A 67,067-nucleotide genomic window follows, 5' to 3' on the forward strand; every position below is an offset into this window, starting at 1 on the left:
AAGATGAAATGTTTTGGCAATAAAAGCCCTTCTTGAATCCCAATATTACCTCCATATCCAGAGCAAAACTGTCAAAGCAATATCTCTCAGGAACTTTGAAAAAAGGAGAGAAGAATTACTATCTTCACGAAGCCATAAAGTGCCAAGACTCCTAGTTAGAGAAGGAAGACCAAACCATAGTAACAGTAATAATGAAATGTGCCCTACCACCCCTCGTTAGTTCCTCACTTTTCTAGACGAACCCTAACTAATTCAACCGCCAAGGAGTGATTGAGGACCCCAAATTCAATTCCACATTGCCCTTCCATGAAAGCAAAAGAGAGTGTCTTATTTTCTTCGTTAGCTAGAAAAGCAAATAGCCCCTTTTTGACTAGGAACTGCATGTCTATTTTTTTTTTCCTGCTGGAGATTTGGTGCCCTCTTTTGCTAGACAGTCTCAATGAAGGCACATGCAGCATGCACTGTGTGCCATGATTTTCTACCCCACAATTTTCCCTTTCCTCAATCCACGCATAATTGCCCGGCCTACTAAGGGATCCAATACTCAATAGTCTATAAAAGACTAAGGGAAATGAAACTTCAACGTACCACCAAGAACCTAAAAAATTTCTTCATCTCTATCTTTAATCTTTAGGTCATTTCTCTAATGGCTTCTTCGGGTAAGCATCTATTTTTCTTCTGTTTGCTAGTGACGTTTTCCTCTATCCAGGCTAGAGAGAGCATGTTCTTTAGCAAGTTCACGAGACACTATAGCATCACAAAAGAGAATGGTAAGAAAGGGCCCATCACCATTTTGGCAGTACCAATTCAAGCACCTACACCAGCACCAGCACCATCACCAGCATCGTTACTAGATGTTCCAGAACCAGCACCAGCACCGGTGTTCGGCGAGAGTGAAAAGGGCCATGGCCTTTTCGGTGAGGGCTCAGGAATGTTCCCTCCTAAGGAGACTTCAACCACCACCACCACTTATGCTGATGAAAATGAGCTTTTGAACGAAGAACTTGATGGTGTAACCTCTGACCAGAAGTATGAAAACAGCAACTACAACAACAATGGCTATACTAGCACTTACAACAATAATGGTTACGAGAGGAGCAACTACAACAACAAGAACAACAACAATGGCTACAAACTTGGTAGTGCTAGATATGAGACAGGTAATCAAAACAACAACGGCTACACCAACAAGTACTACAATAATGGCTACAAACTAGCTGGTGAAAGCTATGAAGCAGGCAATCAAAATACTGAGAATGGCTACAACAACAATGGCAACACAAACAACTACAACAACAATGGCTACACCAAAAAGTACCACAATAATGGCCACAAACTAGCTGGTGAAAGCTATGAAGCAGGCAGTCAGAAAAGTGAGAATGGCTACAGCAACAACTACAACAACAACGGCTACACCAACAAGTACTACAATAATGGCTACAAGCTGCCTGGTGAAAGCTATGAAGTAGGCAACCAGAATAGTGAGAATGGCTACACCAACACCTACAACAACAATGGCAACACAAACAACTACAACAACGAAGGCTACACCAACAAGTACTACAATAATGGCTACAAACTAGCTGGTGAAAGCCAGGAAGCAGGCAATCAGAACAGTGAGAATGGTTACAGCAACAATGGCAACACAAACAACTACAACAACAAAGGCTACACCAACAAGTACTACAATAATGGCTACAAACTAGCTGGTGAAAGCTATGAAGCAGGCAATCAGAATAGTGACAATGGCTACACCCGCTATGAGACTGAGAGACAAGGGATGAGTGACACCAGATTTATGGAGGGTGGAAAGTACTATTACAACGCGAAGAATGAGAATTATTATCCTGCTAATAAGTACGAGTCAGGGAAGGTAAGCACTCAAAATCAAGGTTCTTATGGAAATGATGAGAACCCTAACGAATTCAACACCATGGAAGAGTATAAGAGCCAGGAGGGGTATGAGGAAAGCCAAGAGGAGTCTTTGCCTTGAAATACTGTTATTGTTGTTAAATTTGTAGTGAAAGGAAAGGTAAGAATTATAGAGGAAGAAGAGGGCTTTTGATGTATAATTGAAGGAAAGGCTAAGTTATGGGATCAAATTACAAATTTCTCATTTCATGTGATTTTCTAATTTAGTTTTTGGTTTTGACAATATTGTTTATGCTTTGTAACTCAAAAGGGATGTAGGATTTTATAGCTTTGCACTTTCATGTGAAAAATCGCACTATCAAGGATCTTTAAATTCGAGAGCATCCATTGAAAGTCATGATTGGTGATAATTAAAGCTAAGATGTTATCAGAATTCTTGATACAGTTGTAAAATCAGAAAACAGAGAGAGAGAGGTAAATTTATCATTCACCTGTGTTGTGTACTTCTATTTTAAAGCACAAATGCAGTGGTTTTGGCACCTAGACCAGTAGAATACAACACCTCTCTTCAAATGGATTTTGGCAAAGAACACTGTGTTAGGAGGGCTGGTTTTGTTAGTGCTGTTGCAGAAAAAATATTTGTTGCAAAATATTGGCAATACAGAGTTCCAAAAGTACAAGCAAACATCCGATTCTGTCAAGATCTCTTCTGTTGCAGCTCTGAACTGTTGCTTCGACGGGGCCCAGATATGTCATTTTGGATTTCCTGGTCTCTGCGACTTTGGCCAGCGGTTGTCTGTTTGTTTTACCCTTTCTTGATTTCACATTCACCCCGAGCATAGGTCATTTCTCGAGTTTAGTCCTGAACACAGAACAGTCATGAAAATTAAAGCTCTTATACCTCTGCTTTGAATCCAGAATCTGTAATTATTCGAAACCTTACTGAAAAAAATAAGAAAATGAAAGTTAGGAATGGTCTGTGCAATGAAGATCTGCTGTCTCGTTTCTGGAGAGTGATCAATCTCTGCTGTCATCAAGGAATAACTGATCTACTCCCAAGTGTTGTGGTTCTTTCTCCTGTTGAGGTTGAACTTCTTTTGAATGAACCATGAAGCCAGGTCTGTTCAACCTCTGTCTTCAAACTATCATTCAGGCTTGGTATGCATGAAGTTTCGTTTCGTATCATTTTGCATTTGCCAAAGTACTCATCTCGGATTCTCAACTAACTATGTTAGAAAACAGGTGGAGGGAAGAGAAGCAATCAGGTAAATGTAAAATTTGATATGGCATTGAGAAAGTGATGCAAGAGATTCTAGAGGAGCTGAGTTGCCAGATACAGAGTTGATGGCACTGGACGTTGTTAACAGGGAAGACCAGCACAAGGATGGCAGAAACAGTAGTCAGGGTCCTTTTGTTACGGGTGTCGAAATGACGCAAATTACCCCAATTCAAAAGGGGCAACCATCTGTTGTTTCGGACCCCCAAAATCCATCGTTGAGGCCTATGTTTTCCTAGATTTTTTTTTCAGTTTTAGTTACTTTTCGGAACTTGATTTTAAGGTGATCTTTATTTCGGTTTCCGTTTATATTTTGCTTACTTGCATTTTGAGAATAAATTTAGTCTAACAGTATGATTTATATAATTTTTCAACCTATTTAATTAAATAAAAATTATTTAAACTTGAATGATATTTTTTTATATTATATTCTTAATTTTTATTAAATAAAATTAAAAGAGTGAAATTTAAACTCGTAACCGCTTGATTAATAAGATTTTTACACCATATTAAAAAACTAGTTCAACCTAAATTCTTAAATTTTTAAATAAAATCTTAAAATATAATTTATATAATTTTTCAATCATTTTATATAGTAATTTCATTTTATCAAATAATCATTATTTACTATATTTGATAACTTTGACGTTCCTGGTTATGGAAGTCAGGCTTGTAAGCTATTTCAGTACAGATTTTATCAATGAGAAAATTATTTTGTCTTTTCTCTCATATTATGAGATTTTCTACTGCATCTAGGATTTATCTCAAGCTCTTTTTGATGAGTTAATAACTTTGAACTAATTTTTTTTTAAATTAAAAAAATCTTAAAATGACATGGGTCTGACGAACGTGTCAAACTTAGAATATTTGGGTTTGATAATTAGTCAAATCTAAAGTAATATAGATCTGATGAACATGTCAGACTCAAAACATATGAATTCAAAGACCATAAGGTTATATAGCTATATGTCGGGCTCAAGATAATCTCCTAGGTTAAAAGTATTACAGGTATAATAAACTATCATGCCTCTTCATTTAGAACAATTATATGAGTCATTCATATATGAGATAATGATCTTTATATACTCATAAATGTACAAAAGGTCTCTAAATGGACCTATCACACTTACTATCTCATTAATGATATATAAGAGATATTTGTCCTTTATTAATGTCACCAAAAGCAAAGGATTTTTCAGTCATTCTTTTCTTTGAAAACGATAAGATTGAGGGGGTATAAATACTCCATGAATCATCAAAGTAAAGGTTCAAAACTTTTTATCTCTTAAATTTTTTTGAATATATTTAAAAGCATTAACCATCTTAAAACTCAAGAATAAATATATTTGTTTCTTGAATTTAAAGCTCTTTTAAGTCATTTATTACATTTCTCATAAAGATAATGACTTTATCATCGGAGTGTTTTTAAGTCTCATGATTAAAACTGTTTTTGCAAGTGCTTAATCTTCTACCATTAATTTGGTGTTCCTAGAAAATCAATTATCTGGATATATTGATTAATCATTATTCCAAACACTAAAAAAAACTTGTTATTTATATATATGGATTTTGTCTTTTCATTTAAAACCTTCCCCAGTTTCCCTTTCTATCTCAATCTTCATAGTTATGGCCTCTTTAGAAAGTGGGAAAATATTGTTGAAATTTGGTATCAAAGTTAGAACATGATTATTTACTAGTAATCTACTGCATTGCTATCTATCTGTTAGCTATCAGCATTGCTATCTATCTGTTAGCTGATAACATTATCTAGATTAGGAAGTTTCTTTCAATTCATTTGTTTAAGCTTATCTAGGATTAGACTAGCTTGTTATACAACTTCTTCTCTTTTTTTTTAGTTTAACGTTGGTGTCCGGGCCAGCTTGCGCACACCTCAACTAATCCCACGGGCCCTGAAGTTAACGACCATGTAAGCCTCCAGTGGCCATCATATGAGCAACCACAGGGCTCGAACCTGAGACCACAGAGGGAGCAAACCTCAACTAACGTTATACAACTTCTTTGATAAAGAAGAACATAGCTGGTACGTTTTTTTAGTGTTTTATTTTTCTGTAATGTTTGTTTCCTTCTATAAATAAAACATATAAATAAAACACTGAGGATAGCAACAACCATCTGAGATATTTTTCTGTTTCTTGTTCTTTCAACTGTAAAGACTTTGTTCTTGTTTTCAGTTGATAAACTTTATATTTTAGTTTTTTACAACAAATATGAATATGAAGATGGGTACGATACCTCGTTTCTTGTTATTGCTATGACGGAAAAATGTGGCAAAATATTGGCAATACAAGCAAGTGAAAATCCAACTCGGTCCAGAACCTTGGATCTTTAATGCGGACAGCGACCATTTTGGATATCCTGGCGTCTGATCTGCTACATCACCATGCCGTCTCTTTGAAGCTTAACTCTTCCTTCACTTTGCGCTGCGCTCACCATCGTTTTCAACTTGATGCATAGGCCATCTGTGGAACTTAATCAGAACCATCACGAAAGATAATTCTATTATCAAGAGCTGTTTATTAATGTCTCATAAATTCCAGTGAATGATCAAGCAATAAGTGATATACATTACATTAGTACAGTACCATCACCAAAACTTTGTTCAGCATAGTTACTGAAATCAAAGGATAAGGCTGGTGGTGCTCAGGTAGCGTCACACTTTACTGTCTTATGATGGCAGACAGGTTACAAATTAAGCTTTTTCCCCCTGTAGATAAGCTAGCTGGAGAGGCCCAGCTGCAGGCCACTCAAAAGAGAAAGCATGTCTTGTAGGAGTTCATATCTCAATTAATAAAGTAGGCTTCACAACTTGCTACAGATGAGAAATTGTGATAGGAACCTATGGCAGCCTGATGGTGATCTAATTATCTCCCTGAAAGGAATCACAGGTCAATAATATTATTAACCAAGGCATTCACAATGAATTCAAGGAACTTAGTTTGGCAAATGATTAGCTTAAAACCAAAAAAAAATGACAGGTTCTGCTGAGCACGAACAAGGACAACATCAACCACTTGGTGTCATTTTCACTATAAGCAGACACCTTGTTTATAGCAAAACATGGAATGGAGTAACATTAACAACATGAGTGCATGACGATTAAACCTTGTTCTTGGGAAAATACAATGCTCCATGTCTAGCCATTAGTGACACGAGGAATCTCAAGAATTTATAACACCACATATGCAAAGCTGAGAAATTAGTAGATATGGAGCGCGAATGACAGAAGACTGTTCCCCTCTCAATTTCTTATCCTCCTGAATGCTTGAATATTTTTATAAAGGGGATGTGAGAAATCTTGGGCCAATCTTCGCCTATCTCCTTCCGACACCTTTTTTCTAGCAAAGGACAATCTCCAATTTCAAGATATTCAAGGGAGGAGGGCAGTCCCTGTTCTGGCATGGATTCAAGCTTAGGACAACTCCAGAAATTCAATTTGTGAAGAGAGGAGAGCTGCTGAAGCCCCTTGTAGCCCAGAGATTTCAGATTTGTCAGGTTCAGGATGTTAAGGTATTCAAGAGAGGAGGGAAGCCCCTCTTCTGGCATGGACTCAAGCTTAGGACAATCACTGATCATCAACTGGCGAAGAGAGGCGAGGTGCTGAAGCCCCTTGAACTCTAGAGATTTCAGATTTGCCAGATTCCAGAGTTGAAGGTACTCGAGGGAGGAGGGCAGCCCCTCTTCTGGCATGGACTCAAGCTGAGGACATCTCCAGATCTCCAACTTGCTAAGAGAGGTAAGGTGCTTAAGCCCCTTGTAATCCAAAGATTTCAGATTTCTCAGATCCTGGATTTTAAGGGTTACAAGAGTAGAGGGCAGCAGCGTCTCCTCAGGGAAGGACTCCACGTCATCTTTCCCAACAAATAGGAAGTGTGAAAGAGAAGTGAGAGATTGCAAACCACACACCTTCAATTTTATACAATCTTGGATGCAAAGTGAGTTTAACTTAGATGGCAAACCCCCTTCTGGAAAGAAATCAAGCTGTGGAAGTGAGATCAGTTCCAATTCCTCGAGGGAAGGAAGGAGGGAATGCATGTTTCCTGGCAGCGACTTCAAATTTATGCAACCCTCTAACTCAAGCCTTCTCAAACCTGGGACAGCCAATCCTCCTTCGAGAAAAGATACTAAATTAGGACATTCTGCAATTTTCAAATGACGGAGAGCCCGCTGTCCCTTTTGTATGCAAAGAGACTCAAGATTTTGACAATATTGGATTGTAAAGGTGGATAACGGGGGTAAAAGGTCTAGCTGACAAAACTTGAGCGAACTGCAATCGAAGATGCCAACGTCTATGATTATAGAAGAGGAAAGATAACTCATTTGCTCCAATCCCTTAAGTTGAGAATCTTCTCTAAAGGTAAGACACCACCTAGAACTAGATAATTCCTCTATATATATACGATCATTAGAACCCTCACCGTCATTGACCTGGATTCTGGTGAGCTTGGGAGCCTCTGGAATTGAAACCACAAGCTGTGGACATTCTTCAATGTCAAGTTTCAATAGAGAAGGAAGGTGGCAAGGCAAGGCATTTGTTAACTCCGGACATTTTTCTATCCAAAGCTCTTCAAGATGAGGGAAAGCACCGGCTGCATCTGTATTCCATTCCTTCCATTTTCGCATCCCCAGTAATGTTAAACTTTTAAGGGATTTAAACGGCTTCTCCATGAAAGGGCCATTTCCATAGAACTCAGAACCAACAGCCACAACTTCATCAAATCCTTTAATTTGGAGCTCTTCAAGATTTGGCAACTGCCCAAGTGGTGGTAAGGAGGTGGAGTTCTTGCATCCATCAAGAACCAAAGACACCATATTTGAGAAAGAAGAGTTTCCAACCCAACCTGGAAACTTTGTACCCCCATAAGCAGTAATGACAAGCTCTTTCACATTTTCAGGAGGCTCCAATTTCTCAAGTACGTCTCTGCCATCCATATCTACATCCCATGTCAACCTCAACCTCTCAATCTGCTTCTTACCCTTCAAATTGGCTTCCAAAGCATCTTGAACATCCTCAACATTTTGGAGATTCCAAATAGAAAGCTTCTCTTGAAGATGTAAGAGCTTCCCCAACTCTTTAACGCAGGACCCATTCTGTTTTCCCAAAAAGAAATCTGTCAACTTTCGAAGCTTTGTGAGTTTTCCCATTTTGGGTGGCATCTCTCTCAGTTTTGTCCCTTCGATATCGAGATGTTGTAAGTTTACCAGTTTGGACATGTTGGTTGGCAACTTGATGAGATAGTAACACTGCTTCAAGATTAATGTTTGCAAATTGTACAGTTTGCTCATATTTTCAGGCAGCCTTTCTATTGATTTACCCGAAAGGTCTAGATATCGCAGATGTTTCAAGTTGCCGATGGAATTGGGTAGCTGAAACTGATGTATATAACCAGACCCAACAAATGATAGTACTCGCAAGCGCTTGAGAATTCTCAACATGTCATGCAATACCTTGCCATCAGCTTTCCACCCAGGTGCTACTAACAAGAAGTTGCGCAGATGTTGGACTTCATGAATGTGCTCAAATATCTTGGATACCTGATCATATCTTGAAGTGAGTGATAAATAACGAGTCCTTTGAGGAAGCCTGCATGGATTTCCACCATTCAACCTAGAACCTGATACTCCGTCTCCCATAAACTTCAAGCAAAATTCTCCTGATACGTATTCGGCTAAATCAATTATGAGTTCATGCATGAAGAAGCTTGACGGATCATCGCTTGATTTCTGGAAAAATGACCTAGAGACAAGATCATTAAAGTACTTCTCACCTATTCTTTCAGTCTCCACATCGCCTCTAGACTGGACTAAAAAACCCTCTGCCATCCATAAAGTGATTAATTCATTCTTCATAAATGTATAACCCTTGGGAAATATTGCACAGTAAGCAAAACAACGTTTTAGGTGTGATGGGAGATAATAATAGCTCAATCTTAGAGCCGGAGGGATGTTTTCATTTGACAAACCCCACATGTTGCTATTCGATATCCTCTCCCATTCCTTGGCATCTCCTTCAGAGTGCAAAAGACCACCTAGAGTTTTCGCAGCCAGAGGTAGTCCTTTGCACTTTCTCACTATTTTTCTGCCAAATGTTTCCAAGTGTGGGAGTGCACCAGAATTTACACCGCTAAATGCATGCCTTGCAAACAACTGCCAGCAATCTTCATCGCCTATTCCTTTCAATGAGTAAGAGGGGTTAACAGTTTGCATGACTTTCGCCACATCTTCATTCCGTGTTGTTACCACAGTCTTACTTCCTTGCCCTGCATACTGCAAAGGTAGCAGTAATTTGTCCCATTCACTGTACTCAATATTCCACACATCATCTAGAACAAGCAAAACCATTTTCCCCCCCAATTCCTCCTTTAGAGATTCATCAGGATCTTTGATGCCACAAACACTTGCATTTACCTTCTTAAGAATATCATCCATCACTCTTGTTACATCGAAAATCTCAGAAACCCAAACCCAAACCTTGAGTTCAAACAAATCGTCTACCCTGCTGTCATTGTAGACAAGCTGAGCTAGAGTGGTTTTTCCAATCCCTCCCATTCCCACTATAGGAATCACAACTACATTCGGGCCATTTTCTTCATTCCGTCTCAACAATTCCATTATGGCTTCCCTGTCAGCATCCCTACCATAAACATAAGATTCATTAACTAGAGGAGTTGTCTTCTCTGACAATGGTCTACCTCCAACATCACCTTCTATCCGGCGAAGATCACCCTTGTGCTTGATTAAACGTTCAAGCTTCTCAAAAATCTTTCCTAACTTTGCTTCTATCCTTTTCATCCTTTTGTTAGTTGGATTAAGAAATGGAAGGAACTGCCCGACCTCCAATCATGAAACATGAAATAAATTTTAGAATAGACAGCTTTAAAAGTAACATTTGATGTAAAGTATAACTTCTGTTTTACTAATATTTTATCCAATTTTCCTTGGAAGAAGATTCAAAGTAGTGCTTACCTGAGTCCTGACAATTTGAGAGGCAGCTTTGTCCTTGGATCGTAGATGTTCATAATCAATCTCCTCCAGCAAGTCCTCAGCTTCATAGACAGCATGTTTAACATCATTAAGCCAGTTCTTCACAGCAGCCTTTGTAATCTGCTTCTCCTCCGCGTCGTCTAGCAGTCCGTTGACAGTATTCAGTGTTTCTTTCAACCTTTCCAGAAGATCATCATTGAGTTTTTGCGTTTTGAAGAATCCCAGAACCTCAGGATAGGCCAACTTCTCGACCAAAACCTCAATAACAGCAGAGAGAAGTGATTCTCCAATCAAAGCCAGAGCCATGCTGTTTTATCTTTGCCAAAGAACTAGCAGAAAGCAAGAAGAAAATGAATTACCGACAATGAGATGTCAAGAAAACAGTTGACTTTGCCCCTGTTTTAGACCAGTCGTTGTTGATAATGTCCTTTATATTTACCTTACTCCCTTGATCTTGATACCAAATTCCAAGACAGTCCTAAATTTAACAAGTTATACAATTCACAAGATGAATTTATTTGGCCTTAAAGGTTTTACAAAGCAGTCGTAAATTTATCAAGTCATATAATTCAATGGCTTTTTACAAAGTTTAAGATTTCTTAACGTATAGATTTTTCCAATTTAGTTTTGGGTTTTGACAGTGTTTACGATTTTCAATTCGAAAATGGTAGAGGGGTTATTCAGTTTTGCACTTTAATTTCAAAGGAAAATTGCACTGAGGATCTTGAGCTTCTCATAGAAAGAGGAGTTGCTAATTAAATTACATTGATTTCTGCCGGTAATTAGTACATGAAAGCACATAAACATTGGTAGAGATGCAAGTGGGACATTGAGAAAATGGCTAAAATAGAGTTGGAGATTGGCCTTAATTCTTGAAATGCACTGTATTTGATATTGTGTTAGCTTTTATAGCTATGGTTTGAAAATAATTGTTTTATAAAAAGTATTTTTATTTGAGGTTGGGTTGTTAAAATATATGTTTGGTTAAAAATATGGTTAAAATTGAGGTTGAATAAAAAATTGTTTAATGTGTTTGGTTAAAAATGCTTTTGAAATTGAGGTTATAAAATAACTAAAAAAGATATATATTAATATTAATGGTTTTTAATTTCAATATTGTAGATTTAACTACTGCTATTACATCATGAAATAAACAATATTTTATATAAAATATTTTTTATTATTCCATTAAACTATCTGTAATTTCATCATGTACGAAATTCATCCAACAAGGACTACAGTTTCCATGGCTTCCTGAGCGTACAACAACATTAGGTAAAATATCATCGGAACAAAATTGGGATTGCGATCAAATTCTGCAAATGCTACGTCATCATGCGATCTCCTTCTAATGTAATTATGTAGTGTCATTGATTAATGTTAAACACTAATTTTTTTAATAGAACACAATATCTGAGAAAAAAATTTTGAATTTTTTTATTTTACTGGGTCGGACCGGTCCAACGCATTTAGGTTTGGGTCAGACCGGTCCGGCCATGAACAGTGGAGACACTCTCTACTGTTCACTTTGCAGAACAGTGGAGAGCAACCCAAACGAAGGAGAAGGGGAAGGGGAAGAGCAGCGCGGCGGTGATGGATTGAGGGATGGTGGAAACACCGAAGGCCGGTCACTCTCCACTATTCACATGCAAAGTGAACAGTGGAGAGCAGCCCAAACGAAGGAGAAGGGGAAGGGGAAGAGCAACGCGACGGTGATGGACTGAGGGACGGTGGAAACGTAGTGGAGAAAGGAGAAGGCGGAGGAGACAGCGAAGGAGAAGGAGAAGGAGAAAGGGAAGGGGAAGAGTAGTGCGGCGGCGAGAACGACAGAGGCCAGTGGTGAAAGGGAGCTGCTCTCCACTGATGGACAGCGGTCCTTCTTTTTCTCCTCTGTTTTTGCTCTTCTCCTTCTCTCTATCTTGCGGTCTCCTGTCTACAAAAATAAACAAAGCAGAAACGTAGCATTGCGAAAAGCATGTAGAAATAGCTTCTACAAAACTGAGTTTTGAACGCATTTAATGGAGGGGCCCATGCATGAAAACTGCGTTCTGTTTTGTAACCAAACAAGATGAAATCACGGTTAAATAAAAACGTTGCCACAAACACATAGCCAAACGGGCTCAGGCATCGCGGCCAACCGCACCCAGAGCATCCGCATTCCGACACAGGTTCTAAATCAAGTGATGAAGGTCACCATCAGTAATTGCTTCCAGGAAACACAACTTACAGAACAAACATGGAATTAGCTTCTGGAGAAACCAAACACATTTCAGTCATTAGCAGCTTTTCTTCAAAATCCAGAGTTGCAATATTTTTTGGAAGGCATGAATTGATTTGGTTCCAAGAGGAGTATTATTATTAGCAGCATGATATGGCTGGTTTTGTTGTAGCCTTGAAAAGGAAGCTGTTTGCCTGTTATTGCTGTGACAGAGAAGAAAAAGTTACAAGATATTGACTATATAGAGTTCCAAAATTAACAACACAGGCAAGCAAACATCCGACTCTGTCAAGATCTCTGTCTTGGCTCTGGATTCGTTGCTTGGGCAGGGGGGCGAACATAACATTTTTGGATATCCTGGTTTCTGATCTGCTGCATCTTTGGAAAGAAGTTGTCTCTTTCTAAGTTTCACCCTTTTTACTCTTTGCGTTCCATGTCATTTTCACGGTGAGGCATAGGCCATCTCTCGAGTTAATCCTGAACGTAGAACCATCACGAAAAAACATCAGGCAGCTGCTTATTCTGATCAACCTTTTTCTTTTCATAATATTCCAGTGAACTATCAAGTTGTAAGTTATATAGATTGGTAGCATCTCTGTTCTATTTTTATAACTCTGTATTGAATACAGAATCTCAAATTATTTGAAACCTCATCAAGAAAGAAATGAACACAAGGAAATGTAAAGCAATTCTCTCTTTGGTACATACGAGAATCTGGGAGTATATTGCAAAGTAGCATGAAGCATATTTTCCAACATGTCTCTGTTGCAAAGAAAAAGATGTCAATTTGCAGCTTACACAGAATCACACAGAAAAAGACTGGCATTGCTTCAGAAGGCCATATCGTGAAAAGCACTGTTCGTCACAATTGCAGTGAAATCTCAAGTAAATGAGGGGTGGGGCTCAGGTATCAGTAGACTGAGCTATTTACAAGTGATGCTGAAAAGAAAATGGCATATTTTACGATTTTATGATTGAACAGTTTACAGATCAAGCCATTTCCCTTGTACAAGCGGCAAACAATGGATACAAGGAGAAAGCTTAGCTGCAGATCAATGAAAAAGAAGAGGAAATCCACAAAAGAAATCATGTCTATAGAAGGTCATGGCACATTACTCAACCAAGTTCCCTACTATTTGAAGCATGAATGCATAATCCCATGCACCTTTTCTGCTGCTTAAGAGATGTTGCTGGATGTCATTTTTACTTTTCTGGCAGCAATATGATTATTGAATGATCTGACTACAAGTCTAAGATGGTATTAAAAACAATACCGTTCTATGTAGAAAAGGGCCTTTGCAATTGAAAATAATTTTGAATGCTCCTGGAACTACGTTGAAAAACAAAGAAGACAGTGGAAAACCTACCAGTACAAAACCCATAACAGTCTTCGGCAAGCCTTTGGCCCAATTTCTGCGAAACCAAACCTACTATATACTGGCTCATTGGTTCGTGATTATTGGGGCTGATTTGCGAAACTTGTAGGAATAATTTTACAAAAAAAATAATTAAAAAGTTAAATTAATTTAATGTTGAAAGATAAAATCAATAAAAAACAACATTTGATTAAAAAAAAGAGTGAACTCGATTCAACTAAATAAACTTGCAACGAAAGTTATACACATCACCGGGTCCTATAATTTTTTATCTCAGAAATTTTTTTTATTTAATTATATAACAATTTAGCGCATAATATGTTTTTTGTATTAAACATGTGTTTTAAAAGTAAAAAAATCATGATAAGCATGTGGGGCCAAGATAGCGAAAGTAAATTATTGACAACAAATGATGAAATTATATTCTTTTAAATTTGAGATAAATTAAAAAAAAAGATTATTAATGACAAAAAAAGGTTAAATTATATATTTTTTAAAAATAAGGGACATAAAACAAAAAAAAAATGAAAAACAAATAATACTTTAGATGTCGGGGATTAATCTATTAAACTTGCTACTTGGATAATTGACTTAATCAGGTTTAATGATTTGTTTTATCAATTTTCTTAAAACCAAGAATAAAATAGGAGAAAAAAAAAGAAAAAAAAAAGGAGCCCAACCGTGTGAGTCTAAGTATTAAAAAAATAGCTCATGTAAGTGGGCTTTCTGACGCAACCCAGCCCACACGCCTGAGCTTATCTTATATAAAAAAAAATCTTAAAATGATAGACAAATTTCTTTTTTTAAAAAAAAAAACATCAGATGACGTGTCATTTGCTTCTACAAATTAGCCGTTAGAAAATCATGAGTTTGGTTTTTGTTTTCTATTTAAAACTCATTTTTTACCCAAACACACCTATAAAATATCATAAACATCTTGATAAACCTATCCATGATATATATATAAAAAAAATTAACCCAAGGCCAAAATGATTCCCGCGATAAGATCTATCTCATTAGGTAAAGAGAATGAAGAAAAACACCTAGGTTAAACTCCCATCATGAAATGATAACATATTAACATCAAAATCAATTATTTTGAATTGTTATTAATAATGAATTTCTCTTTATACGCCGAAATTTAGTAAGTCTTTCTATGCTCTCACAAAAAAGGGACTCGAAAATAAGTGAAATAAAATTTGGTACTAAAATTGAATTTCAAAATACTAAAAAAACTGATTACCTAATAATTAAAAATGATGGGAGTTAAAATGAACTTGTTAAACAAAATTCTAATACACTATTTATTTTACCTATCCTTTGCACTTTAATTTTTTATTTTCAATTCAATTCTTTATTAAAAAAATATAATTGGGTGTTAATTTGAGATCAAAATAGTTTAATTGTGCAAGAAAAGAATTTGAAGAGCAATTTTTTTTTAAAAAAATTAAACTATTTTAATTCATAATAATTTATGAGAAGATAAGCAATGAATTTGCAACTATTAAATGCTCACACGACTAAATGTTTTTGTTAATAATATACGTCTCTCTTAAAACAAAATACTTATTGATATTAAATATCTTGAAGATATAATTTTTTATCTTATTTAATAATATTCATTAAAAGTCATGTAAGTAAATTTATGTTGATGTAGAATTATAATTAAAAGTTAAAAAATAAAAATACTAAAATTTCCATAACAGTGGAAATAATTGAAATTATAGTATTAATTTTGGACGTGAGTGATTAGGAGGTATCTTAAAAATATTAAAAAAATATACTATTTAAATACCATATCTTATCGTTTTCATGTTTTGTTCATAGTTATAGACTCATATGAGCCAATTTTAAAAAACAAAATTAAGTTATTAGCTCATTTATTTTTATTAAGAAAATAACATTTTTTATTTTTTTAATATTAACTTTTTTAATATTAAATCATTGAAAACTCAATCCAATTAAAACAACCATGTTTTACCACGTCAATGTCTTCTTGTATTTAACTAGAAACCCGACCCGATTCAGCCCCAAGCCCCAAATTTCCCGGGTTAAACCGACAAGAAGGGCGGGTTTAACAACTACAATTTTATTATTGTTTGAGAACCTCATTGTAAAATTATAAAGTTTGAGTACTCATATTGAATTACTCACTAATTCAACCTCTTCTTCTCTAAGTCGCTATAGCATAAATACATTAGTCTCAAAGATAAAAGCTAATAGTGTCCCTCTCTCATGCTTCCTACTACAAATAATTAATTAATTAATTAAAAGAAATTATGGCGCCGGAAACGAACAAGGCGAGTGGCAGCGGAGGTGCAACCAAAAACGATGAGCCGGTGAAGGCGCCGCCGTCGAAGAAGAAAGAGGAGAAGAAAGACGACGATTTAGTAAGTTTCATTTACTTTAATTTCTCACTTTAGGGTTTTATTCATTGAAGATTGAGAGCAACTTTGTTACTTTTTTTTATTGATTTGATGCGGGTTTTTGCCGTGTAGTCGGAGGAGGACTTGGCATTGAAGCAGCAATTGGAGTTGTATGTGGAAAGAGTTCAAGATCCTGAACCTGGAGTTCAAAAGCTTGCTCTTGAGAGTTTGAGGTAGTGACTGATTCATTCAAAGTCTGCAACTTTAGAGTTTTTGTTTCTGCTAATTTTGATGATAATTTGTTGGTGATGATAAATTGGAAGGAATTTGAAACTGTGAAGCTGACGTGAAGGGTGAGTGATATTTGGTAATATATAGGAATGCAATTGGTTTCTTATGGGAATTGCACTGATAGTTTGGCTGTGTTTATTACCGTTGTAAAAGGGTATGGGATTTCTCTTGGAATTTAGGGCTTGATTTTTTGGATTAACAAATCTAGACTTCAACATGAAAGTCATTTAGAAGATGGGTCGTGACTGCCAATGTTTATAAGATGGAGCTTTGGAAGGGGTATGTGTGCTCTTGGATTGAGCTCCCCTCAAGCTAGGGGTAACATGATCGATCATGTTAGTTAAATCCAAACCATTGATTTTGAAATCAATAGTTAGGATCTCATTTCACCAAGTTAGTGGGTGGTTTGAATCCTTTTAAAATTTGTGATTATTTATTTATATAAAAAAACCCAAACCATTGATTTCAAAATCAATGATTTTGATTTACTTAACTTGAGAGGAGCCAAATCTGTGTGCTCCTGGCTACACTTATTGAATGGGTGGACTGGCTTGGTCTTCGTCATTAATTATTGTACCGATTAAGACGGTGTTTTGACAGCCACAAATGCTATAATGGTTGTGAGTATGTTTTTTAGTCTATCGTGGCTTTTCAAGAGTGAAGAAATCTCAGCTTCTCGTTTTGTGTATCAAAAGATTGAGAATGTCTTGCATGGCTTCATGTGTTGTTGTGTTAAAAGTGTAATGATTTTTCTACCAGTTAATATCAACTTTCAGGAAACAAATTTTGAATAGCGTGTGGTTATTGACAATGCATTTTTTTCCCTTGCAGACAGGAAATTCGAAGCTCAACGAGTTCAATGACTTCAGTTCCAAAGCCATTGAAGTTTCTTCGACCACATTATGGAACCTTAAAAGCACATTATGAAAAAATGTCTGAAGCCGATCTGAAGGTATATTGTGAAGTTGGATGTTGTCCCTTAATATCAATCACAGTAGCTCAGACATTAATTAGTTTTTTTATGCAGAAATACTTGGCAGATATACTCTCAGTTTTGGCGCTGACCATGTCTGCAGAGGGAGAACGGGTATGCCTACATGTTTTATGGTTTAAGTTTGTTCTATCTTATTTTCCAGTGATTGGCATGCTATGCAAGGGCGTACTTAGTCTGCACCTTTGCTCTTGTCACCCCTATATTTCCCCCTTCTTTCCTATTAATGTTTGTTTTGTTTATCACGTATTTTCTCTTGCATATATGCTTGGTGCATGATTCTGAATGTTTATATTTATTCTGCACATGTTAATCTGAAGCACTAGTAGTTCATTCACTTGCATCTGTTTTTCATTTGATGACTCTTTCAGGAAAGCTTAAAATACAGATTGTTGGGTTCAGAGGGTGATATTGGTTCATGGGGCCATGAGTATGTAAGGTGAGATCATCTCACTAAGAACATTTTTCATACGAGTAGGATACAAAATGGAGTTGGACATGCTTTTTATTGTGATGAAGGCTTGGTTTGTGTGCTGGTTATGTGTCGCTGTGGTATTGTTTTTTCCCTGGGCTTGCAAGTTTAAGCTCTTCTAATCACGATATATTTGAAAAAAAAAAATGGTTACTGCTATACAGAGTTTTTTTGGCTGCAATGTATTGAGCGCAGCTGCAAGTGCTTTTATAACAAGTTAGTTGTGATAAATTTCTAGAATTGGGATGTTCTATCTTTTTAAGAGGATGTCTTGTTCTGTTTATTGCAGTTAATCATTCTATCCATTCAATAAAATTTCTTCCTTGATCATTGAAAAAAAAAGCTTGAAGCCTTTTTTCTTTTTCTACAGCTTTTAAAATTTGTGCATGCATTTTGTGTTGCAACAGGTTCTTAGAACTCGGTTGCTCAATTTTCTTTTCTGTGATCTACTAGCATTGTTGATTTAATGAATTTTGCAGTTCTGTTTTTTTAATTGATTAGCAACCTATTGGAGTAACTGGGTAGAGAGGATCGTTTAGCATTTAATAGTTATGAAGAGACACTCTCACAGTTACATACATATATTATGTGTATGAATCAATCTTAACGTCATGATTTTTTTGTCGGCAGGAATTTGGCTGGAGAAATTGCTCAAGAGTACACAAAGCGACAGGTTAGAAATTTATCCTTTAGTAATGCTTTTGAAGATTGAAATGACTTGTTAAGCAAACTTGTCAGGCAATGAAAATGTTCTTCTATCTGATGTGTACTTTCCAGTTTAAAGTATCCATCAAAAGTGTGTTTACAGTTTAAAGCATCCATCAAAAGTGTGTTTACAGTTTAAAGCATCACTATGCTATCTGGAGGATTGCATTCAAACAGCCTGATGTTTCTGTATAATTTAATTAATACTCACTTATTCTTGTGTTTGTTCTTCTAGCATTAAGCTTTTCATTGCTTCCACAGTGACACTTTTGTTTATAGATTGGTGCCTGGGATCATGATGCTCAGGGGTGTTTTGTATTGAACTGTGAAAAATCTGTCATGAACTCTCATATATGTTCCCTGTGTTCTTAATTCCAATTATTTTTGTGCTGCTTACAGAGTGAAGAGGCCTCAAATGATGATCTGATTGAGCTTGTACAACAGATTGTTGCATTTCACATGAAGGTATGCCTTGAAATCGTATTTTGAGATAAGTTCCCTTAAATGGAACATGGATGCAGGATTGAGTCTTGATGTACACCAGAAGTACCAAGCTAGTACTGAAAATATCCAAACGCTGTCTACCATATCCCCATATCAATAACTGTGCTTTTTATATCTGATCATTTTTATTGTTTCGCAGCACAATGCTGAACCTGAAGCCGTGGACCTTTTAATGGAGGTAAAGCCCAATATTATTTCTTCAATCTTCCTAGTATTCTTTTATCAATTTTCTTTTCTTCCTCTGAAAATATTTTGTTTTGACTAAATCCAGGTTGAAGACCTTAATATTTTAAGTAAGTATGTGGACAAAACAAATTTCAAGAGGACTTGTCTCTACCTCACCAGTGCAGCAAAGTGAGTGTATTACAGTCATGATTTACTAGGACTTTTTGACCAATAGATTTCAAAGAATAAATCTTTCCACATTTACGTTGTTATAAAATCTTACAACATAACATGTCTTATAGTTGCTTATCATTACTTAATTGCGCAAATCTTCAAAATAAATGCCCATGTATATGCACCATTTAACTACCAAAAAAGCTTGTAAGTACACCCAACTTTAGACTAGTTATCATATTGAGCGATGAAGAATTAAGTAAGAGAATGCTTCTTGTGGAACAAAATTTTTAAGAAGTCTTCACTTCCAATTCTTCTTCTTGAATGAAAGAGAAAGAAAGATATTATATATATATATATATATATATATGGCATTCAAAGGACAATGTCTTCAACCCTGCTCTATGTTCAATAGTAGATCATGTGTGTATGGTGTTGACATTTCAATTTGCAATATTTTGCAGATACCTTCCTGGACCAGATGATTTGGTAGTTCTGAAAATAGCATATGAGATATATATAAAATTTACGGAGTATGCAAGCGCACTTCAGATTGCATTATTCCTCAATGACTTGCAGGTTTGCTTGTTTGAGTTCATTGACTTGAGTAACCTTATGTATGAGTAATTTGTGTCTGATGCAAATAAATTGAATCTATTATGCATAAAAAGTAATTGTGGTTTAATTCCTAACAACTTTGTGTATGATGGCAGTATATCAAGCAGGTCTATACTTCTTGTGATGATGTGCAGCAAAAGAAACAATTTTCTTACATCCTTGCTCGACATGTAAGTTTTACAAATGTGTATTGAATTAGTTTTGTTGCAATTATTGATACATTTGTGCTCAGTGGTTAACTGGTATTTCATTTTTTTCAGGGTACTGCTTTTGAACTTGATGATGATATTGCTTCAGATGATATAGACAGAGAAGTATTGGAGGAAATAATCAACAACACCAAATTAAGTGAGGGTTACCTTACCCTTGCTCGTGATATTGAGGTCATGGAGCCCAAATCTCCTGAAGATATCTATAAGGTTTGAACTTTTGATTCTGTATGATGCTGGAATGAGATTTTACTATCCAAATGTTTTATATTTCTATACAAGTATATAATTCAATCATATTTGTCTTTTCTATACCAACTTCATGGTTTGATTGCTTTATTTTTTTGTTAGGCACACTTGCTTGATGGCCGGGCTAGTGCTGGTTCTAGTGTTGATTCAGCCAAACAGAATTTGGCTGCTACATTTGTTAACGCATTTGTAAATGCAGGTTTTGGACAGGTAAATATATATATATTTTTTTCATGCAAATGCTCGAAGTTGTGGGTTATACTGACATTTGTTTACTTATGTTTGTAACAGGATAAGTTAATGACACCTCCAACAGACTCTTCAAGTGGTGGTTCAGGAAATTGGCTTTTCAAGAATAAAGAACATGGGAAGACCAGTGCTGCAGCAAGCCTGGTATGCTTTTGTTCTTTACGTGATTTACTGTGAATTTCAACCTGCCTGCAAAAATCTCACTGATGTTACCTTTACAGGGTATGATTTTAATGTGGGATGTTGACTCTGGGCTCGCTCAGCTTGATAAGTATTTCCACAGCAATGACAACCATGTGATTTCTGGTGCCCTACTAGGGGTTGGAATTGTCAATTGTGGTATCAGAAACGACTGTGATCCTGTGAGTTCTTTTAATTTTTGTGCCAGAGTAACATAATTTGTTACCAATAAATTATAAATTATGTATTTCTCTCTGACTTGATTTCTTTTCTCAGGCCTTGGCACTTCTTGATGATTTTGTTGATAAAGAAGAACCATCTATCCGAATTGGTGCAATAATGGGGCTAGGAATTGCATATGCTGGTACTCAGAATGAGCAGGTGAGCTTTCTTTTCCTTCTGATAAATTTGTAGCCCATAGCAACTATTATCTTAGTAAATAAACAGTTTTTCCCTTTCATCTTTGTGTGCTGTAGAAATTTCAACTCCCTGATGTTGGCTGTGTTTTTATTAGTCATCTTTTATTCAGTTTACTGATCCAACTGTTGATTCACTAAATTATCATTCTTGTTAGCGATGTTTAAAATATTTGTTTAGTTAAATGTCTACTGGAGTTTGAGAAGTTATTATTAGAGGGAAAGATTGTGATGTTATATGATTAGGGGCTTACAAGTGCGTTGTCATTTGATTTCTTATGTGTTTTTGTGATTGACAGATATGCAGGAAATTGTCCCTGGTACTTAATGATGCAAAAGCTCCACTTGATGTAATAGCATTTGCTGCGATCTCATTGGGCTTGGTTTGTGTGGGTTCCTGCAATGAAGTGGTTGCACATGCTATTATATTGTCGTTGATGGAGAGGAGCAAGTCAGACTTGCAGGACCCCCTTACTCGATTTTTGCCACTTGGCCTTGGTCTTCTATATCTTGGGAAGCAGGTAATTACAACTTGAGGAGGCTATTATGGAATCCAATATTTACTTTTGTACTCCATGTATTATTATGTCAAGTATTGTTGCCACATTGTGCATGGGGTTCATTTATTGCGCACTAACATTTTTGTCAAATGAATCTGGGACACTTGTAACTTTTTTATTTGATTTTTTTTATGTGTGTTCAACAGGAAAGTGTGGAGGCCACAGCAGAAGTGTCCAAGACATTTGATGAGAAAATAAGAAAGTATTGTTATATGACACTGCTTTCCTGTGCCTATGCAGGCACTGGGAATGTTCTTAAGGTAATCTATTTGATTCATTTAATGCTACTGATATATTAAGTCATCCTTCTTAGTAGCTAACTCCTTTTCTCATAGGTTCAAAACCTTCTTGGTCGTTGTGCTGAAATCCTTGAGAAAGGCGAAACTCACCAGGGACCAGCTGTTCTTGGGATTGCTATGATAGCAATGGCTGAGGAGTTGGGCCTTGAAATGGCAATTCGCTCATTGGAACATCTGTTACAATATGGACAGCAGAATATCCGTAGAGCAGTTCCTTTGGCCCTTGGACTCCTCTGTATATCAAACCCTAAGGTATAAAAAGTCTTTTTGTAGTGATTTGAAAATTTGCCTATTTTGCACAAGTATACTATGATGATTTTAACTGACTATTGAAATAATTACCAGGGCTGGGTAAGCAAACTAAGTAAATTCTTTTATAATTCCAGTTATGAATGGAGAAATTCTTGTAATCAATCTATGTAGATGAAAAAACAAAGAAAGTGAGATAATAATCAATTAATTGCTTTTTCCCTTTTCACCTGTTCATTTGGCTTTCAGTCTGTCTGTCCATAGATTGAGGGAAATAAAAATTTAACATAGTTTTTCTTGTGGTTTTTTTTTTTTTTTTTCAAATAGTTTTTCTTGTGATTGCATATCTAAATTTCTACTCTTTAAATTGTTTCTGAGAATTCAAAACAAGTGTTGTTTGCTGATGATTTTTATTTCATATATCTGCCAGGTTAATGTTATGGACACATTAAGTAGACTTAGCCACGATACAGATTCAGAAGTTGCAATGGTAAGATCACACTTTGGTTCACGGTTTAAATTTTATTCTGTTGCTTACCCTCTAAAAGTTGCTTGTTTTTTCAAATGCTGCAGGCTGCGGTTATTTCCTTAGGTTTGATGGGTGCTGGAACTAACAATGCTCGCATAGCTGGAATGCTTCGCAATCTTTCCAGCTATTATTACAAAGATTCCAGCCTTCTTTTCTGTGTAATGCTTATTCTAAATGTGTCTTTAGTTTTCTAATTGTGCTGCTGGGTTCCATCAGAGATTAGCTGACTGATTCCACTTGGCCCATGCAGGTGCGAATTGCCCAAGGTCTGGTACACTTGGGGAAGGGCTTATTGACCCTCAATCCATATCATTCTGATCGCTTCTTACTATCACCGTAAGAAATCTCCTTCGGTGAAAATTGGCTTTCCCTGGAATCATTTGATGGGATCTATGAGTGTTCTTTTCTTTTTTGAATTATTATTTTATTTTCTCTCTACAGGACTGCACTTGCTGGTCTAATAACAATGCTTCATGCCTGTCTTGATATGAAAGCGATCATTTTTGGGAAATATCACTATGTCCTCTACTTCCTTGTTCTAGCAATGCAGGTTTGTTAGAATTTGGACACATCAACCTCCATTATCTGCTTCCTTTTTACCTTGTGAATCACTTGCTTCTCACTGCCAATTTGTTTTTCTATGTGGCCACAGCCAAGAATGTTGTTGACAGTGGATGAGAATCTGAAGCCTTTACCTGTACCTGTTCGAGTGGGACAGGCAGTTGATGTTGTTGGTCAAGCAGGAAGACCCAAGACCATTACTGGTTTCCAGACCCACTCAACCCCAGTTCTTCTAGCTGCTGGTGATCGGGCTGAACTGGCTACCGAGAAGTGAGAATTTTTCTTTGAAGTTACCATTAACTTTTCTGTTATTGGTTGATAGTGCTCTAACAAGTACTTGGTTCTGCAGGTATATTCCTCTTACAGCCATTCTTGAAGGGTTTGTCATATTGAAGGAGAACCCAGATTACAGAGAAGATCAGTAGTTGCTCACAGAGACTTCTATAGAGCTTATTCAATCAAATACGAATTGTAGACCTTGCCTGATTACCTTGGGATTTTCGGCCAGGTTTGAATTTGTATGCACGTTGCATGTCAACTTCTGCCAATCTTTCTTTCTCCAATATATTAGCAAACATTGTGGATTAGTGGAGACAAATGCGCACTCTGAAATCTATGAAGAGGGAGAACATAACCCAAATGCATGGCAACTCTTGACAAGTTTGCTTAATTTATTGAAACAGGGTTTCATGTTTGTGCTAGATCTACAATTTTTTTCCACCTTGTTTTTGCAGAGTGCTTTTTAATGAGGTTTGCAGAAAGTTCCAAATGCTTGTATTATAACACTTTATTTCTGATTTTATATAGAAATGAACTGCATAAACTGTATACTAAAGTGAAAGTTACCATTTTAGTTTCTCAAAGCATTCAACAATGTTTTGCTCCAGCTTTTCTAGTTCAAAACTTTCCAATATTAGCTTCAAAATTTTCATGAAGTTTTAAATGGAAATGCAAACAAATCTTGGAAAGAAAAAGCACTACCTTGCATGGTAGGATAAACTTGAAGCATGATTCTTGAGGGATTCAAGAAATAGCTAATTTTGGTTCAAGCATGGCAGAGCTTTGATGTGGCACGGTGTTGTCATTCAGGGATCATGCCAGAGCATCAAATATCAATGATGAAAGCATCCATTTTTCATGATAATTCATGTCATTTTCATTAGTTAGAGCTATGTAAACTAAACTTTTGTGACCTCAAATCTACGAATAATGAGATATTGGAGAAAACTAAAATATATTATTAGAACATTTATGATGCTAGAAACAGCCATCTTACAAGAATCCCTCAAATTTTACAATTAAATTCACTAAAAAAAAAACAAGAAGTATTAGAAATGTGATTGGAATATATGATATGGTGCACTTGCATTTTCTTACATGGAATATAAACATATAATTTTATAAAAACTTTAATTTACCTAATAGAATTTTGAAAACCAATGTAATTTATTTATTATTTTACTAGGTTTATTATAATATATCATGTACAATATGTATATATTATTTATTCTTTTATTAACAATAAATTCATTCACTGACTGGGTGGTGGAAAGGTAACAAGCCCATTTTGACCCACCATCAAAATCATTGATGTATGGGCTCGATACATATTTAACATTGGGCTTTATTTTGTAAGCACGTTTAGATTTCCGGCCCACAGCCTTTATGTTTCTCCCTCTCTTTCCTTCTGTAGGGTTTTAGCTAAAACCACGCTGCCCCTCCCTTTCTCCCTCTATGATTTTTCTCTCTCCGATGACAAACTGAGCCAGAACTCTCTCTTTCTTCTGTCAATACTTTTGAATTTGTAAAAATTTTTCAAAATGAAAGTGAAAGTAATTTCACGCTCGACTGATGAATTCACTCGAGAACGTAGCCAGGATCTTCAAGTAAGATTTTTCTCTCTCTAAAAATCCAATAAATTTATTAAATTTTGCAGAACGCACCTCTTAAAAATCGCTAATTTTTTTATGAACTGATTGAACAGAAAAATCTCTAATTTTGTATTAATTGACCTCTTGAAAAGTGACCCTTTATTTTTCTGTCTGGAATTCTACTTATTGAATATAATGGAAGCTCCTTTCTTCGTTTTTATTTTTTCTGCTTATTTTTGTGCTAATTTGGATTAGAGAGTGTTTCACAATTTCGACCCAAACCTAAGAACACAAGAGAAAGCAGTGGAGTATCAGAGGGCACTTAATGCTGCCAAATTGGATAAGGTAATTTAATGTTTTTTAAAAAAAAAAAAATTGAGTTGAATTATTTTGTTTTGTTTATTTGGCGTTTTTGTTGTTTAAAATGGTTAATTGGGATTATAATTGTTATTAAAGATATTTGCAAGGCCGTTTATTGGCGCAATGGATGGGCATATTGATGCAGTTTCGTGTATGGCAAAAAACCCAAATTACTTAAAAGGGATTTTTTCTGGTTCTATGGATGGAGGTATTTTGATGTGTTTAGCATTTCTCATTTGATTATGTGATTCAATTTAGCATTTAAATTTGTTACTTAGTATATATATATTTTTTAACATTTCAAATTTTTGCTTTAAATTAGTTTAATATTTCTGATTTTTCATTGTTTTTGTGATGTTTGCAGATATTCGCCTTTGGGATATAGCTAACAGGTAATCTCATGCGGCATTCTTCAGTTTAAAGTTTATACTTCTTAGATCATTTATAAGCTGCGTTTAAGTTTCTTGTATGTTGGATATTACACGCATATATTGAGGTCAGCATGGGAAGAGAAAAGAACTGGTGGTACCAGAGAGACTGTTATAGCGTTTTTGTTCCTTCTTGTCTTGTTTCCGTATGTATTGCAGGCCAACCTATGGCATGTAAGACTGTTGATTGATCTTTGTTTCTTTTAGCTGAAAATTGGAAAAGAAAAACAGACAGCAACTATTTCTTACTTGGTGCCATTATGTGTCCCACTTTTGTAATAGAAGTGACCTGTGGAAGTAATGACTATGCAGATTAGCTTTTTAAGATGAGTATGATACTACCATTTTGATGTTTATCTACTTATGAACGCTTTTGTGGGGTTTGGAAATGTAATAGAAGTGATCAGGTTAGGGCCACAGAGAAATTTGTTTGCTTATCAATTGTCTTATCATGATGCTAGGATATTTTTTAAGGATCCCAGGACCAACAAAATGCATTTTAAAAGAAAAAAAGAAAAAAAAAAGGATTCCTAGATCAGGTCTTGCAATTTTTTTACATATACTTTCAGTGGATCATATGTTGATAGGTCGATGTTGTGCATGTGATGATGTTTGACTTATGAGATCTGAATCAACAGGAGAACAGTTTGTAGATTTCCCGGTCACCAAGGTGCTGTAAGAGGTCTGACTGCCTCTACAGATGGGAGTACTCTTGTATCATGTGGAACTGATTGCACGTAAGACAATTTATTTTGTTAAGATGGAAAATAAGGTTTTGAAGCTCAATGCTTTGTGGTATCTTGATGTATCTTTCATTTCAACTTAGAATTTAGTTCACGTTTCACTAATTTGTGAGCTTCTTGGTTCAGTGTCAGGCTTTGGAATGTTCCTGTAGCTACTATTATGGAATCAGGCAATTCGTCCGATTGTTCATCTGAGGTAATGCTTTCTTGATATATTTGTTAATTGTATATTGATTAAGTTTTCTCTTCTCATTCAAAATTTCTTGTATTTTCAGCCACGGGCAGTTTATATGGGGGAAAATGCATATTGGTAAGATTTCAATTCAATTTGGCCTTCTCAGGGAATATGTTTCGATGTATATCTAATGTAGGTGTGTGTTTTTTTGAACATCCCTCTTATTTGGAACTTCACCTTGCTGTTTTCAGGGCTGTTGACCATCAATGGAGTGGTGATCTCTTTGCCACAGCTGGTGCCCAAGTAGATATTTGGAATCATAATAGGTTTTGATCTCATCTCATTTCATTACTTCTACAAAGTGCACAAGCTATTTAAATTTACTCTCTAATACACCAACCATAATTAGGTCTCAGCCAGTGAACAGTTTTAAGTGGGGAACAGACTCAGTTATCTCTGTCCGATTTAATCCAGGGGAACCAAATCTCTTGGCTACATCAGCAAGGTATGCATGCATATATAAAGTTAAGGTCTGTTATTTTGAGCTTGATGATGTGGATAATTTACTCGGAGTATGTTTTCATTCTCTGTCATGTATATTAAGATATTGAATGTCTAAAAAACTCGGCAAGTACATGAACTGCTATGAATACAGGAATCTTAACACATACTTAGATTAAGATTTAAGAGTTAAAAGTAATTAGAGTAAGAATTTTAAGATGGAAACTAGCTCAGCAAAGTTTGACCCTGAACTTGTGCTCGTCTTTCCACTTCCCTTATTTGAAGAGAACCTTGATTGTCTCAAGTATTTGTGACTAGGTCTGTTGTTTCAGCTGCATGAATTCTGCCACAGGTAGATTCTTATGCACCTCGTGAAGTTTGGGAAACAGAAATAATAGATTTCTTAGAGCCTTTTGCACTTAAAGAAGAATGGTATCATCCATGTTCAGCTATTTGGCATTGGACATAGCATTTTGTAGCATGGAGAGTCGGCTTCCTCTAATGATGCAAGACAAATCAACACTTGCATCTTAAGGATTCCCAAGGATCTTATTTCTTTTCATGATTATGTTTTCAGCATGTCCTGCAACCAATACAACCTGACATCCTATCAGAGCCAACGTATTTATGCTTGCTTAAGAAGATATTGCATAAATTGTTCAATTTTTTGGATCAGAATCAGCTGTTAGGGCCAAAGTCCTGATGTTGATATTCTTGTGTTTGTGCATGCAATGCATGTTCTGTGGGGCTTTTCAATTTCTTCTCTTGTTAGTGACCTCACATATTCAGGACATTGAGGGCTGGGTAACAGATCCTTTTATACTTACAATATGTACATTATTTATGGATATTCTCCGGTTATTTACCTTGAATGGGTTTTTTCAGTCATGCATGTGGACACAAATTGCATGTGTACTCAAAGACATCAACCTAAACACGTCCTTATTTGAAGTGTATTTTTGCTTTTGCAGCGATCGCAGCATAATGTTGTACGACTTACGCGTGTCATCTCCAGCAAGGAAACTTATTATGAGGGTAAGTCTGATTATTTATCAGCTTAAAGTTAAATGCATGGTTATGATCTTAGATCTCCTTTTTACATTTTTTGATGATCTGCATCAACTTTTTTGTTGTCTGGGTAAAGTGAACTGAAAAATGACAAGTGATTCCCCCCCCCCCCCCTCCATGCAAAGAAATAAACTCCTCAATGTTCATTGAGGTGCATTCTTATCACTTCTTAATCCACCAACTCTTAGGCAGGTCTGAAAAGTTATGATAACATAGATTTCAGTCAAGTTGTAATTCAGGGAGTAGTGACCAAGTTCTGGTTAGTGAAATAGCATACAATTGGTTCAAAAGCCAAAGACGTGGCTTTATCAAGTTATTCACCGACACCATTGTTGTTGTTGGAGATAGTTTTTTTTTACTTTGTAGGGATTGCTAGATAATTTTGAGCCTATTAAACTATAATTGTAGTATCTTTTTACTCTAAATTTCATCCAGACAGAAGGGGGGAGGGGGACACGAGGAGGTGGGGGTTTCTATGTTATAGACAATGTTATATTGGGCATTATTTAAGCTGGAAAATTTGCAAATCTTTTAGTAGATGCTTTTTATTACAAAGTGTTCCGTTGTTAATGTGTTTTTTCAGATATTATATGTGCCTTGAATTCTTTTAAGTATATTCTGTCCTATATTTCCAGATTCATGGTACTGTGCCTTTTCTTTTGATAATGTGAACATTCTTTTTTCTTGCTGCAGACAAAAACTAATTCTATTTCTTGGAACCCAATGGAGCCCATGAACTTCACAGCTGTAAGCACATGAGCTGATGCATTCCTTAAAACTTGTGTTTTTAATTTCTGAGTATTTGGGAATCATTGCCTGGATTGTAGGAGAATGCACTTTGATATTTTAACAAATTGCATTCTGATAATAATTTGATTAAAAATCTCAGAAACCTGATTGATATGGTGATTTACTGCGTAGAGCTGATTTATTACATTCTGTGAAGATTTACTAGTAATATTGCATAATGATGCAGGCAAATGAGGATTGCAACTGCTATAGCTATGATGCGAGAAAATTCGATGAAGCCAAGTGTGTACACAAAGATCATGTTTCTGCAGTGTAAGATGGCTGGAGTTTGAATTTTGAACTTAGTATTAGTAACCCTTACATTTCTTAGGTGTTCTGTCAATTTTAGCGATTGCCAAGGAGACGATGTTTGTTAACACCAATTATTCATTTTCAGGATGGATATTGATTTCTCACCAACAGGTCGGGAATTCGTAACTGGATCTTATGATAGAACAGTGAGTTAAATTTAAGCAAATGCTGCCGCATGTAGTTAGTTTAGTTATTAAAGATGGATTTTATGTTTAATCAAACTTCTTCCTATGCAGGTACGAATTTTCCAGTATAATGGAGGTCACAGTCGAGAAATCTATCACACAAAGAGAATGCAAAGGTTCTTGGATTTATATTTCTCATTAATGTTTGTGGTCTTGTACCTTGTTGATTGATCTTAGGATTTTTGCTGGGAGTTAAAGCCCCAAATTGTCCCTGTACTACATCGATTTAAATTAGTGTGTCCCTGTACTATCAATTTGTTTTATTATGCCCTCTACACTACTATATTTTCTTGGTTCAATATGTCGTTAAGCTGAGTACAAATTATGGTTAGCTTAGGATACATGTGGTGATTAAAAGGTGCTGTGTCCAAAACTGAATTTTGAGCCTTTTTTTTTTATTTGTAACCTGTAATTTTAGAAAAAAAATGTCTCAAAATTTGGTTTTGGACACGTGGCATCTTTCATGCTACATCTGAATTTTTTTTTTAATTTTTTTTTCAATTTATTTATATCTGTAATTTTACAAAAATTATAAAAAGCACCTCAAAATTTAGTTTTGGACACATGGCACCTTTTAATCATGCCACGTGGTTTAAACTAACCATGGTTTGTACCCTGCTTAACCCAAGTAATATTGAACCAAGAAAATGTAGTATCGATATAGTGCAAGGACAATCTGGGGCTTTAACTCGTTTTGTTGGTGTCTTGTTGTATCTTGTCACTTCAGAAAATGAGGCCTTTGTGCTAAAGCCAGAACTTTTGTGAGTTGTCTAAATGAAGATTCAATCTTCACTAATACGTGTCTGCTTTCTGACTGGATTATGTAGGGTATTCTGTGTCAAGTTCAGCTGTGATGCAAGCTATGTTATTTCAGGAAGTGATGACACAAATCTGAGGTTATGGAAAGCTAAAGCGTCTGAACAATTAGGAATTGTAAGTTTCTTATTTGTCCACACAAATTCAATACTTGCATATCCTTTCTGCAGCGCTACTGAGTTTTCAGCATTGTCATATCTATATTGTACTTTGTGTGTGGTGATGCTAACTGAACTACTGAAGCAATGCAAGATATGTGGTGCACTGAACCTTTAAAATTTTTTGATGATTTTATTTCGAGCACTGATATTAATGTTTAGTTCTATTATTTCATTTCCTTATAGCTACATTCTTGCATAAAAATCTTGTGTAACAGCGTTTCATAAGTAAATAACAACCCATTTCTTTTGTGTAGCTACTGCCAAGGGAACAGAGAAGGCATGAATATAACGAAGCTCTAAAGACGCGCTACAAGCACCTTCCTGAGGTCAAGCGCATTGTGAGGTGAGAGAATTTTAGCTCTTAAATATACTGGATTTGGCTGGAAAACTCTTGCGATTGGAACTAGCCTTGGAAAACTTTATTGGCTCGGTATTCGCGGAGTCATTATTACAGCATCAACAAGTGTTGGCTACTCATTTTATTTGTTATGACTGCAGGCATAGGCACTTGCCCAAACCTATATACAAGGCTGGTGTCCTTAGACGTGTAATGATTGAAGCTGAAAGGAGAAAAGATCATAGGAGGAAAGCTCACAGTGCCCCGGGAAGCATTGTAACTGAACCAATGCGAAAAAGAAGAATTATTAAAGAAGTTGAGTGAGTTTTGTACGCTGGCTAGAGTATCTACAATTGGATCTTCTAAAGCTAGCACCTTAAAGTGTGTGTTAGGCGATCCCAAATTTTGCCCATTCTGCAATGCACTTTGAAGAGAGAAGAAATCATGTGAGGTTGAGGGTCATCATATGAGCTCTTCGTGAGCAATTGTTCTTATAGAGAGACAGCTCTGTTGATGCGTTGTAGTTTTTAATGTCATGATCAAGTTTTTGATAAATGTCATGATCATGGCAAATCTTTCTCGAGCATGTTGGCTTGCTTCAGTTACTGCTATGGGTTTTTGCATCTGCTTCTCATCCTTAAAAAGTAGATGAAATAAAGAAATCAACGCAAGAAGACGGATAGAAATAGAATGATTCGCTTCTTGCAAATTAACCTCACCAAAAAGCAGGTGACTATTCCAGGCGGTAAAAAGAGTGAGAACTCAAAAATCAACACTGTATAAACTATGAAGTTACAACTGAGACAAAGTAAAGTTAGCAACTTTGTTGCAGAAACTAAGAAAAAGACAATGTTGTTAGCTGCAACAATAACATTTGATCCTTGGAAAGCATTGTTATCACTGCAAAGTTCTATTACATAAACTTCACAGTACAGAATACAGCAATAAGAACTGATTAAGGTCGTTGCTGTCTGTCATCTTCCTCTTCATCATCAGAGTTGGTGCTTTCACGAAATCGTGGATTCTTCTCCTGCCACATCAAGCAACAATGGATTATACAACAGAAAAGCAATACATTCAAGAACACAAGAAAGCAGTGAGCATGTGACAATTCTGGGTTCTTTATAATCATCAATGCCATCGCAGAGTCAAAATCAGCTAAACACAGGCTGGAAATAAGACCTCCCTTGTCTAGAGTAAGAAAACATAAACCCCTAAACATGCTAGACTGGTTAACTGTTGGCAACATGTTGACAATTTCAAAGAATGCTCACAGGCATACAAGACTTCTATGCATTTAAAGATTACCGGCCGTGAGTCAGGATCAAAGTTCCTCCTGGATTCATGATCTGAGGTTCTCTTTGAAGATTCGCGTGGTTGTTGGTCATCCTCTCTGTTCCGCTTCCGCTGAAGGTAATCTGCTTCTCCAGAAAGACAATCACAGTTTATTATGACAACATCAAGAAGAATCAAATATAGGCCAGGCCCACACTCGTGAACAACATAAAAAATCATGCTGAATAGAAGGAATGTTAGAAGAAAGGGATACTCCATGCAATCAATGAGTGCATAAAAAGGAAAAAAATACCTCTACCCTGGCGATTGGAACTACCATAATTCTGGCCTCCACCACGCCTGCCAACTGCAGAGACAAAGATGTCAAGAGGATGTTGAAAGATAAATCTCTATGCATTGTGCAAGGTCAAAGAAAATTTTTGGGTCTAATGCAATGGCATAGATACAACAACCTAATGTTAACAAAATGTTTGAACTAATCAATAAAAATATAAGAGAAAAGAAGCAACAGAATCCATCGGATGAGCAACAATATGAAAAAATGGTGGGTTATTCATGATGGATATTCCAGGAACAATTATTCACATTTTGGTAGGCAAAGAAGGGTTTTTACTTTAGATGTGTGCTGTGAACTCTGGACAATGGGTCATAAGCCGATAATTGCCATGATGGTCATGCATCATCCAAGATGATATATAGAATTGAATATCAAGTTTTAAATAAGGAAGGTATTGTCCTCTATTTCATTTTCCCATTTATATTGTGCAGCTTGTACACATTCCACTATACTACAATTTTCAAAAGATAGCAATTTTTTTTTTTTAAAAAAAAAGAGAAAGAGAAAAGGAACAGGAGTATAAATAACAAAACAAAACAAAACAAAACCACTAAATTAGCAAGGCATGCTTAACAGAACAACTTTTTCCTCCATGCTCAAGCAAATGGCCACGATCATTTTGCAATTTACATGCATCACAATTCATGCAGGCACTTGGTAAAATATTACTAGATATCAATTTCATAATTCATGGTAGCATCATGGCTAGTAAAAACAGTTTCTACTGCATTTTTCAAATACTGATTCTTTAATCATTCACAATGAATCATGACATATGCATACAAGTTTTTAATTAAGTTGTACTTCTAAATGTAGCTTCAGCTGGGCTGGGCTGCCCCAGACTGAGCTTGTTTCAATGTTTTGCTAATAAATCTCTGGCCTTCTACTTCAATAAAAAGCTCAAAAGCATATAAACAAACACAAGAATCATTCTAGAAAGCAAATGGAAAAATTCAGAATTACAGATACAGTTTAAGAAAAGGATTTTTAGATAAAATAACTCTTGACACTTACAATGAGGTGGCGGCATAACCGCAGGGAAAGAACCCAACGACCCAGCACCATAATCTACAAGCTGTCTTTGTACTTCTAACTCTCGCTGGACTAATTTTCCATAACCACCTCTGCGTAGCACAAGTTAAGGAAACTGAAAGTTGCCTTGCTATTTTAATAATGATAAATCAGGAGAGTAAAAACATCAGTTGATTAGCATCCTGCCGTACTTGTCTCTTTTTAGAAGACAAACCCTTTAATTATGCACCCATTTGATTCATGATTCACCACATACGCACGCGCACGCACACAAACACAAAGCTAAAGGATATCAGGATCATAGTCTGTCCGATATTCATCTCGCACCTGTAAAAAACAAGAACAAACCAAAAAAATCAAAGCCAGTTGAAGGATAAGCTTTTTGCAAAATGCTGGCCAATGGGGCATGCTCACCTGTCCACCACTTCGACCACGACCCCATTGCCTTCCTTCCTGAAAACCCCAATCAAAATCCACACGAATTGGACGATCATCAAGAATGGTTCCACTTATAAACTTCACCGCATCTTCAGTGTCTTCTCTGGAGTAATATCTAATAATACAAATGTGCAAACTAATGAGTTGGAATCTATACTCGTTACAAATAACTACCCACAGAAGTTCTAAACCAAAAGCCATTTATCATAAAAACACAAAAAAGGAACAAGGAAACAAGTTTTCTAAGCAAAAACAGTTCTTCAAAACTCAAACTTCCTCATAGAGGAAACACAATAAAACAAAAGCCACATGGGATCATTCTTATCTTCCTAATTTCCTCAACAGCGACAGCACTTCAAAAATCAAACTTCCTTGTGAAGGATTCAAGAGATACCCGCAAAACAAAATGAAACCCACAAGGGGTTTTTGGGCTCTTGTCTAAAACAGCAATCATCTCCCTAATTTCTTCAACAAACATAGTTCTTCAAGATTCAAACTTTCTAATGAACAGGGCAAAAGCCACGTGCCTTAATTATCTAGTCTAAACCCACAATTATCTTCTCTATCCCATAAACATAGTAATTAAAGATTGAAATTTAGTTCAGGAAACAAAACAGAAACTTAAAAGACAAAACAAAACCCACTTGAGATTTTAAACTTCCAGTCTAAACCCACAATTAGCTTCTCAAGTCCATAAAACATAGTACTTAAAGATTAAAACTTTGTACAAGAAACAAACCAGATACTTACAGTACAAAACAAAATCCACATGGGGTTTTACTATTCTTGTCCAAACCCATGATTATCTTCTTAATCTCTCCAGCTCGAGAGAAAAGCTCATAAACTTGCTCTTCAGTGGTATAAAAAGACATGTTACCAATGTAGACAGTTGTTGCGGTTTGAAGTGCATGTTCAAACTCTTCTTGATTACCAGGAAACCTCCTGTCTCTATAAGCTGACAGCTTTGTTAGATCCTGAAATTAAAAGAAAAAAACAAAAGGGGTTATTATTCATAAGAAAAAAAAGTTCATAGATTGAAACTTCTTTTTTTGTGTTACAGTGAGTTTACCTTGAAGAGAGAAGCCATTGTTTCTGTTCTGTAGAATTGAAGTCGTGAAAACTGGGACTTGAAATACTTTAATTTAGGGGTTTTTGTTCGATAGGGATTTTTTTGTGGGTGTTTGGTGGTACTGTATTCGTAATTTTCTTTTTGGTCATGGGTTTATTGAAAGAAAATTTGAACCGCCCGTTTTGCAAATCGGATCTATGGTTTATTTGTGGTTAGGATGTGTTTGGTTGGGTGGTTTAATTTATTTTTTATTAAAACCAGGCTGTGATTTAGTTTAACTTTTAAAAAGTTTTATTTTAAAAAAATAAAAATAAAAATAAAAATTATTTTGAATTGAAAGTAAAGTTTTTGGAACAAGTTATGTATAAAAAACATTAATAACACTCTTTTAGATATTGTGATTGTAATTATAGTAGTAGCATAGTGTGTGTGTGTGTATAAAATCAATTTTGTGAAAAATAAAAAAGTAAAAAATAAAAAACAGAAAGTGGCAATCTTGGCAGAGGCATATCACACACACTAACATCTACACCCAAACATTCCTTCCCAAAGGGTTTAAGCTTTTCTTATTCACAAACCACTGCCAAAAACTCTCACCTTCTAAAATTTCCCATCTTTCCCTAATCTTAATAAACACCAAAAAAATGGCCTCATTTACAGCCGCCAGATCCATTTTCCGGTCATCCGCCGCCCGTAACGCGGCGGCCCGCCTTGCTTCTCAATCCAAATCCAAACCTAAAGCCCCCCCCTTTAGCCTCAACTCCACTGCCAACAAACCCGTTCTCAGGTCACCATTACCCCTCCTTGTGTGTATAAATATTTATATATATTGTCTTGTTATAGTTTAGAAAGATTAAAACCTTAATGGGTTGTTTTGTTTCGATCGATAGAAATTTTTAATGGGGTGTTTTGTTTTCTGTTGTTTTTGGTTAATGAAGGAGGAGTCCAGTGGAAATGAGCTTTGCTGTTGAATCAATGATGCCTTACCATACAGTGACTGCTTCTGCTTTGATGACTTCAATGCTCTCCATTTCTCGCTGCGGTTATGGCTGGCTTCCTGAAGGTATAGAAAAGATGTAATCTTTTTTTTTTCTTAAATGTTTCTGTTTAATGATTGATTGTTTCCTTGATTGATTGAGTAATGGAGTGTCATGTTACCAAATTGATGATTATGTTATGTTTTGGTGTAATTTTGTGTTGATGTTTTGAGAAACCGATGTAGAAATTAGAATTCTGGTATAAAGTAATAAAAAATTGCGGTAGTTAAAGGCAATTAACAAATGGGGTGATGGTAACTTTTATATATCTGTAATATGTGGTCATCCTGTTTTCTTGTGTTCATTGAGGAGTAGTTTTGGTATAGGTTGTCTAACCAGTGGGTTTTATTCTTGAATTAGGTATCTAACAACGTTTGTAATCCCCCTTGATGTTCTTTTCTTCCTTTTAATTTTCTGGTAAGTGAGTGTTTGCTGGATTAGTCTATTAGTGGACGCGAGGCCATGGGTTAAGATAAATGGCATACGTTTATTTGCTAAGCCCTCTCAATTTGTGCATTATCACATTAAAATAATTAAGAAGAAGATAAAAGCCTTTCTTTGTTTTGATAAATAGGTGCAAACTCCTCTCTTTTCATGTTGTAGGACGAGTCAAGACTAGATGAAGATCGAGAAGAAAAGATGGAATGACTTGGATTTGTTTTTATTTTGAAGCTTTTAAACTAGTAGGGATGGCATCATATCTAGATTAGACAGAACAGTTATCTTATCTGAAAAATGCTGAAACATGATGTAAAATGACAGCAATTTAATATAAGGATGCTGTTGCAAGGATTTCTAAATAAGTCTGATTGAATGATCTGTGTTTGAGATTATCCTGAAAGAATTTTCTGTTGCATCAGTGCCATTTTCTCTATTTATTAAAAGTCCATCATATGTTTGAGTTACAATTTTTCCTGTTGATAATCCAGTGTATTTGTAATATATTGAATGAGCATCAGAGCCAAAATACAGATCATTTGTGCAAATTAAGAATTTCCATGAATAACGAACAGCCACATGGTGCAGGAGCATAATGGTAGCTTGACCTAGATTCAGCCAATAGGGGCAAACACGGTGGATGTATTACATGGATGTTCTGACAACTTTGCATTGGTTTTTTTTGGACAAATTAACAAATGGATGGCATGGCAGCTATTACGGTGGTCTGGTTGTTTTATTGTAGTATTATGTTTTTTTCAAAAAAATAAAAATCCCTCTGAATTTTTTTTCTTTTGGAGTTATATTGACAATTATTTAGAGAGAAATTTAACTTGCTAAATTGTACTATCAGTGTCCGATGGAATGGTTGAGCTGGGATTGGTGGTTAGTGGCAAGAAGATGGATGTGAATCATTGTTGTTTCCAGACCATATATTGTCCGTGTTTCTTAGAACTATATATTGCCTATAAAGAATCCTTTTGATAATTTGAGTTCTGATGACATATATGTAGTTATAAATGCACTTCTTGTTAGTCTTAAGTTTAAATAGTTGGCTTTAAGCATTTCTTTGATTAAATTTATTTAAGAAAAAAATCAACCTGACCATTAAGGGAGCATACTGATTATTGTTATTCAATCAGCTTGCAATGATGATGTGTAATGAATTGTCAGAAGATTCAAGCAAGTTTTAGTACAAAATTCTGCCTTTAAAAGTTTTGCTGCTGAAGAGACCAGTTGGATTTTCTGAGCTTCTAAAACCTAGATGGATTAGTAGACTCTCATCCTTCTATAGCCCTAATAAGCTACTTGTTTGTCTTATATGTTTCTGTTGTGCATAAGATGTAGCTCTCAGTTCATCAATTTGAAAGATGTATTACAGATTCATTCAGTTACAGTTTTCACTGCGTTTTCTTTCTGAAGCTTCTGTACTGTTGGTGTTAAATAGGTGATTTTATGCACCCTACTAATTTGTTGTATTTAATCAGCTTGCAATGATGATGTATGATGAATGTGCAATGGGTTCGGGTGAAGTTTTGTTCAAAAGTTCTTTCATCTAAGAGAATGATGCCTGCTAGATTAGAAGTGTTGAATAAGCTGCCTAATGGAAAGTTCACCCTGAATATTTTTTCCCCACTCCTTTCATGTTTCTTCTGAGCCCCAAACTATAAGTATTTGTATGTAAGAAACTCTGGGACAGCACCCTATTCATTAGTGTCATGTAGCCTATAATAGCTGCTATATTTACTTCGATGGACATGAACAAAAGTGAAGGTGTTTCAAATATTTGGATTTCTGTGTACATTGATGTTTATCCATTGTCATTTGTTATTTGAAGCTTTATGTTACATATGTGACAACTATGAGCTGTTCCCTTACGTCTTATAAGCAAGTGGACAGTGCAACAACCCCTTGTTGATCTTGTGCTGCTTTTATCCAATCCTGTACATCCTTGTCTCATCATTTCAGGCTGGTTAGGATAATGCGTTGCTAGAGATATTTTTAGCTCATGTCAAACCCTTAGGCACGCTTCATCTTAATATCAGAAAACCTATGCATGTTAGACTGCGGAGGCTTTCATTCTTAGTGAATGCTAAATGTGTTTTGCGTTGTTTTTTTCTGCTGGTAGTTGCCTTTTTGTCCGGTGCAAGTCAAGGACATTAAATCATTTATTGTCAGCTAGATTATGCATTGTGCTGCCTTAGAATTGGTTTATTTAACAGATTAAGGAATTGTGCATCTCAACCATGCGGGTTTTTGGCCTTTTTATTTCTGACTTCATCTTTTTTTTTAAGGGTTATAATCTGTTGTTGACTATTCTGGTCTGTAGGACCCAGTGGTTCTTTCCTCCTCTCTGTTTTTTTTTTTCATTGCTCATGTTCGTGTAGTCGCACTGTTTGTTTTATGTTGCATACCCCTGCCCAACTGAAAATTCAGAGTTGAAAATTAAGGACATAAATTGAATGTTATATGAGTGTATGCATAAAGAAATACATGCACTTACGTATAATTGCCACAGACAGATCTTAATTTTTTTCAGCGTATCCCGCATTGCTTGATATAGCGTATTTGATCCATCCGGTTGTAAGGTTTAAGTTAACCCCAAACCTAACCTCATTGCCGCAAATTACTTGGTTCGTTACATATTAACAAATCCAGAGAACAGGGTATACTCTCCCTTCTCGTTTAGATTCATTGCTGTTCTCTTTCAGATTTCAAGTTTATTTTTAAGGTCATGGTTTTGTAAGCAAAGAGACTGAACCCTGTCGAGCATAATACCAACAGCTTGCAAGGGAGAATGTCAACGAATGAAAAAGAAAGACAGAAGGAAAATAAAATGAAATAAAAAGGCCGGATTGGATAATCACATTCAGCTGCATTCCATTCCCAATCTGATAATTGTTGCAGTTAACAATGAAACTTGCAACTTCTCATCAAAACTTTGTACCATATTCAAAGCAGAATCTTAGTCTTATGTAGTTCACAACCAGGAAACAATAATCAAGTTTTTACTAAATATGAAATATTCACTTCCATTAGAGAGATGGTAATCATGCTTGAACAGTAACCAACTCATACTCAACCAGAGAAAGATTGTTATTCTCTTTAACTGCAAAGTTAGCAGGTTCAGCAACTTCAACTCGTCCCCACTTGTCTACTGCAAGCCTCATAGACCCCTTGAACATGTCAATCTTTGCGTTACGCAGGATGACAGTGGCACCAGGCTTCATCATGTCAGCTGCATAGGATCAAACTCACTGTTAGAACACATGAAAAAACATTAAACAAAACTTTACAATTGTCAAAAAAATCATTAGCACCTAAATCAAGGAAAACTGCGGTCAATGTATTATAGATAGTAAGACAGGTTACATATCTTCCAGCATGCAGTGTTAGAGGCAGGATATGTTTCCCCGCTGTTACAAGCCACAAGTACAGATGATGCTCGACACTATGAATTAGCATGTCAAAGAAAACAACCCATGGTTTGCCCATAATGAAGACCAACCATCAGTCCAGAAATACACATATCACCTCCAAAAGATGAATAACCACATCCAAAAGAGAACAAAGTGAATTCTATTCACCCATGCTTGCACATGTTGGTTACCGATGGTGGGATCACTGATCAAAGCATCAAATTTTATGTCATGCAACTATACAAACTAAAGAAAGCAAGACCAGACAATTTTTCTAGCACCTGAATGGAGCATTCTGGTTTAAAATCAATAGAAGACACTTAATGTCCACTGGCACAGAATTATAGTTTTGCCTATCCAATTATGTGTATGAATCAAGGATAAATAATTATGTTGAATTATGAATTCTGATATTCAAGCATTCTGATCTACAAGGCTTACCCATTTCACTTTTAATATTCTACAATCTCAAAATTCATTCTCACCCTTGCAAAACTTTGCTTCCCAAACACAAACAGGCTAGTTTGCTTTGAACTACAACCCCCAAAGGCTCAGCTTTGCCAAACATTTACTTTCGTTCAACCCTAATAAAATAAAGACCCAAACTCTGTTCTCTCAACAAACCATAACAAAGTAGCAACAAACCACAACAACTGCAATAACCTTAACAACACAACATTAAATTAACCAAACCTCATAAGACCAAAAGATCCAAATAACAAATTCAAAGAATTAATCCTCAAAACCCTAAACCCAGCAACCATTGAAGCAAAATCATCAAAACCCAACACACAAAAACCAAAAAAGCCACCTTTATTGCGTCTCAGGACTCGGAACCCAAACGCCAGATGCCATTTCAAACAAGAACCAAAACCCAGAAACAATTTCAATCAAAATGATCAAACCCCCCAAAAAAAAACACATTATTTATCCATAAAGATGAACGAATCTATTACCTTGTTCATTTCTTGCAGTGAAAACAATACACCCAGTCTCATCACCAACAAGACATTCATTAATACGAGAAGGGCGTTGAGGGTGTTGGGAGAGAGACATAGGAGCACGACGTGGTTTAGGAACAGGGACTGGTTTAGAGTCGAGAATTTTGACTGTGAGATTGTGACCATTAGTTCCTGGCTTTAGTTCTTCTACTTTGATGAACACTGGCTTTCTTTTCTCTGCTGCTGCTGTGGCCATTTCGAATGGAAGATCTATTGATTTGACAGAGAGAGAGCAAGCAAGAAAGGCCTTTTCTTTCTTATATATAAACACTAGTGGTTGTTTATAAATTGAAGGGAGAGGAGAAAGGAGAGAAATGGAAATTAGGGTTTTTGATTTGGGTTGGACTTTTGGGAGAAGTTTATGTGGGGTTTATGCACGTGTGCTGTTTTTATTGGTTGTTGTTGAGGGGAAGTCAAATGTCCTACATATGTGTGAACGACATATAGCTTTTTCTAGTTTGACACAAACGACATGTCTAGATTTTTAAATTTACTAGATTTTTGTGGTTACTTTTTATTGGATTAGAATAGAATAATACTAGAATAATATTATAGAGACGTGGTTGGATAATGTTTTTTGATAAAAAAATATAAATATGTAAACTTTTTAAATGTATTTTTTTAAAAAAATTCTAATTATAAATTAAAAAAGCTACGCATGCATTTAATTTAATACACCATAAATCATTTGTGTTAATAAATATAAAAATTAAAATGTTAACAGAAGAGTATAAAGAGAAATAAATATAAGAAAAAATATTTTAAAAAAACCTAAAAATTACAAATTTATTATTGTTATAGTAAAAACAAAATGACAAAATTTACAATTATAACATTTTTATAGGAAAATATTGTTTCAAAAAACTAAAAAAATATTACAAAATAATGAAAAAAAATAATAATAAATAGACCAAATGTAAAATGATAAAAATACCAAATATAAAAAATATATATAAAAAAATTATTTTCTAAATAAAAAAACAATCTGAAAATTATAATTTTACCATCATTACAGCAACAGTACAGTATGGCAAAATTTATAATTATGTTATTTCTACAAGAAAACACAATTTTCTTTTAATACATGTATAATGATGAGCTCTTCTAATTATATTTGGTTAGCATTCTAAAACAAAAATATAGATGTAAAAGAGATAAATATATTTATTTGAATAGATAAGAAAGAGACGATCTGTTCCAATATCTCTATCTTTTCTATTCCGACACAATCAAACACTTTATTCCGACACAATATTTCATATTTGGTTGCAAGGCCCTTCTATTTTTGTTCACTGCTGATTCATTCTTTATTTTCATTTATCGGGTAGCAAGGAACATGATCAAAACGTTAAAAGAAAAGGGACACTCAAAGCAGAAGAAATACAATATCTTTTTATTTGTACATACAGTAATTGTTAGTTTTTCAGAGTAGAACACAATGCCTCATATCGATATGCTGGAATTGCAAATTTATGGTTGTTAGAAATGGCAAAGATGCAAGCAAGCAAGCTACTGTTTCTGGGAGGTCACTCCTTCTGCCACCACTAATGCCTGTTGTTGCACTTGCTCTCTTTCAGCTTCCCCCCCTTCTGCCACCACTAATGCCTGTTGTTTCTCTTGCTCTCTTTCTGCTTCCCCTTCTACCTGTGTTGGAAGTGTCTCCCCATCTTCCTGTTTTGGCATTAGATGTTGCCGGAAGCATCGTAGTATCACCAAAGATATAAATGCTGCAAATAAAATCAAATCTAACTTAACTTAAAATCAAAGATATATATGTGTCCAATGACATCCTAGCAAAATGCATGCATGCCCTATTGAATTTTTATGTAACTTTCAAAGATCCATTTAACAGCTTAAATACTGAAAAATTCTGCACAATTACCAGTAAAAATACGGGTTTTGACACTTGACAGATTCCAGAAAGCTGTTACTGCTGATGCTGCCACAATCTTTTTGTGAGAACAAGCTCCCCAAGCTTCAAACATTCGGTTTTTCATTTGCTCAGCTGAAATACTCCGAAAAATCTCACTTTTAATCAACCATGAATGGTAAGACAGACTAACAGCATTCCAATTACATGGAGAGGTTTTATATACCTTTCTGCTTTATCTGACTGGAATAGCAAGCATATAGTTTTGGTATGGTGAAGCTGATGAAAAACCCTGCTCAAATTCACAGCGAAACAACCAGGACATTCCAATTAAGAACTGAATTATCATCAAAACATTGATCACAAGGAGATTTGTTAACATATTTGTATTCTAGTTCACATACCAATAGCACAAAGCCTCCTCAAAGTTACAAGATGACCATACTCAGCACCAAGAAGCAAGAATGGAATTACCTGGAACCAGGAAATAAAAGGCTCTTTAAGGTACCGAGCAGATGGGAAACATTTTTAAGAGTACTATGCAATGAGATTTGGTAGTTACTTTTAGGGTCATGGATGGTTCTCCTGAGAAAAGCTCTCTTGTCTTTGAAATTGCAAGATTTGCAGCTGGGAGTATCAATGTACCCACTCTCAAAACGTCCTCTTCTGTCAGCTTAAATTTTCGTGTCTTTTCAACATTGTTTCTGTGATTACATTATAAAATTCCAAAAACTCAGAACATATGATTTTTATGAACTGGAACATGAACATAATTTTGTGCAGAAACATTGGAGGCATGTACCTTTGGCATATCGAATTCGAGCAGAAAGATGCACCCAGAACCAGAAGTCCCAGTTGCGAAATAGCAGATAAAATGCTATAAAACATAAAAATGAAGAGGTTTAGATACCTTAACGAAACCACAAAACGAATATTCGAAACACAAGAAGTATAAAAAAGAGATACACACCTAAAGTTCATCCCTTTAGCAAAGCAAGATGATAGGAAACACAGACATCCAAGACCAAACCAAAGGCTTGATTTTGCCACATCTTTCCACATTATCAAATCATAAACAACCATTCCAATCCTATCCAAATTGCTTCCATCACCTTCATCAACTTCTAAAACCCCACAAATCACCATAAAATAAGCACAAATCAATTAAAAAAAAGATCCCAAATTTAAAGGACTAAACAGCAAAAAATGAAAAAGAGAAACATGATTTATACATACTTGTAGTAGAATTGGAAGAAGGAAATGAATGGACTAAAGAGAGCTTCTCTTTCTCCTTCTTAGACCGGCCGCTATGTCTTCTTTTTCTCACTTTGCCAACCTCATCTACCAAACCAATCAAATCCCTCTCTTCCCTACTCTCCACTTCCAATCTTCTCCTTAACCTTCTATTACTCCTCGGTGAAGCACAACCTAAAGAACCCGTCTGAGATCCTCTAGTTTTGCATCTCCTTCTAGACCCATTTTGCTCCAAACCACCCTCCTCTGGCATCTCATCCCGGTCGGCGAGACGAGTTCTAGATTTTCTTGAAGGAGATGGTGAGAGAAGGAGAAGTTCTCGAAGAGGGAGAAAATTGGTTGAGGACTTGAGTGAAAGACTAGATGGGGTTGATGGGGTTTCCTTCGGTGATGAAGGGATAAGGTCTAGAGATAGCTGAGGAGGCCGTGATTCTGGGTCGATAGAGTATGTGATTCTTGATAAACGAGAGGCTGATTTTGCTTGAGTGTTTGAGTTTGATCTATGAGAAGGTGGTGTTGTATCCATTTTCTTAGTTCTTTAATGGCGGATTTTTAGTGGGATTTGAGAGAGAAGAATCAAGGCTTGTTAAATGAGGAGATTTCTTGAAGTTTTTTATTGAGAAAGGAAGGGTTTTTGTTGAGATGGAAGTAGCCGTTGGGGAGACGGGTTTTGTCACTTTATGATATTTTGAGGTGGGAATTGTGGGTCAATGAGGCCAGATGAGGTACAACGGTAAGAAAGTATGGGCATATCTATTTCTTTGTGCCGTTTATGGCTTTTTCATGGTGGGATTGCATTTGTTAAGCTGTATTGTGGCCCAATTAAAGGTTTGGTGAATTTTTTTAAAAAAAATTAATATGTTTTTAAATTATTTTGATGTAATAATATTAAAAATAAATTAAAATATATATTATTTTAATACATATTAAAAAAACACTTTGAAATACAACCGTTATTATTCTTAAACACCCTCTAAAAATTTTGATAATGGGTTAATAAAGGTTTGAAACTTTTTCTATAAATTATGTTTTGTAATTCTGATTTTTATATTTGTGTTCTTGTGGTTTGTCTATTGCTTGAAAAACTTTGGGGAAAACCTTTTGGATGTGTGAAACACCTTAGTATATAGGCCAAACATGATTTGAAATTGTGAGATAGGCTGAGTCTAGTGTTGTGCTGGAATTAAGATTGCATCGAAAATTTTATCCTTGTGTGAAGTGGTATAACTATATGAATGCTCCAGCTAAGTTTTACCATTCATCTCTTTGGATCCAAACTCTATCAAATCATTGATACATTCATTGTGGACTCTTTATATTCGAACTCGAAACCTATTTAGTATTTACTACCCCAACTAATATTTCAAGGCTTACAGGGTATCTTCCCCTTTCATCTCTTTTGCTTGAATGTGTGAGCAAAATTTAATCAAAAGTGTCACTTGGAATTTGTATCCAGCACTTTAGTAGCAAAAACTGGTAAGCACCCACAATTGAATTAGATCTTAGATAAGATTCAGGCCATGTAATTATATGAATATGATGACACTGATGGTTCATTACCGGAGACATGTTGGTCATGGCAAAGGCAAACTAATTTTCTTGTACTATTCCATTGGACAAAGAAGTTTAAGTTGGCCAGTTGGTACATATAAATTGTAATCAGTGGTTAGTGCTAGGTAGAATCACTCGACAGCAGGACAACCTAGCATGATCTACATGATTAATTGATTATTAAACCTCATTGATGAAAAGTCTAAATCATTTTTCCCGTTTATAAGTCACAATTTTGATGAAGTGATTAAGATATAGTCCAACATATGAATTTGCCTTGTTATTCAAATCAGTCGTCCACAGACACTTGCCTTAGTTACATTGAGGCAACATGTTTATTTTGATGTCTTAACATGACTAGCAAGGTCTAATCTTCAACATGAAATTGCAGATGATGATCCTGTGAAACTATTGTTTCTTTGCATGTCTCTGGCAGAAGGCCTTTAACCTCCCAAGGCCATCTTCAAGAGATGAGTGTTCAACTCCAGAAGATATTCTGACCCAATTCTTCAATCCCACAGTAATCCCTGAAAGAATTGATGTTCATTAGTGTCTTTATGGGATATCTTTCAAGCAACCATTGGTGCATCAGTTAGGCTGCTTCCCAGGCACAAGGATGAGAGATTCCTCTTTAGCTAGCTTGAGACAGAATTCGATGTCATCTTCAATATCATCAAGCAGTGGCAAGTGAAGCTTAACCTGCAAAGGCAAATTGTGATTCATGCGCATGTCTTCAGCTAAACTAGATAGCTGTGAAGAAAGAAACTAAGATCCTTGTTTCTTTGTCTTTACCATGATAAACATCCCTCCTTCTGCCTTTTGCGGGCATTTCAAGCCTGGAATCTCCTTCAGTTTATCGAAACAGAAGTCCAAATCCTCTCTAAGAATGTCAATTGTGTTTGAGAAGAAATCCTCAGTTGTTTTCTGTAGGATATGAGGAATAGCAGCCTGATAACAGAGCACCAACAGATTGACCCCGGTTACTATAGGAGATAAAAGCTTTGTAAGAGACCTGCAACTTAATTTGTCAATGTCCAAATATGTCCAGGAAGAAGTAGTTTAGAGATTGAATTTAGCAGAACGAATGGACATCTTCAGATACCGGACAAGTCTTGAAGCACTGAAAACAAGAGGGATCACCCAAACCAAGTGAAATGGTAGGCCTTGGATCATCTTCTCTGAGATTTTCTTTTAGCTTGATCATCATGCCACCAATGCTGATTCGTTGTGTATTTTCAATACCGTTGTTATCTTGGAAACCCCATTTCTTCAATTTGTCCTCCATTCTTGATATTACTATTCTCTTGCTAAGAGAAGTTAGAAGTGAAACAAACAAGAAATGTTAGTCTAAAGAGCAATGAGGTTAGGTGACTTAGCTTTAGTTCCAGTTTCAAATGGCCCCAAAAGTGGACACAGAGAAAGAGAGAAAGGCAATATTTTATGTTTTCCATCACATGGAGTTCATGGTGAAAGCATTAAATTATAATTGCATAATATTCATAGTCCAAGAAAGATAACTTAGAATAGCTTCAGATTAGTATTCATCATGCTGAACTCTTGAAGCTCCTTCAATATTCTATGCTTTGCATGTTGGTCACATCGGCTAATATTTTAGGTCTGCAAATAAGAACCTTTGAATAAAATATGCATTTTTCTTGGATCTGCGAGCCCATAGGGTTCTTATTTAACAGATATTTTTATCGCCTTTTGACTCCTAATACAGCATTAATAAATACAATATTGAGACCTGAGGAGATCCACTCTCTTGTTGAATGGATGCCAACCCTCTATGACCTTGGGATTTACTTCAATGGTGGGTGAAGGATATTATTACAGAATAAGAAGGCTTTGGCAACTGATATAGTTGACAGATGCAATATCTTGCTGCGTAGGCGATTCGGTAAGGCCTATATATGGCAACAGAAGTCACCATTTCGTCCCCTTTCACCTCTGAGGACCTGCAGCTTATGCAGAAAGAAAATTTGTGGCCAAGCCTTTGGCAACAAAAGATATGGTTTTAGCAGCAAATGCTTATTGTCTTCTTCATCAAACATTTATTCAAGTTAGTATTCCACGAAGACAATTGCCTAAGATACAAATAATATTGTGTGCAAATGACGTAGTTAATTAGAAACTAGATTAATTAGGATTTAAAGGAAAATAAGGAAGAGATTGAACTAAAAGAGCTCGAGAAAAACCCTAAACGTCATAGATAATCTCCAACAAGAAAGAAAAAGAACAATCTCTTTATTATTAGAACTATCAGAATATCAAAATCCACTAAAAAGTAAACAAATTTAGACAACTTCTTGGTTATGTGTCATCTTCGGATGGAAACAAATTTAGGCTACTGGCATGTTGGCTTCATGACCTTTTATCACAAGACATTAAGCCATGCAAGATTTTAGTGAAAAAATCTATCTACATTTGAAATCAATTTCATAAGATAAAGTTAATTTTTATTAGTTTAATCAAACACTCATCTACCGAAAATGGAGAAACCTAAGTTTGTACAACATATTGTGAAAACAGCAAGAATTTTTCATCCTAACACCACATTCATCACATCCTTCAATGTTCCATCAACCTCCTTAGAGAGGAAAGACAATGGCTCATTACTCGCATTTATGGGTGGCAAAAGCTACCCATTCAGCATAATCCACCCATAACCATCTACTTTGATTCATCGGAACTTAAAATAAATGTCCATATAGGAAGTCACTTGCCTTTGTTACAATAATATTGTAAACATGTTTATTTCAATTTCTTAACAACATGAGCAACGTCTAATGTTCAACATGAATTTGCTGATCAGCTGCTGTTGATCCTGTTAAACTATATTTCTTGGCATGTCTCTGGCAGAAGGACTTTAACCTTCCAAGACCATCTTCAAGAGATGAGTACTCAACTGCAAATGTCACGCGGAGCCAATTCTTCAGCCCCACAGTCACCCCTGCATGGAAATTTGTTCTGTTATGGTATCTCTGCGGTAACCTTCAAGCAACCCTCTAGAGTCTAGTCGTTAATAGCATAGGTTATCGAAATTACTAGCAGAAGTAACAGACAGGAAGTAGATATTTCTAGTTTGGTGATCACCTGGTAAAATAATGAGAGATTCCTCTTTAGCTAGCTTGAGACAGAACTCCATGTCATCTTCAATATCTTCAAGCAGCAACAAGTTAAGCTTAACCTGCAAGCACAAATAGTGATCATGTCAACGACTAACAAACTAATAGCTCAAAAGAAGCTCTTGGTTTATGTCTTTACCATAGCAAAAAATGCTCCTTCAGGCTTTTGTGGGATCATTATGCATGGGATCTCCTTCAGTTTATCATAACAAATGTCCAAATTTTTCCTGAGGATGTTGATAGTTTTTGAGAAGAAATCCTGTGTTGTTTTCTCTAGGATTTGAGGAATAGAACCCTGATGCCGAGACAACATCAAAAGTTACTGCTATGTATTGGAGCAGGTAAAGGAATAAAAATTCACACTATCAGAATTCAATTTAAAATGTGAATAAGTTTACAGTAATGAGTATTGCAGTAAAGATCCACAGATAAACTTGTCTCATTATGTTCATGAAGGTCAAAATCTGCAAACCTGAATTAAGGTTGGTGGGAAAGGCGAGTAGACAAGAAGTTTGTTAATGGACTCGGCAATCTGAGAATAAACAAGTGAAGAATAGTTTCACATCATATGTCAAGCAGTAGTTTCTGTAAGGTATCAGATTAGATGTCATGATATCAAGTGATTTGATAAGTGTTATCAGCTTTAATTAAGCCTTTACCTCATCCTTTCGAAGCAACCCACTTGGATCACAAGTCACTAACCAACCAAGCCCCCAACCGGGAATCATCCATCTTTTTGATACAGATCCAAGAGTAATAACAGGTACAATTGTGGCAAACAAACTCATGGGCACAAATGGACTACTCCCATAAACAAGATGGCCATAAACTTCATCAGCAATCACAAGAATCCCAAGCTTTCTTGCAGTCTCCGCAATCTACCATATAACAAGATCAATTACCAGCTAAGCATAAAAGATGGTCTTTATTTCAGGATTCAGGTCCCATGTTATTAATGATTACTTCACCTTATTCAAATGATTGTATGTATAAACACTTCCCGAAGGATTTCCAGGATTGATTATAACCATAGCAATGGTGTTCTCATCTGAGATAGCTTCAACAGCATCTAGATCAACCTCCCAACCTCTCTCCGGGAGAAGATCAAACTGCCTAATTTCTAGGTTGTTAAAAATTGCATAAGTTTCAACATCTGGATAACCAGGTCTTGGAAGCAGAATATTGGCTCCGGGCCGAGCTAGGACTTTAATTGTGATTTCTGCAGCTTGGTTGCAACCAAGGGTGAGATAGACATCATCTGGTGATAACCGGTAAGGAAGATCGCGAGAGAGATAGTCTGCAACAGCCCTTTTACCAGGAGAAAAAAACTAGAGATATATGCATCGTTTATGTAGAATGATTATTGAGAAAGATTAACCAAACATCAAATTATCTTGCAATGAAAGCCAAACTTGCGAGTGGATTCATCTCAACAACAAAGTGTGCACAAAGAAATTCATGATCTGGCCAACACCTACCTCCTTGCAGGAAGAATACCACCAGTAGGAGCATAAGAATTGAATTTAGCAGAACGAACAGCTTCAACTATGGCATCTTCAGCTATAGGAGTGGTCCTGAAGCACTCGAAACAAGAGGGATCGCCAAAACCAAAAGAAATTGCAGGCCTGTGATCACCTTCATTGAAATTTTCTTTTAAAAAGTACACAGCATCATCAATGCTGGTTGGTGTTTCTGTCTTGAGCACATTTGTGCCCATGGCATTCTTCTTTTGGTGACTAAATTTCAAGGGATAGGAACCAGTTTTAAACAATTTCTTGGTTACCTTCCATTCTCAGAACGAGACAAAGTTTGGGAACCACCATTTTGGCTTCTTGCCATTTTATTACAAGTCCACGGTTAAAGTAACAAATAAGTTTGCATGTCCAGTGATGACATAAGACAAAGGCAAACGCAAATAAATGAAGGGAGGGTGTAATATTGTGAAATGAAAGAGAACTTTAATAGGAGATGGCAACAAAACCCTTGGAGGATTAGATTTGAGGTATAAAAGAATAAGAGGCATTGAGGTAATTGCACAATCAATTGATAATAATAAATAAGATGAGTTAAAAAAAAAGAATCTGAAATTAGAAAGAGAGAGATCTAGAATGAGAGAGATCTAGAATGAGAGAAAGAAAAAAGAAGAAGAGATAAAGGAAAGTGAAAAGGATAGGAGAAACTAAGTGTTTAAGGTAAGATATATGTTTTAACATGTGAATATGTGATTGTGGTAATTAGAAACAAGTGTTTAAGGTAAAATATATATTTTTATTGTGGTAATTAGCTTTGAATTTGGTTTTGTTAAAGTTTAGGATTTTGAAGTTTATTTTTTGGTTAGATTGATGATTTAATTGGAATGTTAAAGGTTGATTATTTTGGGTTTTTTAGATGCTTGTTGGATTTTTGGAGATTTATCATTGTTGGGGAGATTGATGGATCAAGGTTCTGAAATCCTGATCAATCGGTTGACCAGTTGGACTATTTGAATTCAATCGACCAATTTTCTTGATGATTTTGATCGACCGATTGGTAAGTTTTGGTCGGCCGGTTAACCTAGCAAAAAAGGATAAATGATTCTTTTTTATTTGAAAATTTTTAAAAATGTTTGAGGTTGATCAGGTAGATCAGTTTAGAAAATGAATGATTCTTTTATATTTATGTTCTGGTGATAAATGATTTTTTTTGTTCGAAAAGTTTAGAAAATGTTTGAGGTTGATAGGTAGATCAGTTTAGAAAATGAATAATTCTTTTATATTTATGTTTTGGTCTCAAATCTTATAGATACAATCTCTTATGTTTTCTACTTCAAGTTAGTTTTTAGTTTTTTTTTTTTGTATTCAGATACTCTTGATATTTTTCCTGTTGGGCATCAATAGCACTTCCATCAATATTTACTTTTGAGTCCTAACTACTTTTGATTAATGTGAGTGTATAATATTTTATATACTAGAGGAGTAGTATAAATATTTGAATTGTTAATAAAAAATTGATCATGCATCTTGATAATTTATATATTATTTATTATCTCTTATCTATGATAAATCATGATTATTTATTGAGATTGATTCCTTTATATGAGTCATTATATACTTCTGAATTAATAGCTTCTCATTTGATTGATTGTATGAGTTAAGCCTTTAAGAAATAATTATGTTTTGTTTGATTATGATATGCTAATCAGAATACCCATGCAATCAAGGTAGTGTTAATTTTTATATATTTCGTATTTGAATTCTAGTTGGTTAGGGAGTCACCAACTTGTGACGACTGATCATCTCACATTTTGAAGCGTCATGCTCATTACATTTTGATTTTCTGACAAGTCTTGTCTTATGATATATTTTTTTTGTTATGTCCTATTTGTGAAACTCTCATGTAAACGCATAGGCCAAACTTGTGTGTGTGTGTGTGTGTGTGTGTGTATTCCTCATGGATGTATTCCAAACTTATTTATTCATTGAGTTATCGCACTCATCCTGTTATTATTTAGTATTCTTTTCAGGCTTATAGCTTCATTAACATGTCATTTCTGTTGGATTTTCAGGATTTGCTCTTTTATTTGTAATTAACGTTATTCTGTTATATCTAGTTAGAGCTCCAAAATTACAAAATTTATATTAATTTTTGTATTAAGATGTTGATTTAAATTATAAACTATAGTTTATGATATCAAATGTTGTATAGAACTCTGATTGAGTTAATATAAAAAGTTTGTATGTATATTTGAATTCGTATAAGTAAGGAACGTAAGGAAATTGGAGTAGGACTTTGTGTTAGTTAGTGGAGACAAACAATGTCCCACCATATGCAAGTGGGAATACCTAATCTCCCACTTGGCACATGGTGGAGGACACAAACGGTGGGCATAAATCAAGGCATGATTTATGCCCCTTCACTCCCATCTTGTATACATATAAGCTCAGTGAAGAGCTGCGTGTGTGAGGGTAAAAAAAACACAGAGAGAACAGAAGAGAAGTGAGAACAGCAGAGAGAGCTTGTGTGAGTGGAGTTGAGTCGAGAAGAGTTTTCTCCTCCTCCTTTGTTTGTATTGTTTCTTTGAGTGATTAATACAAGACAGTAGCTCCGTGGAGTAGGCAAGTTGCCGAACCACGTAAATTGATGTGTGTTTGAGTTCTGGAATTACCCAACAACTGGTATCAGAGCTTGTTCTTGACAAAGAGGGTGTTTGATCCAAACTCAAAAATCAAAGTTCTCCAAACGTGTTTTTGAACATACCATCGTGTAGAGGACAACAGGACGAATCCACTGTTGAAAACCCGGCGAAGAACCGACGTCCTGCATGCCCGCACGCGCCCACACGCGCCGACGTCCAGACTGCCCACGCGCACCAACGCGCCGTACGCGCGCCACGCTCCATCTTCGCCCGGATTCTGCAAAACGGGTCGGGCTGACCCGCCACGTCATCATATCCGTACGGTCAACGTCCGCGTCACCTGCCACGTCACCTGCCACGTCATCTCTGAGTTTTGTTCCGATGTGTCGCAGAAGCTGATATTCTGACACGTGGCTACATCATAACCATTGAGGGGTTTTGATCCAGTACGACGCAGGATCTAATAAGTTGACACGTGGTTAAATCAGGACCACTATTGAGTATTGATCCAGTGTGACTCAGGCCATCATCTGCTGACACGTGGCTTCATCATAACCGTTACGGAGTTTTGATACGGTGTGACGCAGGACCTAATCTGCTGACACGTGGTTTCATCAGAACCGCTACTGAGGTTTTGATCCGGTGCGACGCAGGCGGTACTCTGGTTGACACGCGGCTGCATCTGCACCGTCCGTTAATCCAAAACTTTGATTGCTAAAAGCTGAGCCATCCGAAGTCCGATTGGGGTGATCTCAGTGTCATTTCCAAGGTTATCGGCTGTTCCGGACACATCTGTAAGGTCAGATTTGGGAAATTCGAATCGAAGAAGTAGTAAAAATGGCAGATGAAATAAAAGCAGCTGGAATTGAAAAATTTGACGGGACAGATTTTGGATACTGGAAAATGCAAATTGAGGATTATCTATATGGGAAGAAACTTCATCTTCCCTTGTTGGGGAGCAAACCAGAAAATATGCAAGAAGAAGATTGGCTACTTCTTGATAGACAAGTTCTAGGCATTGTCCGGTTATCCTTATCAAGAAGAGTTGCTCACAATGTTACGAAAGAAAGATCCACTGCAAGATTGATGGAAGCCTTGTCTGGGATGTATGAGAAGCCATCAGCAAATAATAAAGTGCACCTGATGAAAAAGTTGTTCAACTTGAAGATGGTCGAAAACACTTCTGTGACACAACACCTCAATAACTTTAATACCATCACAAATCAATTATCATCTGTTGAGATTGAGTTTGATGATGAGATTCGTGCACTCATTTTGCTAGCTTCACTTCCAAGCAGTTGGGAAGGCATGAGGACAGCCGTGAGCAATTCAGCTGGAAAATCCAAACTGAAGTATGATGACATTCGAGACTTGATTTTGGCTGAAGAAGTGCGAAGGAAAGACTCGGGTGAAAGTTCAAGCTCAGGATCAGCTCTCAACATCAACACTCGAGGGAGGAGACATGATAGAGGCTTATCCAGAGGCAGATCAAAATCAAGATATAGAAGTAAAAGCAAGTTTGGACCCAGAAAGCAGGTTGAATGTTGGAATTGTGGCAAACCTGGTCATTTCATGAGGAATTGCACAAAACCGAAAAAACCTGAAGCTGACTCTGCAAACGCTACCACAAATGAGGTGCAAGATGCTTTGATTCTTGCTGTGCATAGTCCTGTTGATGATTGGGTTCTTGATTCTGGTGCTTCATTTCACTGTACACCACACCATGAAATGATGCAAAACTATATTGCTGGAGATCACGGTGTAGTCTATCTGGCCGATGGACAACCATTGGATATTGTGGGTTTAGGAGATGTACAAATCAAGACAATGAATGGATCTATATGGAACTTGCAAAATGTAAGGCATGTTCCTGATCTAAAGAAGAAGCTGATCTTGGTCGGACAACTTGATGATAGTGGTCATTCAATCTTTTTTTCTAGAGGTATGTGGAAGGTATCAAAGGGAGCAATGGTTTTGGCTCGTGGAAAGAAAACCGGCACCCTGTATATGACCATAAGATTTGCAGACATTATTGCCTCTACTGAAGCAGAAAATCAAGCACATCTATGGCACTGTAGACTCGGCCATATGAGTCAAAAGGGGATGAAGATACTTCAGTCGAAGGGAAAGCTGGCAGAATTAAAAAATGTCGATCTAGACATTTGTGAAAGCTGTGTTCTTGGAAAACAGAAAAAGCTCAGTTTCTTGAAGGTTGGCAGGACCTTAAGACCAAGAAAGCTAGAGCTGGTACACACAGATTTATGGGGACCGTCTCCAGTAGCATCTCTTGGAGGTTCTCGGTATTACGTGACTTTCATTGATGATTTCAGCAGGAAGGTATGGGTTTACTTTCTGAAAAATAAATCTGATGTGTTTGAAACATTCAAGAAGTGGAAGGCTATGGTTGAGACTGAATCAGGTCTGAAGTTGAAATGCTTGAGATCCGATAACGGAGGAGAATACATTGATGGAGGTTTCAAAGAGTATTGTGTTGTTAATGGTATCAGAATGGAAAAGACCGTTCCAGGCACACCGCAACAGAATGACATTGCTGAACGAATGAACCGGACCATCAATGAACGAGCTAGAAGCATGAGGTTGCATTCAGGGCTACCTCAAACATTCTGGGCTGATGCAGTTCATACTGCAGTTTACTTGATCAACCGTGGACCATCAGTTCCTTTGGAGTTCAGATTGCCCGAGGAAGTATGGAGAGGAAAAGAGGTACAACTCTCTCATTTAAAGGTCTTTGGGTGTGTTTTCTATGTTCATATAGATTCTGATGCTCGCAATAAGTTGGATGCCAAATCCAAGAAATGTTTCTTCATCGGCTATGGAGATGAAGAATTTGGCTTTCGGTTCTGGGATGATCAGAATAGAAAGATTATCAGAAGCAGGAACGTGATCTTCAATGAGAAAGTTCTGTACAAAGACAGATCAAGTGCAGAAACAGATAAGGCTGATTCAGATACAAGGCCACAAGGATCTGAATTCATAAGATTAGAAGGCCTTCCCGATGTTACTGAGCAGAACAACAATCAAGAGCCTTTACAAGAAGACTCAAGCATATCTGTACTCGCTACTACACAAGAAGAAGCGGAGCAAATTGAACCAGCTGTTCGCAGGTCTTCGAGGACAATAAAGCCCCCGCAACGGTTCACACTTTTACTGAATTACATTTTGTTGACAGATGGTGGTGAACCGCTAACTTATGAAGAATCCTTACAAGATGGAAACTCAAGCAAGTGGGAGTTAGCCATGAAGGATGAGATGAGTTCGTTGCTGAAGAACAAGACTTGGGAGCTAACCACACTGCCTGAAGGAAAGAAGGCTTTACAAAACAAGTGGGTTTACAGAGTGAAGACTGAGCATGACGGAAGTAAACGGTTCAAGGCAAGACTTGTTGTCAAAGGGTTTCAACAAAAGAAAGGCATTGACTACTCTGAGATATTTTCTCCAGTTGTGAAGCTCACAACAATCAGAGTTGTTCTGGGGATAGTAGCTGCAGAAAATTTACATCTTGAACAGTTAGATGTAAAAACAGCATTCCTTCATGGTGACTTGGAGGAAGATATTTATATGCAACAACCAGAGGGGTTTGCAATGCAAGGAAAGGAGAATTAAGTCTGCAAGCTACAGAAAAGCCTATACGGTTTGAAGCAAGCTCCAAGACAGTGGTACAAGAAGTTTGACAACTTCATGTGCAGTTCCGGGTATACAAGATGCCAAGCTGATCATTGTTGCTATGTCAAACATTTTGACAACTCCTACATCATTCTACTATTATATGTAGATGATATGTTGATTGCAGGATCCAGCATTGAGGAGATTGATAAGCTGAAACAGTAGTTGTCAAAACAGTTTGAAATGAAGGATCTGGGAGCTGCTAAACAAATACTTGGCATGAGAATCTTCAGAGATAAAGACAAAGGCGTACTAAAGCTTTCACAAACAGAGTATGTCAAGAAGGTTCTCAGCAGGTTTAGTATGGATAATACTAAACCAGTAAGTACACCACTGGGGAATCATTTCAAGCTCAGCAAAGATCAGTCACCAAAAACTGAGCTAGAAAGTGGATACATGGATAAGATTCCATACGCCTCAGCTATCGGCTCTTTGATGTATGCTATGGTCTGTACCAGACCAGACATTGCCCATGCAGTGGGAGTTGTAAGCCGATATATGAGCAATCCTGGAAAGCAGCATTGGGAGGCGGTCAAATGGATCATGAGGTACTTAAAAGGTTCATCGGAAACTTGTCTTAGTTTCACAGCTGGTGGTTTGAAACTTGAAGGTTTTGTAGATGCTGATCTAGCAGGAGATGTTGATAGCAGAAAGAGCACTACAGGATATGTTTATACTCTAGGAGGTACTGCTGTTTCCTGGAGTTCTACCTTGCAAAAGATCGTTGCTCTTTCAACAACAGAAGCTGAATATGTTGCAGTCTCAGAATCTACAAAAGAGATAGTATGGTTGCAGAGTTTCCTGAAGGAATTAGGCAAGTTGAATGGAAAAGGTACTTTGTATAGCGACAGTCAGAGTGCAATCTTCCTTGCCAAGAATCCAGCTTTTCACTCCAGGACGAAGCATATTCAGATCAAATATCACTTCATCCGACAATTGCTAGACGATGAACAACTGATGCTAGAAAAGGTCTGTGGAAGCAAGAATCCAGCTGACATGTTAACCAAAGGAGTTACACTTGATAAACTGAAGTTGTGTAAAACTTCAGTTGGTCTTCAAGGATAAATGATGATTTCATTGTTTGTCTCCAAGTGGGAGATTGTTAGTTAGTGGAGACAAACAATGTCCCACCATATGCAAGTGGGAATACCTAATCTCCCACTTGGCACATGGTGGAGGACACAAACGGTGGGCATAAATCAAGGCATGATTTATGCCCCTTCACTCCCATCTTGTATACATATAAGCTCAGTGAAAAGCTGCGTGTGTGAGGGTAAAAAAAACACAGAGAGAACAGAAGAGAAGTGAGAACAGCAGAGAGAGCTTGTGTGAGTGGAGTTGAGTCGAGAAGAGTTTTCTCCTCCTCCTTTGTTTGTATTGTTTCTTTGAGTGATTAATACAAGACAGTAGCTCCGTGGAGTAGGCAAGTTGCCGAACCACGTAAATTGATGTGTGTTTGAGTTCTGGAATTTCCCAACACTTTGCCCATGTATCTGTCATGGATTGATGAACCAGATCATGACAGAGATAGCTATCCAAATTGTAAATGATGAATAGTTTAACAAAGAAATTGATGGTCTTCATTCAAAAGAACTTGAAATAGTTGCCCATGAAGTCACATACCTTAGCTACAGACGATGTTTCATACATGTTTATTTCAATTTCTTAACAACATAAACAAGTAATGTAAATTTGCTGATGAACACCAGTTGATCCTGCTGAGCTACGGTTTCTTCGCATGTCTCCCACAGAAGGACCTTAACCTTCCAAGACCATCTTCAAGAGATGATTGTTCAACTGAAAATGTTATGCGGAGCCAATTCTTTAGTCCCACAGTCACCCCTGAAAGAAATATATCTCATCAGGGAATCTCTCCATGGTAAATCTTATAGCATCCCTAAGTAGTTCATCAAAAGGTCATTAAAATTACTAGCACAAGGAACAGACAGGAAGTGGATATTTCTAAATTGGTGCTCACCTGGTAAAATGACGAGAGATTCCTCTTTAGCTAGCTTCAGACAGAACTCCATGTCATCTTCGATGTCTTCAAGAAGTGAAAGGTTAAGCTTCACCTGCAAGAACAAATTGTGATAATGTCTTTCATTAAAAAACAAGATTAGATCATAAGAAAGCTGTTAGTTTCTGTCTTTACCAAAACAAACATGGCTCCTTCTGCTCTTTGTGGGCAAGTAATGCACGGTATCTCCTTCAGTTTATCGTAACAGAAGGCTGAAGCTGCTCTAAGAATGTTTATAGTTCTTGAAAAGAACTCCTCTGTTGTTTTCTCAAGGATTTCAGGAACAGCGGCCTGACACCAAAGCAACATAAAAATTTACCAACACATATAGAGCAGACCATCAGAACTCAGCTTAAAATGTTAAAAAAAAAAAAAAAAAAGCTTGTCTGACCATGATACTAAACATCACTGTCTATTTGACAGTGATTCATTAGAACTTTACTGCTCTTCCTTGCGAAGTTTCGTATCATAGTTAAGAGATTCTCAGACAAAGATGTTAATTTCCCATTATCTTCATGCAAGTAGCAGTTTAAGAATGCAAACCTGAATAAAGGTCGGCGAGAAAGGGGCGGGATTGAGAGCACTTTTAATGGAATCAGCAATCTGAGAAGCAAACAAGTAATGAATACGGTAACAAGGTATATCAAGCAACAATTTCTACAAGCTATATATCTTTTTGCATATAAAATCATAATAGCAGATATTAAATGACTGATTGAATGAAGGTTGTAAGCGTTAAGACTTTACCCCACATATCTGAAGCAAACCAGTAGGATCACTTGTTACTAGCCACCCAAGTCGCCAACCGGGAACCATCCATCTTTTCGATATGGATCCAAGGGTAATAACAGGCACAGTTGATCCAAAAACACCCATGGGCACAAATGGCTTGCTCCCAAAAACGATATGACCATATACTTCATCAGCAACAACAAGAATCCCAAGCTTTCTTGCAGTCTCCGCAATCTATGACATAACAGGATCAACAAAGCACATGAAAGCTGGAACCAGCATAAAAGACAGCACCCTGAAGTTATAGGTTAGTTTACCTTACTCAAATGTTCATATGAATAAACACTTCCACAAGGATTTCCAGGATTTATTATAACCATGGCAATGGTGTTCTCATCTGCAATAGCTTCAACAGCATCTAGATCAACCTCCCAGCCTTTCTGGGGAAGAAGATCAAAATGCCTTAACTCTAGGTGATGAGAATTTGCATAAGTTTCATAAATTCTAAAACCAGGTCTTGGAAGCAGAATATTGGCTTCTGGTCTAGCAAGGACTTTCACTATCATTTCCATGGCATGTTTGCAACCAAGGGTGACATAGACATCTTCCGGTGATAACTGGTAAGGAAGATCATTGGAGAGGTATTCTGCAATAGCCCTTTTTAAAAACAGAAGTTACCAGCTTAAAAATTTGTTAAGAATGTCATGATATTTAGCTAATGAATTAGGTGGATGATGTTTGTTTATACCTTCTTGCAGATAAAATACCACCAGTAGGAGCATAAGAATTGAATTTAGCAGAACGGACAGCTCCAACTATGGCATCCTCAGCTATATTAGTAGTCCTGAAGCACTTGAAACCAGAGGGGTCACCCACGCCAAGTGAAATGGCAAGCCTGTGATCATCTTCATTGATGTTTTCTTTCAGAAATTTGACAACACTCTTAATGCTGTAACTTGGTGGTGGTGTTTTGAGGTTACCGATGCCTTCGAAACCCAATTTCCTTAATTTGCTCTCCATTTCTGGGTATTCTTGTTTTTCTTGAGTGAAGTTGCAAGAGAAAGAAGCACTTGAAATAGCATACGTTAGGCACTGGGTGTGCTTGGTAACGTTTCATGCTCAGATGGGGACAATTATAGTTCTGCTGACATTTTGGCCTCGTGTTCTTACTATCATAACTTCTTTTGGACATACTTTTACCAGAAATTCTTGGTGAAAGTGAAAAGGCATACATGCATGTGTGACCTTTGGCCAAGGATGATAGAATACAGAGGCAAATGAAGGATGGTAAATATACGTTAATTTTCAAAAACAAAATTATGGGAGATAGGTATTCATATTGTAAATTAATGGTGAATAGTTTGATAAAAAAAAATTCGGTGGTCTTGATTCGAAGAACTTAAAATAGTTGCCCATGAAGTCGCTTGCCTCATTTGTAACTAGCCGAGTTGCCCTGCTGCTGCGGAAAGCTTTTTGAAATATATTTTTTATTTAATTATATAATAATAAAATAGATATTTGCAGAAAAGATAATAAATAAAATTATTGAAAATTTCATTATTTTCATTGAAATTATATTTTTTAATTCATGTAATTTCTTGTTGTTTTGACAACAAAATGGTTTTTTTAATTAATAGTATAGTTCATTCAATTAAAAGTAAAAGCATTTAAGAAAAATATTTACAAAAACTACAATGACTTGAACTAAAAAAGAAAATGTATATTTATAATAAAAAACCTAACTTTCTTATTCAAGGACCTTTTTTTTTATTTGACGAAAAGCTTACTTTTTGTTAGAAGCATTATTTTTTAAATAAAAAATTTATTATGATCGTTGTTAGAAGCAATAATAAAAAATTTATTATTCAGAAGAACTTGAAATATTTGCCCATGAAGTCACATACCTTAGCTACAGACGATGTTTCATACATGTTTATTTCAGTTTCTTAACAACATAAACAAGTGACGTAAATTTGCTGATGAACAGCAGTTGATCCTGCTAAACTATGGTTTCTTCGCATGTCTCCCACAGAAGTACCTTAACCTTCCAAGACCATCTTCAAGAGATGATTGTTCAACTGAAAATGTTATGCGGAGCCAATTCTTTAGTCCCACAGTCACCCCTGAAAGAAATATATCTCATCAGGGAATCTCTCCATGGTAAATCTTATAGCATCCCTAAGTTGTTCATCACGAGGTCATTAAAATTACTAGCACAAGGAACAGACAGGAAGTGGATATTTCTAACTTGGTGCTCACCTGGTAAAATGACGAGAGATTCCTCTTTAGCTAGCTTCAGACAGAACTCCATGTCATCTTTGATGTCTTCAAGAAGTGAAAGGTTAAGCTTCACCTGCAAGAACAAATTGTGATAATGTCTTTCACTAAAAAACAAGATTAGATCATATGAAAGCTGTTAGTTTCTGTCTTTACCAAAACAAACATGGCTCCTTCTGCCCTTTGTGGGCAAGTAATGCACGGTATCTCCTTCAGTTTATCGTAACAGAAGGCTGAAGCTGCTCTAAGAATGTTTATAGTTTTTGAAAAGAACTCCTCTGTTGTTTTCTCAAGGATTTCAGGAACAGCGGCCTGACACCAAAGCAACATAAAAATTTACCACCACATATAGAGCAGACCATCAGAACTCAGCTTAAAATGTTAAAAAAAAAAAGCTTGTCTGACCATGATACTAAACATCACTGTCTAGTTGACAGTGATTCATTAGAACTTTACTGCTCTTCCTTGCGAAGTTTCGTATCATAGTTAAGAGATTCTCAGACTAAGATGTTAATTTCCCATTATCTTCATGCAAGTAGCAGTTTAAGAATGCAAACCTGAATAAAGGTCGGCGAGAAAGGGGCAGGATTGAGAACATTCTTAATGGAATCAGCGATCTGAGAAGAAAACAAGTAGTGAATACGCTAACATGGTATATCAAGCAACAATTTCTACAAGCTATATATCTTTATCATCTAAATAAGTTGCATATATAGAATCATAATAGCATATATTAAATGATTGATTGGATGAAGGTTATAAGCCTGAAGAGCTTACCCCACATTTTTGAAGTAAACCAGTAGGATCACTTGTTACTAGCCATCCAAGTCGCCAACCGGGAACCATCCATCTTTTCGATATGGATCCAAGGGTAATAACAGGCACAGTTGATCCAAAAACACCCATGGGCACAAATGGCTTGCTCCCAAAAGTAACATGACCATATACTTCATCAGCAACCACAAGAATCCCAAGCTTTCTTGCAGTCTCCGCAATCTACGACATAACAAGATCGATCAACAAAAGCACGTGAAAGCTGGAACCAGCATAAAAGACAGCACCCTGAAGTTATAGGTTAGTTTACCTTACTCAAATGTTAATATGAATAAACACTTCCACAAGGATTTCCAGGATTTATTATAACCATGGCAATGGTGTTCTCATCTGCAATAGCTTCAACAGCATCTAGATCAACCTCCCAGCCTCTTTCGGGAAGAAGATCAAAAAGTCTGAATTCTAAGTGATGAAGATTTGCAAAAGTTTCATAAGTTCTATAACCAGGCCTTGGCAACAGAAAATTGGCTTCTGGTCTAGCAAGGACTTTCACCGTCACTTCCATGGCATGTTTGCAACCAGCAGTCACATAGATATCTTCTGGCGATAACTGGTTAGGAAGATCATTGGAAAGGTATTCTGCAATAGCCCTTTTAACATAAAAGAGATTACCAGCTTAGAATTTTGTTAAGAATGTCATAAAACTAATTAGCTAATGAATTAGGTTGATGTTCTTTGTTTATTGATTTCAATCCAGTTACAATCATATGAAGGCAACATCCACCGGTACCTAATTGGTTTATGGATTTCTAACTATTGGTGATATAATTTATAATCAAATACTAATAATTATAAATTAAGATTAATAAAATATCAAATTATCTTAAATAATAAAATAAATTAAAGAATGGATATATCTCAAGGAAAAACATGACTGGCTAACACCTACTTTCTTGCGGGGAAAATACCACCAGTAGGAGCATAAGAGTTGAATTTAGCAGAACGGATAGCTTCAATTACGGCATCTTCAGCTATAGCAGTAGTCCTAAAGCACTTGAAATGAGAGGGATCACCCAAGCCAAGAGAAATCGCAGGCCTGTGATCATCTTTATTGGTAATTTCATTCAGAAAGCTGACAACACCTTTAATGCTGTAACTTGGTGGAGCTTTTTTTTATCTTTTCGCTGTCTTCAAAACTAAATTTCTTTAATTTTCCCTCCATTTCTTGTTTTTCTGAAGTGAAGTTGCGAGAGAAAGAAGCACAAGAAACAGTGAGTCACGTTTCGTGTTTAGACGGTGACTGTTAGGCAGTAGTCGGTGCTACCGACAGGTTGGAACTAAGGCAACTTTTGTTTTTTATATTTTTTAAATATATATTTATTTTAAAAAAATATTAATGTTTTTTTTAATAATTTAAAAAATAAAAAAATTAATATATTTTTAAATAAAAAATACCTTTAAAAAATATCATTCATCATATTGAAGTGTTGCTAAGAATCTTGGTTGGTAGCAAATTCATCTATAGGATCCAAGAGTTTTTAACATCAAGAAAATCAAGGGAAGTTGCAAATATGTAATTCAGTGATTGAATAGAAAAAGCTTCATAAAAATTCACTAAAACTGTTACAGATCACAAATTTTTGTGTTATTTTTATATATCTCATGAGACACTGCTAATGACACTTTCATCCTGTCGAGGCCTTGTTCAAGAGACTGTGGCTCAACGGAAAATGTGACCTGGGGCCAGTTTTTCAGTCCAGCAGCTACGCCTGCACATTATTTCTGCCAAATTGAGATACAGAGACAGCATCAATTTTCTGTACTCGTGCATCATGCTGGACATCGGAAAACCATCGAATCTAAAAGCCTTGATCAGTAGTACTTTAGTGCATGCCTAACTATGTTAACATCTAGCAGATGATTATGAACAGTTTATGCTCTACCTGGAAGAACAACCATGCACAGATTCCTTCTGACAAGCCTAAGACAGAAGTCCGTATCATCAGTAATGTCTTCAAGCAAGGAGAGATTTAGTTTTACCTGTAACATACACGAGTCATCAGGAATCTCATTACAGTGCTTAATACTTTTTTCAGGGTACAATGGATTTCAATAATGAACAAGAATAATGCATGAGCAGATTGAAGCTATTAAAATGAACAAGAACACGTTTTTGTCTAGAAATAGAAAATCATGCAAATCGACCTCCAAGAGCGATAAAGAATGATCTAGTACCAATGCTGCAGCTTAGAGAAAGTTCAGCTCATTACAATCAGGTAAGAACATATACATGGCCATGCTTGAACTGTGAGGACTGGTAAATGATATCAGTGGAGGGTATATGAAAGCTCAGGTCCGGTATGGTTGAGAGTTAGGGCTCTTTTCCGGTATGGTTCAGACTATGAAGGGTTTAGAAGAGTCCATGAAAGGAGCAGAAATTCATTAGACCATTTTAGAAAGGTCTTGGTTTTGTGGAGCTCCCGGGCATGTGACCAAATCAAAGCTAGCACAGAACTAATAAGAAAATTCATAGCAATAAAGATATATAATGGTATTATCTTTTGCTTGTTAATTCTATTCAAGAAATCAAGGTTATCTCGACGACTATGAATGTTCTTGAGGAATTAATTAATTTACAAATATATCTTTTTTTAGTGAGTAAGTTTGTACATTTTATTTCAATTTCCCAATAATTTATTTTTAAACTCATGAAATTCTGATCTAAACCCTGTCCATACATTATTAAACTATAAGTATATGTTTTATTTTTGTAAAATTGTTTTTTTTTTAATTTAAAAGAAATTAATTTGATTTTTTTTATTTTTCTTCATTTATGAAAGTTTTGGACTTTTTGGTATAAAAAGTTTTCAAAAGCATTTATCGATTGATTGATGAGTCACAAGAGGATGTTTCTTTGACTTTGCTACTTGTCAATGGAGTTAATGAGTTTGTGATAAAGGTGTTTTTGAAATGAAAAAAATATATATATATTTTCTTGTATTTTTTTAACATAAGCTTATAAAAGTATAAAAAAACCTAAAAAATATTGATTTAATATTTTATTGGTAAAAAATAGTTTAAAAAACAGGTTGAAACGTTCAAATAGAAGAAAATATAAAGATATAAGAAAGATTTTGAGTTCTGTTCTAGTGTTATTCTTCGAGAAGAACATGAGCATACAATCCAATATGTTTACGGAAAAAAAAAAAAAACAGAGCATTTAAAGGGTACTAAGGATGACACATACAAGAATTCCACTAGCTAACAACTAGGGATTATATTTCATATATGTTGCTAGTAGTTATTTTTATTATTATTATTAATATAAGTGTTCGGATCAGTTTACACGTATTTCAATTAATTCTATAGATCTTAAAGTTAATGATCATATAAATTTTCAGTAGCACTGAGATTTATCGAGCAGCCTCCATACATTTGTCAAGTCTGATTTGGTAATCACAAAGTCTCTATAGTTTCTAAGCAATTTCCTTACTATGTTGTGCTAACAAAAACAAACTCATATTTAAAATCAATCCTAAATAGGTGTGATTCAATGTCGACCTTAATTTTTTTTTGTTGATACAAAAGTTGTGTTAAGAATATCCTATTAATTTTATTTTTAATGCATCCCTCAAGTTTGAGTATACCTGTCATTTCTAACATTAAAAAAGATATTTTATAAAAAACATGAATAACGAAATAAAATAAAAAACTCAAAATAAAATATTTATTATTTAAGTGGTTTAGGGATCATGAATTATAATGCCATGTTTGTTTGTGTGATTTTCTTAGTGTTTTAGGATCGTTTTGATATGCTGATGTCAGAGATAAACTTTTAAAAAATTATTTTAATACATTTTAAAGCGAAAAGTACTTTAAAAAACAATATTTATCACAATATCAAACATGAGTACTTTTTTATTGCTTTTTAAGTACTTGTTTGTAATTAAGGTTAAACATGTTTTTAGTCCAAATTTTAATAAAAAAAATTGCTTCAAATCAATTTTTTTATATAGTATTTTTAAATCGTTTTAATATAGTGATACCAAAAATAAATTTTAAAAAATATATTATTTTAATATATTTTTAAATAAAATAAATTTTAAAAAACAACACCCACCAAACTACCCAACAACACTAAATGCGGCACAAGTGAACATGGATTTTGCATGAATGGGGCATTTTAATATAATGTTCTGGATTCAATTATTGTTTAAGCATTACACGCAAGACCCCAAAATTCAAGTGCGTAAAAGCTCGCACCCATTTATAATTTATAATTTATAATATTTGTTTTTATCTTGTTAACCAATTTACACTCT

General features: G+C 35.9%; 10 protein-coding genes, 1 long non-coding RNA gene and 1 pseudogene across 21 annotated transcripts; 4 read left to right on the forward strand and 8 right to left on the reverse strand.

Moving 5' to 3' along the window:
• The first annotated feature begins 568 nt into the window (after positions 1-568).
• LOC7459967 (protein E6) lies at positions 569-2,222 on the forward strand. Of its 4 annotated transcripts, none has more exons than XM_052454680.1 (2): positions 569-1,301; positions 1,668-2,222. In XM_052454680.1, the coding sequence occupies exons 1-2, from the start codon at positions 647-649 to the stop codon at positions 1,991-1,993; spliced, it is 981 nt and encodes a 326-aa protein (XP_052310640.1). In that variant the 5' UTR covers positions 569-646; the 3' UTR covers positions 1,994-2,222. The 4 variants fall into 4 exon arrangements, with proteins under 4 accessions (XP_052310640.1, XP_052310638.1, XP_052310639.1 ...); XM_052454678.1 differs by having other exon boundaries at positions 570-1,301; positions 1,545-2,222; XM_052454679.1 differs by having other exon boundaries at positions 570-1,260; positions 1,504-2,222.
• A 33-nt stretch (positions 2,223-2,255) lies between these two features.
• Positions 2,256-3,420, reverse strand: LOC112328163 (uncharacterized). Its single transcript, XR_002982809.2, has 2 exons — positions 2,816-3,420; positions 2,256-2,734 (listed from the first exon to the last, which is right to left on the reverse strand). It is a non-coding gene; the product is annotated as an uncharacterized LOC112328163 (long non-coding RNA).
• A 2,619-nt stretch (positions 3,421-6,039) lies between these two features.
• On the reverse strand, positions 6,040-10,564 carry LOC7469565 (putative disease resistance RPP13-like protein 1). The gene is made up of 2 exons (XM_002309721.4): positions 10,133-10,564; positions 6,040-10,000 (listed from the first exon to the last, which is right to left on the reverse strand). Exons 1-2 carry the CDS (start codon positions 10,454-10,456, stop codon positions 6,416-6,418), a joined length of 3,909 nt encoding a protein of 1,302 aa, XP_002309757.4. The 5' UTR covers positions 10,457-10,564; the 3' UTR covers positions 6,040-6,415.
• Positions 10,565-15,936: 5,372 nt separating this feature from the next.
• Positions 15,937-24,397, forward strand: LOC7469564 (26S proteasome non-ATPase regulatory subunit 2 homolog A). The gene is made up of 25 exons (XM_024605725.2): positions 15,937-16,134; positions 16,243-16,343; positions 17,233-17,353; positions 17,429-17,488; positions 17,764-17,831; positions 18,495-18,537; positions 18,969-19,034; positions 19,213-19,251; positions 19,345-19,427; positions 19,877-19,991; positions 20,126-20,200; positions 20,291-20,449; positions 20,591-20,698; positions 20,780-20,881; positions 20,959-21,099; positions 21,194-21,298; positions 21,633-21,854; positions 22,040-22,153; positions 22,229-22,444; positions 22,872-22,931; positions 23,015-23,128; positions 23,221-23,306; positions 23,412-23,520; positions 23,623-23,801; positions 23,881-24,397. Exons 1-25 carry the CDS (start codon positions 16,024-16,026, stop codon positions 23,954-23,956), a joined length of 2,673 nt encoding a protein of 890 aa, XP_024461493.1. The 5' UTR covers positions 15,937-16,023; the 3' UTR covers positions 23,957-24,397.
• Positions 24,398-25,206: 809 nt separating this feature from the next.
• On the forward strand, positions 25,207-31,863 carry LOC7459966 (uncharacterized). The gene is made up of 17 exons (XM_024605897.2): positions 25,207-25,417; positions 25,658-25,747; positions 25,859-25,970; positions 26,127-26,154; positions 26,829-26,927; positions 27,060-27,129; positions 27,209-27,243; positions 27,360-27,434; positions 27,518-27,613; positions 28,581-28,644; positions 29,371-29,424; positions 29,654-29,739; positions 29,864-29,924; positions 30,015-30,079; positions 30,791-30,896; positions 31,195-31,283; positions 31,439-31,863. The coding sequence occupies exons 1-17, from the start codon at positions 25,352-25,354 to the stop codon at positions 31,599-31,601; spliced, it is 1,359 nt and encodes a 452-aa protein (XP_024461665.2). The 5' UTR covers positions 25,207-25,351; the 3' UTR covers positions 31,602-31,863.
• A 96-nt stretch (positions 31,864-31,959) lies between these two features.
• Positions 31,960-35,613, reverse strand: LOC7469563 (nuclear cap-binding protein subunit 2). The gene is made up of 8 exons (XM_024605898.2): positions 35,450-35,613; positions 35,131-35,354; positions 34,357-34,495; positions 34,236-34,269; positions 33,925-34,038; positions 32,866-32,919; positions 32,586-32,695; positions 31,960-32,307 (listed from the first exon to the last, which is right to left on the reverse strand). The coding sequence occupies exons 1-8, from the start codon at positions 35,465-35,467 to the stop codon at positions 32,233-32,235; spliced, it is 768 nt and encodes a 255-aa protein (XP_024461666.1). The 5' UTR covers positions 35,468-35,613; the 3' UTR covers positions 31,960-32,232.
• A 325-nt stretch (positions 35,614-35,938) lies between these two features.
• Positions 35,939-38,725, forward strand: LOC112328248 (protein NUCLEAR FUSION DEFECTIVE 6, mitochondrial). Of its 5 annotated transcripts, none has more exons than XM_052454548.1 (3): positions 35,939-36,236; positions 36,388-36,512; positions 37,513-37,911. In XM_052454548.1, the coding sequence occupies exons 1-3, from the start codon at positions 36,094-36,096 to the stop codon at positions 37,518-37,520; spliced, it is 276 nt and encodes a 91-aa protein (XP_052310508.1). In that variant the 5' UTR covers positions 35,939-36,093; the 3' UTR covers positions 37,521-37,911. The 5 variants fall into 5 exon arrangements, with proteins under 5 accessions (XP_052310508.1, XP_052310505.1, XP_052310507.1 ...); XM_052454545.1 differs by lacking the exon at positions 37,513-37,911 and adding an exon at positions 37,061-37,289; XM_052454547.1 differs by lacking the exon at positions 37,513-37,911 and adding an exon at positions 38,067-38,393 and having other exon boundaries at positions 35,940-36,236.
• A 1,054-nt stretch (positions 38,726-39,779) lies between these two features.
• LOC7459964 (uncharacterized protein At4g28440) lies at positions 39,780-41,690 on the reverse strand. Its single transcript, XM_002309719.3, has 2 exons — positions 41,300-41,690; positions 39,780-40,162 (listed from the first exon to the last, which is right to left on the reverse strand). The coding sequence occupies exons 1-2, from the start codon at positions 41,538-41,540 to the stop codon at positions 39,975-39,977; spliced, it is 429 nt and encodes a 142-aa protein (XP_002309755.1). The 5' UTR covers positions 41,541-41,690; the 3' UTR covers positions 39,780-39,974.
• Positions 41,691-42,718: 1,028 nt separating this feature from the next.
• LOC112328189 (reticulon-like protein B17) lies at positions 42,719-45,141 on the reverse strand. Of its 2 annotated transcripts, none has more exons than XM_024605213.2 (8): positions 44,451-45,141; positions 44,185-44,335; positions 44,017-44,091; positions 43,777-43,918; positions 43,619-43,688; positions 43,441-43,506; positions 43,227-43,349; positions 42,719-43,071 (listed from the first exon to the last, which is right to left on the reverse strand). In XM_024605213.2, exons 1-8 carry the CDS (start codon positions 44,992-44,994, stop codon positions 42,854-42,856), a joined length of 1,389 nt encoding a protein of 462 aa, XP_024460981.1. In that variant the 5' UTR covers positions 44,995-45,141; the 3' UTR covers positions 42,719-42,853. The 2 variants fall into 2 exon arrangements, with proteins under 2 accessions (XP_024460981.1, XP_024460980.1); XM_024605212.2 differs by having other exon boundaries at positions 44,185-44,338; positions 44,451-45,137.
• A 3,315-nt stretch (positions 45,142-48,456) lies between these two features.
• On the reverse strand, positions 48,457-50,974 carry LOC7459961 (probable aminotransferase TAT2). The gene is made up of 7 exons (XM_002309716.4): positions 50,626-50,974; positions 50,116-50,455; positions 49,807-50,025; positions 49,620-49,679; positions 49,287-49,442; positions 49,116-49,209; positions 48,457-48,972 (listed from the first exon to the last, which is right to left on the reverse strand). The coding sequence occupies exons 1-7, from the start codon at positions 50,862-50,864 to the stop codon at positions 48,806-48,808; spliced, it is 1,275 nt and encodes a 424-aa protein (XP_002309752.1). The 5' UTR covers positions 50,865-50,974; the 3' UTR covers positions 48,457-48,805.
• A 7,466-nt stretch (positions 50,975-58,440) lies between these two features.
• On the reverse strand, positions 58,441-59,619 carry LOC7469562 (nicotianamine aminotransferase 1-like; annotated as a pseudogene).
• A 58-nt stretch (positions 59,620-59,677) lies between these two features.
• Positions 59,678-64,057, reverse strand: LOC18109115 (probable aminotransferase TAT2). 3 transcript variants are annotated; one of them, XM_052454670.1, is made up of 7 exons: positions 63,695-64,057; positions 63,061-63,395; positions 62,749-62,967; positions 62,529-62,588; positions 62,128-62,283; positions 61,954-62,047; positions 61,529-61,817 (listed from the first exon to the last, which is right to left on the reverse strand). In XM_052454670.1, the coding sequence occupies exons 3-7, from the start codon at positions 62,875-62,877 to the stop codon at positions 61,699-61,701; spliced, it is 558 nt and encodes a 185-aa protein (XP_052310630.1). In that variant the 5' UTR covers positions 62,878-62,967; positions 63,061-63,395; positions 63,695-64,057; the 3' UTR covers positions 61,529-61,698. The 3 variants fall into 3 exon arrangements, with proteins under 3 accessions (XP_052310631.1, XP_052310630.1, XP_052310629.1); XM_052454669.1 differs by having other exon boundaries at positions 63,056-63,395; XM_052454671.1 differs by lacking the exons at positions 61,529-61,817; positions 61,954-62,047; positions 62,128-62,283; positions 62,529-62,588; positions 62,749-62,967 and adding exons at positions 59,678-59,928; positions 60,012-60,122 and having other exon boundaries at positions 63,167-63,395.
• Positions 64,058-67,067: the final 3,010 nt, after the last annotated feature.

Source organism: Populus trichocarpa, chromosome 7 (assembly GCF_000002775.5).
Source record: "Populus trichocarpa isolate Nisqually-1 chromosome 7, P.trichocarpa_v4.1, whole genome shotgun sequence".
Taxonomy (NCBI): domain Eukaryota; kingdom Viridiplantae; phylum Streptophyta; class Magnoliopsida; order Malpighiales; family Salicaceae; genus Populus; species Populus trichocarpa.

What these genes read in the sequence shown, in the direction of transcription:
- LOC7459967 (XM_052454677.1), top strand. Translation starts at nt 647, where the DNA reads ATGGCTTCTTCGGGTAAGCATCTATTTTTCTTCTGTTTGCTAGTGACG. An exon ending in TGGTGAAAGCTATGAAGCAG is followed by an intron (nt 1,239 to 1,361) that starts GCAATCAAAATA and finishes GCTATGAAGCAG; the next exon opens with GCAGTCAGAAAAGTGAGAAT.
- LOC7469565 (XM_002309721.4), bottom strand. Translation starts at nt 10,456, where the DNA reads ATGGCTCTGGCTTTGATTGGAGAATCACTTCTCTCTGCTGTTATTGAG. An exon ending in CTCAAATTGTCAGGACTCAG is followed by an intron (nt 10,001 to 10,132) that starts GTAAGCACTACT and finishes TCATGATTGGAG; the next exon opens with GTCGGGCAGTTCCTTCCATT.
- LOC7469564 (XM_024605725.2), top strand. Translation starts at nt 16,024, where the DNA reads ATGGCGCCGGAAACGAACAAGGCGAGTGGCAGCGGAGGTGCAACCAAA. An exon ending in TTGTTGCATTTCACATGAAG is followed by an intron (nt 19,035 to 19,212) that starts GTATGCCTTGAA and finishes ATTGTTTCGCAG; the next exon opens with CACAATGCTGAACCTGAAGC. An exon ending in CTGGTACTCAGAATGAGCAG is followed by an intron (nt 21,299 to 21,632) that starts GTGAGCTTTCTT and finishes TGTGATTGACAG; the next exon opens with ATATGCAGGAAATTGTCCCT.
- LOC7459966 (XM_024605897.2), top strand. Translation starts at nt 25,352, where the DNA reads ATGAAAGTGAAAGTAATTTCACGCTCGACTGATGAATTCACTCGAGAA. An exon ending in CGTCCGATTGTTCATCTGAG is followed by an intron (nt 27,130 to 27,208) that starts GTAATGCTTTCT and finishes TTGTATTTTCAG; the next exon opens with CCACGGGCAGTTTATATGGG. An exon ending in CGTCTGAACAATTAGGAATT is followed by an intron (nt 30,897 to 31,194) that starts GTAAGTTTCTTA and finishes TCTTTTGTGTAG; the next exon opens with CTACTGCCAAGGGAACAGAG.
- LOC7469563 (XM_024605898.2), bottom strand. An exon ending in TCGGACAGACTATGATCCTG is followed by an intron (nt 34,039 to 34,235) that starts ATATCCTTTAGC and finishes AACTTGTGCTAC; the next exon opens with GCAGAGGTGGTTATGGAAAA. An exon ending in GGTTATGCCGCCACCTCATT is followed by an intron (nt 32,920 to 33,924) that starts GTAAGTGTCAAG and finishes TTGTCTCTGCAG; the next exon opens with TTGGCAGGCGTGGTGGAGGC.
- LOC112328248 (XM_052454545.1), top strand. Translation starts at nt 36,094, where the DNA reads ATGGCCTCATTTACAGCCGCCAGATCCATTTTCCGGTCATCCGCCGCC. An exon ending in GCCAACAAACCCGTTCTCAG is followed by an intron (nt 36,237 to 36,387) that starts GTCACCATTACC and finishes TGGTTAATGAAG; the next exon opens with GAGGAGTCCAGTGGAAATGA. An exon ending in TTATGGCTGGCTTCCTGAAG is followed by an intron (nt 36,513 to 37,060) that starts GTATAGAAAAGA and finishes TTTGATAAATAG; the next exon opens with GTGCAAACTCCTCTCTTTTC.
- LOC7459964 (XM_002309719.3), bottom strand. Translation starts at nt 41,540, where the DNA reads ATGGCCACAGCAGCAGCAGAGAAAAGAAAGCCAGTGTTCATCAAAGTA. An exon ending in CACTGCAAGAAATGAACAAG is followed by an intron (nt 40,163 to 41,299) that starts GTAATAGATTCG and finishes GATCCTATGCAG; the next exon opens with CTGACATGATGAAGCCTGGT.
- LOC112328189 (XM_024605212.2), bottom strand. Translation starts at nt 44,994, where the DNA reads ATGGATACAACACCACCTTCTCATAGATCAAACTCAAACACTCAAGCA. An exon ending in GCTAAAGGGATGAACTTTAG is followed by an intron (nt 44,092 to 44,184) that starts GTGTGTATCTCT and finishes TATGTTTTATAG; the next exon opens with CATTTTATCTGCTATTTCGC. An exon ending in GAGGAGGCTTTGTGCTATTG is followed by an intron (nt 43,507 to 43,618) that starts GTATGTGAACTA and finishes GAATTTGAGCAG; the next exon opens with GGTTTTTCATCAGCTTCACC.
- LOC7459961 (XM_002309716.4), bottom strand. Translation starts at nt 50,864, where the DNA reads ATGGGCACAAATGTGCTCAAGACAGAAACACCAACCAGCATTGATGAT. An exon ending in GGTATTCTTCCTGCAAGGAG is followed by an intron (nt 50,456 to 50,625) that starts GTAGGTGTTGGC and finishes TCCTGGTAAAAG; the next exon opens with GGCTGTTGCAGACTATCTCT. An exon ending in ATCTCTCATTATTTTACCAG is followed by an intron (nt 48,973 to 49,115) that starts GTGATCACCAAA and finishes ATTTCCATGCAG; the next exon opens with GGGTGACTGTGGGGCTGAAG.
- LOC18109115 (XM_052454670.1), bottom strand. Translation starts at nt 62,877, where the DNA reads ATGGGTGTTTTTGGATCAACTGTGCCTGTTATTACCCTTGGATCCATA. An exon ending in AAGGAGCCATGTTTGTTTTG is followed by an intron (nt 62,048 to 62,127) that starts GTAAAGACAGAA and finishes TTGTTCTTGCAG; the next exon opens with GTGAAGCTTAACCTTTCACT. An exon ending in ATCTCTCGTCATTTTACCAG is followed by an intron (nt 61,818 to 61,953) that starts GTGAGCACCAAG and finishes TATTTCTTTCAG; the next exon opens with GGGTGACTGTGGGACTAAAG.